The 72,089-nt window shown below is 43.2% G+C and overlaps 2 protein-coding genes across 3 annotated transcripts in view; both read right to left on the bottom strand.

Moving 5' to 3' along the window:
* Positions 1-7,764, bottom strand: part of SCARA5 (scavenger receptor class A member 5) — a 94,703-nt gene extending 86,939 nt beyond the window's left edge. The window contains exons 1-2 of the mRNA XM_090289041.1: positions 7,390-7,764; positions 3,124-3,241 (exon numbers count right to left, since the gene is read on the bottom strand). Coding sequence (XP_090145167.1) covers positions 3,124-3,235 — 112 coding nt within the window. The 5' untranslated portion in view covers positions 3,236-3,241; positions 7,390-7,764. The remainder of the gene's footprint in view (positions 1-3,123; positions 3,242-7,389) is intronic.
* A 21,331-nt stretch (positions 7,765-29,095) lies between these two features.
* Positions 29,096-71,877, bottom strand: NUGGC (nuclear GTPase, germinal center associated). 2 transcript variants are annotated; one of them, XM_090289039.1, is made up of 19 exons: positions 71,761-71,877; positions 64,883-64,967; positions 61,496-61,600; positions 60,680-60,788; positions 59,650-59,872; positions 58,952-59,182; positions 56,168-56,377; positions 50,515-50,690; positions 49,125-49,143; positions 48,523-48,612; positions 45,293-45,398; positions 43,932-44,065; positions 39,662-39,826; positions 36,620-36,777; positions 34,995-35,133; positions 33,940-34,048; positions 33,148-33,284; positions 30,595-30,685; positions 29,096-29,340 (listed from the first exon to the last, which is right to left on the bottom strand). In XM_090289039.1, exons 2-19 carry the CDS (start codon positions 64,923-64,925, stop codon positions 29,195-29,197), a joined length of 2,391 nt encoding a protein of 796 aa, XP_090145165.1. In that variant the 5' UTR covers positions 64,926-64,967; positions 71,761-71,877; the 3' UTR covers positions 29,096-29,194. The 2 variants fall into 2 exon arrangements, with proteins under 2 accessions (XP_090145165.1, XP_090145166.1); XM_090289040.1 differs by having other exon boundaries at positions 45,293-45,395.
* Positions 71,878-72,089: the final 212 nt, after the last annotated feature.

The raw sequence follows: 72,089 nt of genomic DNA, 5'->3' as shown, positions 1-72,089 counted from the left end.
AGCAGAGGAGAGGGGAGGGGGGAAGTTTTCAGAGCAGGGCCCATGAAATTCCGTGTTTATCCTCTGCCATCTTTAAAGTCCTGCCTGCATTGAAGTCCAGGTCGTACCCTAACGTCTGAGCTGTGTTTTAGTAACTTTGTTTCCCCAGATCCCAGGATCTCCAGGGCCAAGAGGAGGTACCTCCCCTCCTCCCAGTCTTCCTGCTTTCAAGGGGAAAATTCTGGAAAGGATCGGGAGACCCTGTGAGGCCCACCAGGCCATATTGTTTTAATTCACTCAAGGCCCCCAAGTGGCTCAGGTCTCCCTTCCTGTCCCCACCTCTGCCCTGTCTTCTTTCCGATCAATGTCTACCCACCTTCCCGCCAGCCCCACCCTTTCTTTCCCTCTCCTGTGACACTCTCCAGAGATTAGGATCAAGAAAAAGCTGAATCTTGGGGAAACAGATCAAATCTGGCTGGAATTTCCCCAAGTCAGAGTGCATCATTTTCCTCTTAGAATTGAAAGGGAAGGGAAAAATCAGCCAGAAACCCACGAGCTTTGAGGTAGCTGGCTGCATCTCAGCAGTCTAGTCTCTTGGGGGGTTCCTTCCCCTCCCCTCCACCCCTGGCACCTGGCATCCAGGAATGGAGAGCTGGGGAGACCCAGACAATTTGGAAATAAGACTTAGAATGTTTTTGTTTTGCCCCCTTTAGATTTCAAGGACATCTGTGTTCATTCACTGCTTCGTTCATTCTTTATTCATTCAACAAATATTTAGTGAGCACTTACTATGTGCCAGGCTGTGAGGCACCAGTGAACAAAACAGAGATGTTGCCCTTGTCCAGTCTGTTCTTCCCGTGAGGAACAGACAGTGAATGCCAAACATAATAAGAAAATTACATACATAATGTTAGAAGGATGTAGGACTGTGGGGAACAGGAAAAAGAGAAGAAGGGAAAGGGGTCAGGAGTGCAGGGGAGACAGGAAGGCCTCCTGGGGAAGGTGAGATTTGAACAAAGACTGGAAGGAGGTGAGGGAGGGAGGTGAACCAGTCAGGGGAGCAACCTTCTGGAGGGCAGAGGCCCCTGGTGAGCAGGCCAGCAGGTTCAGTGTGCAAGTCGCGTCCTCAGCCAGATCAGTCACCCTTTCACACCGGGATGGTCCTTCAGTCACCCCCACTGAGCTGGCCCCCCCGTTTTCTCTTGCTAAACCAGGCCTCCCCACTGATGGGCCGGGGGGAAGAGGGCTGGAACAAGGATACAAAAGCTAACTTGGCCTTTGCTGATATGCTGGTGGGGATGTGCTGAGCCCTGGCCAGGGACCAAGTGCCTCAGGGTCCTTCCTCTCTTCCCAAATGGCATTAACCTGACAGAAACACTGGCCTGGCTTAGTGTAGCTCAGCTTGTCATACTCTTCCCCACTCACCTCTTTTCTCACAAAATTGCAATCATACTTTAAGATCTTTTCCAGAGAGGCTGCTCCCTGCTTGAGTTCAGTAATCACACATATTTTCCCCTACTTAAATGACGGGCAATTGTCCTCAGCAGTCCCTTGCACTGGGAGCATCATGCTTTTGAGGGCAAGGATGGTTTAATTTCTCTTTGGAACCAAACCAAAACCTTGACACAGTGTGGGTTCCCAGAGTCTGCTTGTTGACTCAGATCCAGTGAGTGGTTTATTAGGAAAGCTGATGAGGGGTACTGGTCACAAGCCCAATTTTACCTGTCTCTTCGCCTTGCTGAGCCTGTCCTCCATCCCTGCCTTTCTAAGCCACCCAGCTTCCCTTCCTACATTTAGCACCTGTGGGAGAAGAAACAGGTTGGAGCATGAGGGAGACTCACTTCTCATTTTGAGTAATTTCACCACAGAGGCAGAGTGGAGCACAGCATGATGGTTAATGTTAGGTGTTAACTTGACTGTGCTGTGACAGTGCCCAGATTAAATGTCATTTCTGGGTGTGTCTCGGAGGGTGTTTCTGGATGAAATTAACTTTTGAACTGGTGGACTCAGTAAAGCAGATTGCTCTCCCCGATGTGGGTGGGCCTCCTCCAGTCGATTGAGGGTATGAATAGGACAAAAGAAGGAGACATTTGCTTTTTGTGTCCTGTCTGACTGCTTGAGCTGTGACATCTCTTCTCATCTTCTCCAGCCCCCAAACTGCTTTTTACACCACTGACTCCTCTGGTTCTCAGGTCTCCTGACCTGGACTGAATTATACCCCTGGGTCTCCTGAGTCTCCAGCCGCAGACGGCAGATTGTGGGACTTTTCAGCTTCCACAATCATGTGGGTCAATTCAGCACAATATATCTCTTTATATATGTACATATACATCATGCCTCTTCTGTGTGTCTGGAGAACCCCGATTAATACAGACGATCGCTCTCTCTCACTGACCGTAAGTCTTTACAAGACTCTTCTGTGAGCTTCCTTCTGTTTGTCTTTGAAGTGGGGACAATGTTCTCTGCTCCTGCACTCAATGCAAAGAGAGGTGTGTGCGTTCATGTGGCCCTGCATTTATTAAAAGCACCTACTAAGTGTCAAGCTCTGTTCTGGTTACACAGGAGTGAGGCTGTTGGCAAGAAGCTTTGGACTGCTTTTGGAGGGAGCTACATGGGTCATATTACCAAAATTTTAGCCAATAACCAGCCCCCAAAGATGCAGGACCATCTGGGTCCCTGAGATGGGGAACCTGGGGCCTCAGACCCAGGCAGGATGATGAGCCTCTGAAGAGATATGTCTCCTTCTCGCAAAAGTTTCTGGAAATGGATTGAAGGCTCATCCCCTAACAGGGTCCAGGCTAATTGGTTCAGATGCTTTTGCCTGACCCCAGGCTCACTCACTCAGAGAAGAGCGGCAGAAGAGGTCAGGAGACTGGGTGCTAGGACCCCTCCATGACTGATGAGCCGAATTATCCCTCATGCTTTTCTCAGCCTCCACTAGCTCATCTGTAAAGCGGGACTTGTCTTGCTGATCACAGAGTTTGCTGAGATGTACATGTGAGAAGACACATGGAAAAGACCTTTCAAAGCACGAAGTACAACCTATGCAGTATTAGGTGGGAGGTCACCACTGGGACAACGCCGAGGTTGGGGGTGGGGCTCAGGGCGGATTTCTCACCCCAAGACCGAGCCAAAGGCACTCACCATCCTCGCACAGGTTCAGCTTGGACAGGCTCCGGCCGTCAAAAGGCTCCTCGAAGATGGAGCCAGTGTCGCGGTCGCTCACGGTATTCAGGTACATGGCTTTGTTCTCCATCTCGTCCTGCAGCAGCAGCAGCGGGAGAGACAGCAAGAGCAGATGAGAGGGAGGAAGGAGGCAAAGGGGAGACAGAGAATAAACTTGTAGGTGGAAACAGAAATGAGTGGATAGAACAAGGTGTCCACCCTGTGACCCTGAGCCTGAACACTGGGACCCTCTCTTTCTCAACAGGTGACATCCGCTTGGTCCTTAGGACTTTAGTTCCCTCTCCCCAGGCTCCTCAGTGCTTAGGAAGGCAAAGGCCCTTTGGACCTTTCTGATCGTGGGACCCGTCTTCTTCTGTTGGACAGCTCTCAGTGGAGTTGGCTCCCTGAGCTGAGGGTGGCCATGGCACCAAGAAACATACTGGGTGGGGCCTGGAGGAGCCAACTCTTCTGGCTCAAATGGGGCAGTTTCTGAGCCTCTGGGGCCCTGAGCACATCAGAGAGAGCTGCGTTTCTACTTTGTGTTGAGACCGAGGGAAACTAGACACAAAGGCAGGTGCAGAGACCACCAGCCAACACAGTTAAGACCACAACTGCTCCCAATCCAGTGGGGCTGGGTTCAGCGGGACTAGCAGGGATTCACTCCAATAGGAGCCTGCGCAGCTGGTGGCCTCAGTGGGACCCCTTGACACCAAGACCTGGACAACCTTATACCCCGGAAGGGCCCTGGTGCCTGAACAGCCTGTGAGGCTGGGTGGGACACAGGGGCTTGAGGTCCTTCCCATGGTATCCCGGGAACATACCCACTTACTGGGGAAAGTGCTCTTCGGTTTGAAGTGAGCTGGCCCCATTTACACCAGTGTGTACAGCACCCCATTTTGGACTATACACACGTCCTGCATACGTGACGGGAAAAACTGTGTGTAGGTGTGTCTTCGGTCATTCAAGTGTATTCCAGAGTGGTGGGAATTGTGCCTCTTTTTGTTTGCTGGATTTTCTGGGTTTTCTATGATGCATTCTTTGTATAATGAGAGCATTCATTTTTTTCAAGCCAATTTACGAAGTATTTATTTACATAAAATACTTGATATTCTTTTCTCATAATATGCTCAGTGATTTTATAAATTACTCCCTAGCCATTAGTTTAGCTTGACTTGCTTTCTGATGATCTTTGACTATATGGATATTGAATCCAAAAAATCCATTTGTAAAAAGTGAATTCTTTGGAAGATAAAAGCCCCTGGGAGGATGGATGGGTCCCAGGTCCTGCATGGAACAAACTCAATTCTGAGGCCCAGAGTGCCAGCTAAGGGTCTACCACCTGGAAGGAGGTGACAGGGGCCTGGCAAGTGGCAGGCGGGGTGGGGGAGGACAGTGCCCGCTGATTGAAAGAAGCCGCCAGTGTGTCCCTCTTTAGAGGCAGATGGGAAAGATGGCATCAGGACCATTTCAATAAACAGGGATAATGAAGGAGGGGCTGGCTGAATGGCTCTGCCTGGGAGAGCAAACATAAACCCCTGGTTTCATGACTTGACCCTTGCCTCCAGACACCTCTGACTTCAGGGCTGAGAAGAGGCCCTAAATGACCAGTTCTTCTGACATCCAGAAGGGGTGAATAACAGATTCTACTCTTTTCAAGTAATGAGATGCCACATCTCCTGCATACCTGTGCATGCACCCAGCACACATGTGTGCACACGCGTGCATACTCACACACATGCACATGCACAGTCAGGGTGTTCGTAGTCTCTGCAGGCCTTTTTTCCAGCCTGTGGGAGGGAGGGACAGAGGGGAACCCACAGCTCTGCCATGATTTCTAATGCCTGCCCTAGGGGTTCCCGGAGATCCCAAGACCCAGAGATCCAGAGACAGCTCCCAGCCCAGATTCTCTGTGCTGCAGTTGTGTCCGGTTTGGTAGTCTCCCAGTACCCACCGTCCATCCAAGTCCTCCACCCAGCAAGGGCCTCAAGGTGGGGCCCTGCACAGCTCCACGGCTGCTAGGCTGCAGGGTACCCTCCCTAGTTTCACAGCACTGTGTGCAGCACCCCACCCTCTGGCCTCCATTGGATCCCGGAGAGCTGCAAAGCAGGAGGTCAGTGTCTTCTGCATGTGATCCCCTCTTTGCCAAAGGCAACAGGCACTGCTGCCCGGAGGTCACACAGAGCCAGAGCTGCCATGCTGGGAGTGGAGGTTTCAAGATTTCATGTCTATCTGCCCCCTCTGCTCATCGGCTCCTGGACCAGAGCTAGAATGCACTGCTTGTTATCTGGAATGTGTCTGTAGGGCGGCCCCATCTCTGCTCCCTCCCCACCCCTCAGCTGGTGGAGCAGGAGCCCTGGGGAGCTTGTTGGGGAGAGGGGCTGGCCAAGCGGGAGACCAGATGTGAATGCGATGAAACTGCAAACGCTCAGCCAGCTCTGCTCATGTTTGTTACTTGGGGATGAAACCTAAGAATGTTCTGTCTGCCCCAGGTTTTATTCGGTACCCTTCGATCATTGGTCTTAAGGGCTTTGGGCCAAGTTTGTGCTCTCAGGCAAGGTACCACTGACTGCCTAGTGTGCTGATAAGGGAGCAAAACCCCTTACATGTGCATACATCCCACAAATTACTGTCCTCCCAGGAGCACTGTGAGGGGGGCAGGTGGGGTCAGTCTGTCATTCCCATTTTAAAGATAAGCTGACTGAGATACAAAGAGGCAAGAACCAATAAATGTTGGAGAGGGGAGAAGTGCCCACAAACACTTCCAAACCAAGGCACTGGCTCAGCCACATGGTTGCTTTGTCCGGGAAGGGGGCACGCATCCCTTTCAGTGACCACCTTTAGGATCTAAGAGGAGTCACTAAAGAGAGTCCGGTGGGGGCTTTGGGGCCAAGGAGAAGCTCTGAGAGCTCGAAGGGAGGTGACGAGGGCCACAGAAATGGGCAAGGTGTGGACACCAAGTTGCCCTGTGGGTGAAACCCAAGGAGCCTGGACTCCTGTCTTTCAAGAAAGAGTGGGGCTTCCTCCCCGATGGAGAGGACACTTTTTTGACTACTTAGAGTGTGTTGATGCTGCATTTTAGAGCTGAAGCTCTCAGCCATTCACAGCCCCACCCCCCACGGCTCTGTGCAGGCCAGCGGACACAGGGTCCTATCTTGGCTCCACTTGTCATTACTTGGGGACTTGGGCCAATCAGCTGAGCTGGTGTAGCCTCAGGTCATCATTTCTTTGATGGGGAGAAGCACATCTGCCAGCCATTTGGTTATCGAGAGCTTCATGTGGGAGCGTGAACGTGAAAGGGCTTCACAAACAAGGACACACAGGAAGTTGGTGGCAGAGTCTGCTGAGAACCAACAGGCCCCCAGCATCTACTGATCCTGCCAAGCAGCCAGGTTGGGGGTTCTTCAGGTTCCTGAGGCCTCCCTGCTGCCTTGACAGTGCCAGAAACAATGCTGTTCAGGGTTCCCTTTGCAAAAGGCAACTGTGAATGCAGACCAGAGCTGAAATCCAGAGGCTGACTCTCAAAGTCCCTCTCTGGGCAGCAGAAGGACTCAATCAATTCTTCCTGCCGACGGGGTGGCATGAACCTTGCTTGTTGCTGCAAAGACAGCGTCTCTGGGTTCCAACACCTAACTCTGCAGGGCTCATAGCTTTTCTCTGGATTGCCTAGCTGTAAACCCATCAAAACCAATCACCACGAATATAGCCCTCTCCGGAGAGAGAATCACTAAGTAGGTTTTAAGGCCTTTCCCTCTCTAACTGTACTTAGTTAAATAAATTATAACCCAAAGCCGGAAAGGTGTAGATGTTTTATACATGAGCTCTCGCTTTATATATTCCACCACTAGGCATGTGTGCACACACATGCAGATGCACAGACACATGCGTACACCCTCTGCACATGTAGAGGGGCTATCACCTGTACCATCTGCTCCCTGAGTAGGCTCTTGAGCAGTGACACAAGCCAGGAAGAGTTGTCACCAAGGCAATAGCTTCCTGTGGAACCTCAAATGCAGATTCACACTCGCCCGTCCAGGCAGCTGGACAAGGGTCCTGTGGATCATCACAGGCTGTCCCTGAGACCTTCCCACCTGGTGCTGGCCCCGCCATGATCCAGAGCGTGGGGATCCCTAACACCGTGCCCTGCTCCATCTGCCAATTCTCAGAGTCCTCCAACTGTCTCTGGGACACTGTGCTTAGGTGCTGAGATAAAGTTAGTGTCAAAGTGTCAAAACGATAAAGACTCACCCTAGTGCCTCCACTGAGGCTGCAGAGGCTGTCCGCTCAGTTCCCGGCATTCACCGCGGTGGCTGGCGAGCTGGCTGCTGCCGCTGCACTGAGACCCAGGGAGCCCCTTGGAGCTTGTCCCCACAGCCAGCCAAATCCAGACGGAGTCATAGAAAGAGGCTGTAGGGGTACACAGTGACTCGTCTTGGAGAGTCACTTCTCCAGGAGGATCAAGTCAGGAGGCAAGACTCAGCTCTGGGCCCAAGTGGGGGCCTGTGGCTGGGGAGTCTCCGTCTTGGTGCCTGGCCTTGTTCAGCCAGGGGCAATGCTCTGGAGATGTTCTGTGGAGGCACCAGCAGCTCTGCTAGGTACTGACTGAGATGTGAACTGCAGCTGCTCTGGCGGCCAGTCTTTAAATACAAAGTTTCTGGAGCAATTGAGGAGGCCCCCACCTTGGGGTCTGGAACACGTTCCCCCTCTGGTGGCCAATTTTGGCGTTACAGCCACACATAGGAATGGCTGCTAAGTCTAGAGCTGCGAAGTCAGCCTTGGGCTTCATAAGCCTATTGTAATGGCCCTGGCTCAAAGTACTTTTTGGGAATCTTCTAGGAGAATGGCAGGTAGACCTGGCATAAACGCCATGCAAGGAAGCCAACCTAGTAAACTTATTTGTAGGGCAGAATTGGCATTGTTTAATGCATTCACCAAACTTGGCTAAAAATTACTCTGTGTCTTCCTAAGTCACATCCATCCCCAAAGGACACAGACTGGCTGCACTGGGGATATTCAGAAGAGTGCCTAATGATTCCCAAAGTCAGTCTCAACATAACTCAGCAATAAAGCCAGCATGTATGAAATACAGTAGTCCCTCTCTATATCGCGGTTCACTTATCGCGGCCTCACTGTATCACGGGATTTTGCAGTACTCTACATGTATGTTGTTAAAGTTACGTAGGTTTAAGAGTGTAGAATATGTTTAAGGACATAAGTAGTGTTTATAAAAGTGTGGAAAAGGTTATTAAGGGAGTGGGAAATGTTAATAAGGGACTGGGAACGGTTTATAAGTGTGTGGGAAGAGTTTATAAAGCCTTTATATATATATATATATATTAAAATAAATGTAAGTTTCCTACTTTGTGGATTTTCACCTATGGGGGGGGGTGTCTAGAACATAATACCTGCGATAAGTGAGGGAATACTGTACCGACATCGCGCAAGGGCAGGGGATGCAGGCGTCAGTAAGACAAGCTCACTGTCTTCAAGGGGGTGAATCCAGGCTTAGGGGTGGGCTCAGGAAGAAATAACTATAACCCTAAGCATGATTGATTGCATTTAAAAAGGAGATCTAACCAAAATGTTAAGATAGTAATTTCATTCCGATTGGGGTGGATCTGGGCGAAGGCACTAGGGAAATTGCAAAAAATAGTTGGAGCCATGGCAATACTGTCAATTTATGTGGACAGGCCCCAGACGACAGAACGCTGAAGGTTACATTTATAAATAGGCTCTCATTTATTGATTAAAAATTCAGCTTTAATATTTAAGGGTCAGATCTCGTGCAGGAGAGCAGTTTGACAAGGCTCAGCCCTCTTCACAGTACAGCTACCCACCCACAGCTGAGTCAGAAATGTCTTAGTCATTTTCAGTGACTGTGCCTCCTGACTCCCTGGGAGGCAGCTCCAATGTGAGGCTCTGTGTTACAGAGGGGAAAATAGTAATAATATAATATAATAATAACAACAGTAATAATAATAATAGTAGAAGGAGGAGGATGGGGGAAAAGACAAAGAGAGGAGAAGACATTTTATGTTATATACCATGTGCTAGGCAATTCTAACTGCTTTTCTTATATTAGCTTATTTAATCTTGACAGCAACCCTGTGAGGTAGGTACTGTTACTATTCCCACTTTACAGAGATGAAGAAATTCCATAACTTGTCCAAGGTCAAGCAGCCTGTAAGTGTACACCTCAGTGATGTTAAGTATTGGGTTGGCCAAAAGGTCTGTATGGTTTTTTCCATAAAATAAAAGACACACTTTTCATTTTCACCAATAACTTTATTGATTTGGATATTTTGAGTATGTTGGCCATCTCCCACATGGTATAATGTTGATTGTTCTCAATTAATGTCTCAATTTGATCGCTATCAACTTCAATGGGTCTACGCAGTTGAAGCAGCATCATGCAGTGAGAAATCTCCAGCACGAAACTTTACAAACCACGTTTGACATGTTTGATCAGTTACAGCACCTTCTCCATATACTGCACAAATCTTTCTTTGCATTTCAGCTGCATTTTTACCTTCTTTGAAATAATAAAACATAATATGCAAAAAATGTTGCCTATTTTTTTCCATCTACAATACTAAAATGGCTACACAAAAATTAACCAATTTGTTAAGTTTTTTAAAAATGCATGCTGATACGACAGCTGTCATGCTACAGTCTAACAAAATTGTTTCAAATGAAGTTAAAGACAACTAAATGCTACTAGAGCCATCCTACAAAAAAAACAAAAATTTTTAGCCAGCCCAATAGTTTCACATTGTTGTGTGATCATCACCTCCATCCATCTCCAGAATTCTTTTCATCTTGCAAATCTGAAACTCTCTGCCCATTAAACATCCCTCCTGTTATCCCCCCATTCCCAGCCCCTGGAAGTCCCCATTCTACTTTCTGCCTCTGAGTTAGTTAGACTATCTAGGCCTGCTCTACAAAATATATATATATATATATATATATATATATATATAAACACCCTGGCTGGTTTGGCTCAGTGGATTGAGCGTCAGTCTGCGAGCTAAGTGTCGCTGGTTCGATCTTCCAGTCAGGGCACATCAGAGAAGGAAAACTCTTGACTCCAAAAAACCTCCGCTGCCTTGCGGCATACCTCTTCAGGGGAAAGGCTAAGGGAGTAAACCCCGACAGAAAATCCGGAGCCGGAGTCCCTAAGGCGGTTTGACGTTGTAGTCAACACCGGCAACTCCTGCGGCGCACCTGAAGCCAAGCTGTATTGACTCCGTCTTTCCCTTGGACCCTTCAGCTGCGAAGAGAGGGGGGGTCTGCTGCATGGGCAACAGCAGACACTCCATATCACCCTGCCCAGGCTCTGTAGCTTCAGCTTCACTGGAGAGGACACTCCAGCGTCATCACAAGATGTCGATTCAACACGGGAGGAGACAGATACCGTGTCACTCCCGAGTCGGACTGCACAGCCATTCTCGGCGGTGCAGATAGACTCTTAAGAAGCTACACCATCGTCTCTCGAGACGGACGGCTGCCCACGACGATATATATATATATATATTCTTTATACTTTTTACCTTTAGCATTTTTGTCATTTTAAACCTATTTCAGGTCATATACAGATATTTCCAAAACATTTTTATACATTGTTCACAGACCAGTGTTCATTTTTTTCTGTTGTTCGGCTTTGTAGGATTATCCAGGTAAAAAGTGTGTAATCTCTCAAAATCCTGAATTTGGGTTTACTGTTTTAAAAAAGTAGTTATTATTTATTTATACCATAAATTTCATCAATTTAAATCTTGTTCAGGAGATAGTTTTGTTAAAAAGTAATTACTGTACACATAAAATGATATAGAAATTTAGTTTTTGTGGTTTTTATAAAACTTTGCTTGATCAATAGTATAAATGCTTTCTAATTTATCTTATTGTTTATCTCAAAACACCCATCTGATCTTAACTGAAATCCCTCAGCCACCTCTAGCCAGCAGCTCTGTGGGGCACACCCCGGTTCGGTGGAAACTCTCTGTCCTGCAGAGGTTTCAGGATCATGGATGAGGAGAAATGAGTTAACCCGAACACTGATTTCTGTCTGGGAGGAATAGAGGTGGCAGTTCTCTCTAGAGGAGAAAAGCCCGGAACTCTCTTTTCCCATACATTTTATTGAGAAAGGTATGTATGGGAGCGTACAGTCAGGATACGTAAATCACCAATCAGCTTCAAACACTTGAATTACTATCAACCACTACTGATTATAGATAACAATGCAAGGAACACAGTGAACATTCTAGATCAGGGTTCAATGAACATTCTGGCATCAGATAACTAAGTACCAGGTGCAGGATTTCATATGTTTTCTGGGCTTTGATCTTGGACATTCTATTTATGTTAAGCAACTGATAGAAAATCAGAGCAAGCTTCAAAGCATAGTACACATTCCTTAAGTCCAATTCCCACGAGAACCCTCAGAGTAGTTATTGGGTCATGCCTGCCTTCTAGCCTTCCCGGTTTTCCGGTCAAGACTTACGGGCCTCTTTCAAGGCCTGGCTTGTGGTGAGGCTACAGTTCCTGATACCACACAAAGCGGTCCCCCACACAGTTCCACTATCCCTGCCCGTAGGAGCTGCATCTGAGGGAGAGTAGGTGCCTCCAAGGAAAGGACCATCTCCGACCTAGAAAGCAGCCCAGACCCAGAGAGAGTCTATGGCTGATCAGATTTAAGTCACTCCTAGTGATTTTTATTTCCTCACCCATAAGTTTCTGTATCTCCCCCAACCCCCAAATAATTAGGTATACTTTGTTAACTAGAAGACACAGTAAGTCTGAATTATGGACAAAGCTGCAGATTTATAGTGTTGAGTCCTGGACTTTCTCTGACCATTCCTAGTTGTGTGTCCTTGAGCAAATCACTTCACTTGTTGGTCCCAGTATTCTCATTGGACATAAATATAATAACCTGATATCACAGGGCAGTTGTGGGGATTGAATGAGATAAGGCAGTGACAGTGAGCCCCCTAATTTCATAAGATGTTCCTGGAATTCCTTGAAAAGGGTTCTCCAGTCAAAAAAAAAAAGGTGTTTGCTAACTGCAGGACTTATCAGAACCTTTAAGATGCTACTGAGCACTGTGATTCTCCAAGAGAGGGATGGATTATTAAGGCTTCTCCATCCTCAGTTGAACAGAGAATAAGGCTAGTGTTTCACAGGACACACTGATGGAAATTTTGAGATAAAGTAGTAAACAGACTTGTTTACATGGGAAGAAAAACAAACTTTAGAAAACTGGAAGGCTTATTCCTCTGAGTGCCAAAGAGCGAAAGATGTCTCATGCTATTGGAGTATGATGAGGAACCATTCATTCTGAGAGGACAATAAGGCAATCCCCCCAGCAGCTTCCTGAGGGGTGACCCTGTCTCACTTGTCATTGTCTTCTCATCCTGCAGCATAGCCCCATAAATGTCAGCTGGATACCTAAAGGATGGGTTTCACCTCCTTGCTCAAGGTCAATGGCAGTCCATTGCCATCAGCTCACCCTCTCTATCCTCGGCACTTAGGCCCATTTCTTCTCACCTCTCCACACCCACACACACCTACTGAGATGTTGCCCACTGCGCGCCCTCCTCCACTACCTTCCCGGGCTTTCCAACATAGCCTACCCTTCAGGATCAGTCCAGCCCTGACCCTGCTCTGAAGTTTTCTCTTTTTTCGATGGCTATAGTGCTCAGGGGTTGTTCCACTTGTTCAAGTGCCTGAACAAAGTGCTTTAGGTTCTCTGAGCTCACCGAGGTCAAGGTCCAAGTTTTATACTCTTGTGTCCCCCCTCCTCCAGCAGCTAGTTCAGTGACAGGCCGAAGCGGGTGGTAGATCAACATTTACTGATTGGTAACATGGGCAGTAGGCTTCAGAAATGCCTTGTGGGAAAAAGACAGATTCCAAGCCAGGACAACCCAGTCTTGACTTTCAGTTCCACGCTCCCAAGGGCTGTGGGAATGAGCAAGTCACCGAACTTCTTTAAATATTCATTTCCTCGACTATAAAACTGGGTTACTAATTCCTGGCCTTCCCATCTTAAGGGTTATTACAATGAAGAGGAATGATGAAAACATAAAGCACTTGCAAGTGTTAGCCATTGCTATTACTTCTCAGAGTTGACAGTCCCTGACAGATGGAGTATTAATCACAATGTGGTTCTTTCTCTAGTGTCCAGCTGTTGATAGCTGACACAGAGTCCAACACAAGGGGGTCAGAAGCCCCCGCCTTGTGGAGTTCCCTGCTCTTCATCCATCATGGAATCTACCCAACCATCTGCTTCACCTCCATGAGCTCAGTTCATTTTCATTCATTTCCCAGAGGGTGTGTGAATGATAGATTATGCGAGACAGCCCAGGTTTTCTGACCCTGGCCCAGGGTTGTAGGCAGTAAAGGTCATGAGCCCCCTCCCTGTCTGTGCACAGGCCAGAGACCCAAGAGTAGGGCTTGCCTGGACCTTCTTTGGTTGTCAAACTCAATGGCCCAAGATAACTGAAGTGGGCCACATAGAGAGAGGCCCTAAGAGGATTTGTCTTGGAGCTGAACTGATATAAATGTTGTTTGTGAATTGGATGGTGAAGTAATTTTAATGTGAGGAATTTATAACTGGTAGCCAAACATGTTCATTCAAATGAATCATAAGAAAGTTCACAAAACAGGGTGGGAATTTAGGCCAAAACTCAGAAGAAGAGATTTTGTAGGGTAAATGTAAGACAGACAGCAATGTCTGCCCACAAACAAGATATGGGATACCAGGCTTTTCAAGGGCCCATAATGGGGAAAAAAAATCCTAAGATTTTAGATAATTTTGAGGTTGATATAAGTCACCAAGAGTTGAGAGAAACAGCTACTTTAAAACCTAGGCTGCTTTAATAAAGTGTGGTGAGCAGAAAATGGAAGTAACAGAGCTCCTGCAATCTGCATCAGTGAGCACATACCTGGTAAAATATGTTCATACCTGGTGAAGTATGTTCAGTTCTAGGTGCCACTGATTGAAAGATTAATTCATCGCTTAGAGAGTGCCCATGGGGGTGACTAGGGTGGTGTAGGGTCCAGAAACCAACAGGAAAGAGCGATGATTAGCCCAGAGCAGAAATCACTCAAGGGGACATGATTTCTGTTTGTAGATGCACCAAGGGCTGTCATGGCGAGCAGCGTTAGGTTATTTTTCAACTATTTGAGAGAGAGAGAGGCAGGCTTCCATTTGACCTACACAAGGTCTGTCAAGAAGGTGTCCAGCCATGTAATATGAAAAATAGAGGCATTTTTTGAAGAAGATGCAAGATACAAGAAACATTGTATATAGGACAATGATGCTTCAGTCCCCTGCAAAGTAGGCACCTTGGGACCTCACTCAGTTCTCCCAATTGCCATCATCTGCCCCATGGTATTTTCCTGAATCTAATTGATGGTCTGAAATTTCTTCTCTTTCAAAGGTGATTTTAGTTTGGGGAAAAACCAGAAGTCCCAGGGCACCAAATCTGGGCTGTAGGAGAGGTGAGTCACCTGTTTTGTCAAAAACTCTGCACAAGACATGATGCCCATAGCTGCAGCCTTCTGAATCATTGAACTAGTTTCCACAGAGGAATGTTCAAGCTTAACACAAAATCTGAAGCAGATTCGTTTCTCTACTCTGTCATTTTGAATGTAACAGCCACAGAGTACACATGGTCAATGGCATCTATCATCCCCCCTGACTAGTACCATGAAGTCGTCTTTGTTCATGCAGGTACATTCCAGTCCACTCTCCTTGGCTGCCAGGTTACATCGATGTCCAGCAAACCATTCTCGTTATATTAACAAGGCTGGACTTTTTCCAGACAGACCTTGTAGAAGCTCTTATTCACAGTTGAGCTGTCTGGATCTGGGTGTTCCGGCTGATAGCTCAATATTCCCACACTCATTGTTTCATCAGAGCCTGGAAAATGTGTGCTGGACAGAGTGCTGCAGAAGAGTCTCCTGCATCAGGTGACTGGTTGGACCCAGTGATCTCTGGCATCTCCTCCAAGCCTAAGGGAGCCTTTACATGAACAATTTCTCCACCTTGATAAAAATTAGCTCACAACTGATTTTGCTACTTAGATTGCTTTGGTTGGGGGAAAGAACATTCCATGCATTCTTTTAATACTAAGCACTATGAACAGGAAACATTATATTTAATAGATAAGTAATAATAAAGCTATTTCGGCTGCATATTATGCCAGAAAGAGAGAAGAGAAGAAAAAAAAGATAAAGAAAAATTGAGAAAGAATGATGGAGATAAAATAGAGTACAATAATGGAAAAAGAGATAGAGAGGGAGAGAGGAGGAAGAGGAAGGGAAAGAATGAAGGAATCAGAATATAAAGTGATAAGATATTTTTCTTTCTTTTTCTTTCTTCCTGAAGCACTGGCCACATACCATGGCTAGTGCAAAATGTAGATTTTCTTTTTTAATTTTGATTTTATATTTATCAAAGATAGGCATACATTTTAATATGGCAAACGACCAAATCTCAGCCAGAGGCAGAAACCGAGCTAGGAAAACTGCTCATGAGCAGTAACGACCCTCCTTCCTCAGAGTCTCCACGTGCCCACATGTTTTGTCACAAGGTGAAGCCAGCGTGCCAGCAGGCACCATATCTGTGGGAGCATAGTTGACTCCCCATTTGGTCACCTTTCTTCCCGTTCACTGCCACAGCAGGTGGAAAGAGAAAGCCCCTCCAACCTCATCTCCCTCCACACTCCTCCTCAGAGCCTGAATTCCCAGCAGGGGCATCTTGGACCAGAGATTCTTCAAGATGGATTGTACAGTCCCTTCCAATTCTGATGCTCTCTGACTGGGGTTTTGATTACAGGATTCCTCCTTTAGGAGCCACCCTCCCGGGGAGCAAGATGTGTTTTCTAGTTTTTCTTCTTTAAGGGATCCTCCCGCCAGCCTCATCCCCTAAGTCTGAACACACACTGAGCCTGTCCTACTGTATGACTGACTGATTTTCAAGCTGGGTGGCAGTATCTCCAGAGACCACAGGCACTTTGCCGAGGGGTGGAAGCCCAAGCACCCAGGTGCTGACACATCAAGCCCACACCCTTGGCCTCTCTGAGCCCTAGCAGCTTCCCAGGCCCCTATGGTGTTGACATTCCAGCATTCAGTTTAGCACATTCTAACATGCAATCTCATATTACTAGCACAGTTTGGCCCACATTCAAACATGGTGCCGTCACTCCCAAGCTTTCCCTTCCAGGCACCAGGCCCTCTTGTGCCTCATCTTTTCTGATGGAAGGGGGAGAGTGCCTCTCTGGGAGTTAGGGGACCTACCATCAGTGGGCTGTTGGAGGGATATTGATCCCTCAAGTGATCCCACAAGCATACAGCAATTCTCTTAAAATTGTCAATGTATTCTACGTGGAAAAGAACTTTTGCAGGAACTCAACAGTTAAAGGAATATATGCATACAGAGATAGAAAAGTGGGCCTGGTATCCCAGGGCTACTCCATGGCAAAAATCCGGGGGTGTCACTCCCATTGCATTTGCTGGGAGTTGCACCCTGGGAGTCATGCTGCACTGACACCTGCTTTTCCTTTCTATTTTGTCATCTAGACTCTTGGACACAACATTCTACCCCTTCGACAAACTTCAAGTTAGCCTCTTAGAATGTGAGAGCTGAAGGGACCTTTGCGCTTAATGACACATTATTACTTCATTTGAGAGATGAGAAGGCTGTGGCCTGAAGAGATAAAGTAACTTGTGCTGGGCACACCAGGCAGAAGGGGCAGGACCTGTAGCCAGAGCTCTTGATTTTATCTCTACCTTTGCTCCCCAAGGAATGATCCATAGACCCCGGGAGCCTTTTGCAAAGGCAGCATCAGCAGCTCCAAGTCCATACTTGCTTAATTAGAACCTGCCTTTAAACAAGACTTCTTGGTCACTTGCATATGCACACAAAAAGGTGCAAGCACTGACCTTCATCACATTCAAGAAGAAACAATGGAGACCTCTAAATGTGCTCCTGTTTTCAGAATAACCCGAATTTCCTCCACTCTGAAAGAAAAAGGATGGATGGGATATTATATGGGCTGGAGGGTCAGTACTAAGATGTGTGCATTTTCAGAATCTAGTCGCCTGGAGAAGCTGATCCTTCCAGGTAGATGGCCTCAGAGGACACATCTGCTATCAGAACAATAAGCAATGAACAGTCTCCGATGTAAAGAAACATATGCCTAAATACAACCCTTCATTGTCATCAATTACTGCTACCTAGTGTTGGCTCTGCTCCATCTGGGCTTGAGTAGGAATGTTTAAGTTACCTTCAACGCTTTCTATGACACAGGTAGTGCCACAGTTTCAACAATTCTACCAGGTTTTCAATAACTTCTTTCTACTATAGGTTTTGATTTGAGAGAGGTGGAGGAAGGAGAGAGGAGGAAAGAGAATATGAGAATCAAGTTCCTTGAACTTGGTCTCCCAGGCAGCGGTCATCAGCCTTTTTTTGTCTTCTAGCTCAAGGCAAAATCTGCCTTTTCTTCCCCTTGATGGCAAAACACAAAGTTCATGGTCACATAACTTGTCCCCTTGCCAGTGGCAATATTGCACAAGTTTCTTCCAGGGAGAAAATAAATTAAAGGCCTTTTATATAGACTACACAGCAAGATTTGGAAAATAGAGATTTAAAGTGGTTTTATCACGGTGGGTATAGAACACAGTCTTATCCAGATTTCATAGATCATCATCAATTTTCTCTTTGTCCATAATCAGATTAAACTGTGTGATTGGGAAAACGGGGAGATAAATGAATTATGACATTACTTAGATTGAAGAAAATAAACTGTCACGAATTCACTCTGTTCAGGGTAGCCCATTTGGAATGCGGATAAATATGAGAGACACAGGAGAACCATGGATCGGTTGCTAACACTGATTGCACGTGGGATCACGCTTTCGGAGAAAAGGAGGGGTCTCTTCTCCATTGTCTCCTTGGCGTGGAAATGCTGCTGCTCTTGTATTTGGATAACACCACCTCATTTGTCTGGTGTGGTCAGGTAATAAAGTGCTTTGCAAACACCACATTCCCTTTGGTCATTTAGTAAAGACAGTTTTTTATTTTTACAATTTGGGTGGTATGCAGTCTAAAATGATCATTTCTCTGCTTAAGCAGAGCTAATTGGCTAAATGTAATAGTTTTAATGAGTGAGAGTCACCATTTATGACCAGTGTAGTGTGATTATGGAAGGATACATGTGGCCTCTCCAAAGGAAGAGTCCTGGGGTGAGGAAAAGCTACTGGAAGTTGGCGCCATCTGGCTGAGATGGGCTCACGTGGTGGCTGTAGTGATAGCAGCCCAGAACAGGTATGCCACGACTCCAAGAGTAAGCACTCCTTGTATGAGACAAGACAGTGTTGTTGGGTTCTAAAATAATAACAGTAACAATAATAATAATACAACACTTTGGAGAAGTGTGCTTGCTCACAGAACTTGCAAGGCCACAACTTTTTTTCTCTCTCTAATCATTCATTCTTTTAAAAATCTTTTAAATTAAAAATATTTTTTACTTAAAAAAAATTTATTGTTGTTCTAGTACAGTTGTCCCATCTTTCCCCCATTGCTCTTCCCTGCCCTGCCCACCTCCCACCTCTCCCACAGTCAGTTCCCACCCTGTTGTCCATTTTCATGGGTCATTTAATGCAACTTTAAAAAAAACTTTTTTTAGTTGAATTTATTGGGGCGACATTGGTTAGTAATATAGGTTTCCGGTATACAGTTCTATAATATATCACTGTATATTGTATTGTGTGTTCACCAGCCCAAGTCAAGTCTCCTTTCATCACCATTTACCCCTGCTAATTGTCATAAAGAAAGTGACAGGGAACTCCCAAATATTAAAGATCATGAAAGGACAATTCAAATAGAAGAAATTCAGATCAACACCAAAAATGTTCCAGCATCAATAACAACCAAAGTAGTGCAAGACAGTAATGTGAAAAATCTGATCTGCTTAACCTATTGCAGAAAAGGATAATATTCATTTTGATTAAAAAAAAAAAAAGGTATCACAGGAATTCTTATCCCTGCCGGTAAGTGGACAGGATTTCTGGAAGACAATATGAGACTTTAAAATGACCTATATGCAGATCATGTCAAGTAATTCTTAAAATTTTATCCTAAAGAAAATAAATGAGATCTAGAAACAGAACTGTCTATATAAGGATGTTCTCTATAATATAATTTATAATAAAAAAACAGCACCATCAAAATGTCCAACAACAAGATAATGGTAAAATAAATGATAGGACATCTACACATTAGAATACTGTGAAATAAAATTTGTTTCAAAACATACAGTATCACCCTGGTTAAAGCATTGTCCGGATAAGCCAAGGCTGTTTGTTCAATCCCTGGTCAGGGCACATACAAGAATCAACAAATGAATGAATGCATCAATAAGTGGAACAACAAGTCAATGTTTCTCTCTTTCTCTGTCTCTCACTTCCTCTCTCTTTCTCTAAAATCAATTGATAAATATATATATATATATTTATTTATTTATTTATTTATTTTAAGAGAGTGTTGTGTTCCCTGCTCATCTCACAGTCTTCTGAGCAGCTCACCTTCTCTTCTGGTCTCCTCTAGAATCCAGATGTGCCTTGAACTCCAGTCTTACTGTCTCTTATGGTGGCTTCCTGCCCAGCTCTAGCCAGTCCTCCCTTCCCTGGGAAGATGGATCTGCTGTGAATGAGAAACCATGATGGAGCCCGTGGAAACAGGAAGAAAGAATCTTGCTCCTGTCATTAACCTCCTGAAAAATCTCCCGTGTGCCTCTATTCTACCATCGGTATTTAAGCGTTTCCTTTCATTCTGGCATCAGTTCTGACCTTCTCTCCTGGATTCATGTTAGTATCAGCCTGATGCCTTTTACCAGGACTCAAGACTCTGCCCCATCTTCTTCCCCATTTGCTCTGCTCTGCCAGCATCTGTGCCCTCCTGGCAGACAGCTCTTGGTTACTTTCTTCAGGCAGTTAGCAAACAGCCCCACTATTAATGCCAGCTCTCACTAACCTTTTATGCTTTGGCTGAAGTTAATGCCATGGCTCGTAACAGCAATGAGGTAATTTCATTTGGGCAAAACTAAGATTTAAAGGAGAGAGCTATAAACCCAACAAGATGTAAGTCCTCATCCCTCATTTGGCCTATGAATTACTTAGAAGTGTGTTGTTTACTTTTCAAATATTCAGAGATTTTCCAGATTTATTTCTGTTATTGATTTCTGATTTAATTTCATTGTGGTCAGAGAAAAGATGCTGTATGACTTCAATACTTTTAAGTTTATTAAGGCTTGTTTTGAAGCTCAGGATATGCTCTGTCTCGGTAAATGTTCTGAATACACTAGAAATGAATTTTTACTCTGATGCTGCTCAGTAGAGTGTTCTATAAATATTGGTTTATAAAGTTGGTTGACATGTTGTTCAAGTCTTATCTACCATTTCTGAGTTTCTCTGCTTGTCAAATCTTGAGAGGGAGTGTTGAAATTTCCAATTATAATTATGGATTTCGCCAGTTCTCCTTTGAGTTCTATCAGCTTTTGTCTCGGGAATTTTGAAACTCTGTTATTAGGTGCAAGACTAGGATTGTATGTCCTCTTGATGAATTAACCACTTCATCACAACATAGTGACTCTATCTCAGGAAATATTCCTTGCTCTAAAATGTACTTTGATATTAATATAGCCACTCTAACTTTCCTCAGTTGAGGATTTACAAGTATATGGTTTCCATTCTTTCACTTTAAGCCTACTTATTTAAAGTGAGTTTCTTGACAAACTCAGATACAGAGAACAAACTGATAGTTGGCAGATGGGAGGAGGTTCAGGGGAATGGGTGAAAAGGTGAAGGGATTAAGTACAAATTGGCAGTTATAAAAAATAGTCACAGGGGTGTAAAGTACAGCATAGAGAATCATCGTCATCGGCAGCCGTCCGTCTCGAGAGACGATGGCGTAGCTTCTTGAGAGTCTATCTGCACCGCCGAGAATGGCTGTGCAGTCCGACTCGGGAGTGACAATCCCTGCCGCACTTGTTACAGGTGAAGGCAGATGGCTGTTGTTGCTGCTGTTGACGCTGCTTCCTCCTCGATCTTTTCTGGACCGCCTCCTCGTTGCGCGCAGCCTCTGCGCGTGAGGTACCTTGCCTGACCGCGAGCCTCCAGGCTAGGCGGTCGCCTGCTTGAACTTCCCATGTGTTGAGATTGATGGAGCATTGTGTCATATCCTTTTTGCAGATGTCTTTGAACCGCAGTTTTGGGCGCCCTGTCATCCTCTGGCCTTCTGCTAGCTCGCCATAGAGGAGGTCTTTGGGGATACGGCCTGCATCCATTCTTTTGACATGGCCGAGCCACCTGAGGCGTCTCTCACTAAGAACTGCATGCAAACTGCTCATGTTGGCTCGCTTCAGCACCTCGGTGTTGGGAACCTTATCCTGCCAGGCGACATGCAGGACGCGTCGCAGGCACCTCATGTGGAAGCTGTTGAGTTTCCTTTCGTGCCTTGCGTAGGTGGTCCACGTCTCGCTGCCATAGAGGAGAGTGCTGAGTACGCAGGCTTGGTAGATGCGCAGTCTGGTTTTCTCAGTGAGGCTGGAATTGTTCCACACTCGCCGGTTCAGTTTGGCCATAACTGTGGCTGCCCTGGCGATTCTCCGGTTGACCTCCAAGTCAACTGACAGAGAGCTCGAGATGGTGGACCCGAGGTAAGTGAAGTCGCTGACAACCTCCAGGGTGTATCCGTCGATGGTGATGCATGGGGGAGTCCCCGTGCCTTGAGCCATAACGTTCGACTTCGTCAGGCTGATGGCTAGTCTGAACTCCTTGCATGCATGGGAAGCATAGAGAATATAGTCAATAATATTGCAATAACTATGTATATTAGTCAAAGAAGGAAAACTCTGACTCCAAAAAACCTCCGCTGCCTTGCGGCATACCTCTTCAGGGGAAAGGCTAAGGGAGTAAACCCCGACAGAAAATCCGGAGCCGGAGTCCCTAAGGCGGTTTGACGTTGTAGTCAACACCGGCAACTCCTGCGGCGCACCTGAACCCAAGCTGTATCGACTCCGTCTTTCCCTTGGACCCTTCAGCTGCGAAGAGAGGGGGGGTCTGCTGCATGGGCAACAGCAGACCCTCCATATTACCCTGCCCAGGCTCTGTAGCTTCAGCGTCATCGCATGATGTCGATTCAACACGGGAGGAGACAGATACCATGTCACTCCCGAGTCGGACTGCACAGCCATTCTCGGCGGTGCAGACAGACTCTTAAGAAGCTACACCATCGTCTCTCAAGACGGACGGCTGCCGACGAACTATGTATATGGTGCCAGATGGGTACTAGACTAATCAGGGTGAGTTCTTCATAAGTTATATAAATGCCTAACTACTATGTTATACACCTGAAACTAACATAATATTGTATGTCAACTGTAACTGAAAATTTTTAAAGCAAAAGAAGATGTTAGATTTCATGTTTTTGCACTATTTTTAAAAAAGCATCCTCTTTGGGAGTTTAATAAGAATTGAAGATAATATATGCAAGGTGCAACAAAATGGACTTTGTGTGTGTGTATTTGACTGTTTTCCATTTTACCTTCTGTTATTTGCTTCATTTTTCCTCTTTTTCCTGCCTGTCTAGGATTATTTGAGTATTTTATCACCTTTAGTGGCTTATTAGACATATCTCTCTTTTGTGTTTCTAGTGGTTGTTCTAGGGTTCATAGTATATGTCTTTACCTTATCATGTTGTAGTTTCAAGTATTTTTACTCACTTAATACATAACATAAAAACCTTATATAATATACTTCCATTTCCAGCCTCTTGGCCTTTGTGCTATTGTCATACATTTTACTCCATCATGTTATAAGCCACATGATGCATTGTTATTGTTTTTGCTTTAAATAATCTTTCAAGTCTTAAAAAGATTAGAGAAGAAAATTTTAAGTATTTTATATTTACCCACGTATTTACTATTTCTAATGCTCTTTATTTCTTTATGTAGATCCATATTTCCATTTGGTGCCATAACTCTTCTGATTGAAGGACTTCCTTGAACATTTCTTTATTACTAGTCTTCTGATAATAAATTTTGTCAGTTTTTGTATGTCTGTAAAAGTCTTTATTATTTCATGTTTGAATAATGTATTTGCTGATATAAAACTCCAAGTTAACAGTTTTGGGTTTTGTTTTGTTTTGTTTCGTTTGTCAGTTCTTTAAAGAGATCACTCCTCTCTCTTTTGGACTGCATTTTTTCTGATGAGAAGTCTGCTGTCGCTTTTCTTTATTCCTCTGCTTGTAATATTGTCCCCCTCTGGCTGGTCTTAAGATTTTCTCTTGTTACTGGTTTTTGGCAATTTGATTATGATGAATCTTGGTATGGTTTTCCTATGTTTCTTATGCTTGGGATTCATTGAGCATCTTGGATCTCTAGGTTTATAGTTTTTAAAAAACTATAAACCTAGAGATATATTGTAATGCATATTTTAGGCTGCTTAGGATGTCTCTTATTTCACTGATACTCTCTTCTTTTTGTTTTTGCTAGTTTGTTTTTCTTCTCTGTGTTTCATTTTGGCTATATTCTGTTGCTATAATTCTGTCTTCAGGTTTACTCATCTTTTCTCTTTTTTCAGTTTTACTGATGTATTGTAAGATATTTAAAGCGTACAATGTGATGATTCAATGTGATTTAATATACATACCCATCATGAAAGGATGTTATCCCATCAAGTTGACTAATGCATCCATCACCTCACATATTTTCCTTTAAAAATGAACAAACAAGTCTTTTCTTTGACAGAATCTATTCTGCTGTTAATCCCACCTAAACATTGACCTTTTAATCTCTAGAAGTTCTATTTGAGTCTTGTTGTTGTTCCATTTTTCTGTGTTTATGATTTATCCTATCTCCTTGAGCATTTGGAGTAAATTTATAATAGCTATTTCAATATTTTTCTACTAATTGTATTACCCTGTATCATTTCTGGGTCCGCTTCTATAGATTTTCCTCTTAATTATGGGTCATATTTCCCTGCTCTTTGCATGCCTGATGATTTTTGTTTTGATGCCAAAAACTGTTGGGCGCTGAAATTTTTATTTCTTTAAATGTTTTTGTATTTTGTTCTGGGATGCAGTTAAGTTAATTGAAAGCAGTTTGATCCTTCCAAAGCTCGTTTTTAAACTTTATTAGGTGGGTGAACAACAGATTTGTTCTAGGATAATTTTGGTCCCACTACTAAGGCACAGAGAAGGAAAACTCTGACTCCAAAAAACCTCCGCTGCCTTGCGGCATACCTCTTCTGGGGAAAGGCTAAGGGAGTAAACCCCGACAGAAAATCCGGAGCCGGAGTCCCTAAGGCGGTTTGACGTTGTAGTCAACACCGGCAACTCCTGCGGCGCACCTGAACCCAAGCTGTATCGACTCCGTCTTTCCCTTGAACCCTTCAGCTGCGAAGAGAGGGGGGGTCTGCTGCATGGGCAACAGCAGACCCTCCATATCACCCTGCCCAGGCTCTGTAGCTTCAGCTCCACTGGAGAGGACACTCCAGCGTCATCACAAGATGTCGATTCAACACGGGAGGAGACAGATACCGTGTCACTCCCGAGTCGGACTGCACAGCCATTCTCGGCGGTGCAGATAGACACTTAAGAAGCTACACCATCGTCTCTCGAGACGGACGGCTGCCGACGACGACTAAGGCAAGGCAACGTTCTCCTGAGAACTCTACTCGATGTCTCGTGTATAAGCAAGTCTTTTCACTCTGGCTACTCTGAGCTTGAAGCAAGATGTGGAGATTGTTCTGTCTGCTCCTCTCCAGTGTTCTTTCTTGGTAGTTGCATGTGCTAATCTGTACTCAGTTAAAAATTCAAGCGAGACTTGCTTCATATCTCTAAAGCTTTCTCCTTGTATAGCATTCTTCTCCACAGTATTCCACCATGTAAATTCTAACACCTTGGACTCTGCAGACTGTGCACTGTCTCCTTAACTCGGAGAGACCACCAGCAGAGTGAAGCAATTGTAAGGCTCATCTTGTTTGTCCTCCTTCTTTCATGGACTCCTGTCCTGCACTGACTGTTTTCCCATATCTGAAAACTGTTGTTCAATAAATTTTGTTTGGCTTTTTAGTGTCTTCAATAGAACTGCATGTGTTTAGATGTTTAAAATGAAAGGAAACCACTGAGACCCTCCTACTTGGATAAATCCTTTTCTTTTTCATCTTAGGCAAAAAAATAAAAACAAAAACAAAACCCCACATTAAAATAAGAGAAGGCTTTAAAAATCCTAGAATTTCAAAGCAGCAAAAGACTTTTTAAGTCATCCAGTTCACCTCCCACGTTTGGTATATGAAGAAATGAATATGTTAAAGAACTGTCAAAGGCCATATTAGCACTGGACAGAGGTGGAATTAGAACCTGAGCCCCCCAACAAATAAGCCATCAAACCATGTTACTTCTATCCTGCCCCCAAATCATAACCATTTATCAAGTACTATTAGGTACTCTGTGTCAATATTTTGTAAGCATTATTGTAATCTGTCTGACAACCCACGTAGTGTCAAGGTAGGTACTACTGTTACCATTTAAAGGTAAATAATGTAAAGCTGAGAAAGTTTAAATAATTTGCCTAAGACAGCAGTTCTCAAAGTGCAGTCCTTGAAACACTGCTGGAGGTCTGTGAGGTCAAACTATTTTTATAATAATATTATAATGTTGTTTGTCTTTTTCTTTTTTACCATGTTGACATCTGCACTAAAGGTTTAAAAAAAAGGTGGGTAAGACCACTTACACCTTAGCATAAACCAAGGTAGTGGCACCAAAATATACCAGTAACTATTGTATTTTTTACTGTGTACTTGCGTTTTTACTTAAGACTGTTCTTAATGAAACAGTATATTAGTTCTATAAATTATTGATCCTTAAGTAGATGCTATTTTATTATTTCATGTGACACAAAGGGAAATACACTTACACCACTTTTATATCTCAAGGAAAAGTATTTGCATGATTGAGTTGCAAGTTGAGCTTGCCATTTTTTTCCCCCAGAACATTATTTTTACTTGAAATAACTATTAACAGACAAGCTATGGTTAATCATACTTGGTTATATGGTGAACATGTTCTCAAAAATGAACAAAATGACCTATAGCTTCAGAGAAAACAATTGACAGTATTTGTTGCCAATCATAAGATAGGCTTCTAGGGAAAAATGAAATTTTGTAAAACTTGTATTCTCTACCATAAACTTGACACGTTCCCAATACTTCAAGAATTTCCTGATGAAGCTGGTAAAGATATTAACAAATGTGATGTTTTTGTTATTATAAATAAAATGTGTCAACAATTTCGAAGATCTGCTTCACTCAATGGAAAATATGTTCAGAATGACTAATGCCTGAGGCCGCAAAATCATGCATTGGAAGTATGAGACAAAAATTATTTTAATGTGACAGAGTATTTTAAAAGTTTACCAGCATGGTTTCAGATTCCATACTGCAACTAACCTTTAAGAAACTACCTCTGGTCAAGACTGTCGTATCCAAGAATATTCAGAAAGAATCTGAAAAGTCTATTAAAATACTGTTCTGTATGCCAACTCTATATCTATATGACACTATATTTTCTTCATATTCATCAGCCAAAAAGACATATTATGACAATTGAACGCAGAAACAGACAAGAGAGTCCAGCTGTCTTCTATTAAGTCAGAGAATCAAGAGATTGGCAAAGTGTAAAATAATGTCATTCTTCTCACTAAATCTATGTTGAAAATTTTTTTCATAAAAATGTTATCTATATTAACATATAATAGGTTTATTATTGTTACTTTTAAATGGGTTAGTAAATAATTATTTATAATTTTCATCAGTTTTAATTGTGAATGAAGTACATATCAATAGGTACAACCCACATAAATTATAATAAGTGTTAAGTGCATAGGGCCCTGAGGTCAAAATGTTTGAGAAGGCCTCAGTTACAATTAGCACACCCGAGAAGTGATAAAGCCAGGTCTCTCGTCTGGCTGGTTCTCAAAGTCATGTTGTTTCTTCAGCACAATGTTACCTCCTGACCCAAAAGTCTCATCAGTATTAAAATGGTAAATAAAATTGAATCCTCAAAGCTTTATTTTGCCATGTTTATTTCCCATTATATTTAAGTTTGTTTTTTTTTTTAATTTTATTTTTTGTTATTCAATTACAGTTGTCCCATTTTTCCCCCATTGCTCCCCCCTCCCAGCCCATCCCTTCTCCCACAATTATATCCCTCCCCGTTGTCCATGTCCATGAGTCTTTCATATACGTTCCTTGACCTGACCCTTCCCTTACTTATCCCCCTTCTCTTCCTCCCCCCTCCCCTCTACTGACAACTATTCTAGTCTTTGCCTATTTAGTTCGTTTGTTTGTGTTGCTCTTTAGTTTCCTGTATTGGGTGATATCATATGGTATTTTGCTTTCTTTGCCTGGCTTATTTCACTAAGCATAATTCTCTCTAATTCCATCCATGTTTTCGCAAATGGCAGGAGTTCCTTCTTTCTTTCTGCTTGGGAAGAATCAACATCATCAAAATGGCCATACTACCCAAAGCAATTTACAAATTCAATGCAATCCCTATTAAAATACCAATGACGTATTTCACTGACCTAGAACAAATCCTCCAAAAATTCATATGGAACCAAAAAAGACCCCGAATAGCAAAAGCAATCTTGAAACAGAAGAACACAGCAGGAGGAATCACGATACCAGACATGAAACAATACTACAAAGCCACTGTGATCAAAACAGTCTGGTACTGGCATAAGAACAGACATATAGATCAGTGGAACAGAATTGAAAGCCCAGAAATAAACCCAGGCCTCTATGGTCAACTAATCTTTGATAAAGGAGGAAGGAACATAAAATGGAGTGAGAAGAGCCTCTTTAACAAATGGTGCTGGGAGAACTGGACAGGGACGTGCAAAAAAATGAAACTAGACCAACAACTTACACCACAAACGAGAATAAACTCAAGATGGATTAAAGACTTAAATGTAAGCCGTGATACCATAAAAGTCCTAGAGGAAAACATAGGCAGGAAAATTTCAGATATCACACGTAACAATATCTTCACGGATACATCTCCCAAGGCAAGAGAAATAAAGGAAAAAATAAACAAATAGGACTACATCAAACTAAAAAGTTTCTGCTCAGCAAAAGAAAACATCAGCAAGATGAAAAGGAAACCAACCATATGGGAAAACATATTTGCCAATGACATCACAGACAGGGGACTGATCTCCAAAATATATAAAGAGCTTATACGACTCAACATCAAGAAAACAAACAACCCAATTAAAAAATGGGCAAAGGACCTGAACAAACACTTCTCCAAAGAGGACATACAGAAGGTCCATAGACACATGAAAAAATGCTTAACATCATTAGCCATCAGGGAGATGCAAATAAAAACCACAATGAGATACCATTTTACACCAGTCAGAATGGCCATCATCAACAAATCAACAAACAACAAGTGCTGGCGAGGATGTGGAGAAACGGGAACCCTACTGCACTGTTGGTGGGAATGCAGACTGGTGCAGCCACTATGGAGAACAGTATGGAATTACCTCAAAAAACTAAAAATGGAACTGCCTTTTGAACCAGTGATTCCACTGCTAGGATTATACCCGAAAAATCCTGAAACCCTAATTCAAGAGAACTTATGCACCCCTATGTTCATAGCAGCCCTGTTTACAATAGCGAAGTGCTGGAAATATTTAAGTTTTTTGATGTTCAGATATTTTCCTTTGGTGCAACACAAGTTTCTTGTCCCTAAAGCTTTAGAACCCCATTAGGGATTCAAGATGACTCTTTTGGGCTATGGAACAAAAATGAAATGGTGTTGCTCAGTTATCCACTTATGCCACAGTAACAGTCTATCAAGTTTTATATTACATATAAAGCTCAAACAGTTGGGAGATGTTTTTTATTAGATTTTACAAGACAGAAGTAATTCTCATTATTTGGCTCCAGGGTTGTTTCTCATCCACTTGGTGCTAAGCCTCAAGAATTAAATTAATGTGTTGGTGGGGCCAGCTTTGCTGGGGGACATTCTCAGGAGGAAGTCTTGCATGCCCCTCCGTAGCACTGCATTCTCAGCGACCTCCCTCAGGCTTCTGTGTAGCTTTTCCATCTCCTTGTACTCACTTTTGACATCTACAGAGGAGCGGAAAGCACATACCAGGAGTTAGTGTCCTTTTCAGAAATGTGCCCAGAAAACAAATACCCTGAGAATCATGTTATGACCCGAGTCACTTGTCCCAGAATGTGAGATCTGAAATAAAGCTTAAAGATCAGATTGTCCAATTGATTTGCTTTATAAATACAGTGATCAAACCCAGCATTCTTGCCCTTACCTTAAGGCTATCTCAGCATAGGGGTCACCGTCAAATAAAAAAGCCTACCCATAAAATAGGTCTGGGCCATCACTGGATCTTTATCAGGGCCTTACAAGAGCTCAGTAGAAGGACATGCAAGGCACGCGATGTAATAAACCTCCCCCAAGTCCCGCCCAGGCCTTCCTCTCAGTCCCTGGGGTCCTCTCCTCCCAGCAGTCCCCATTCTAAGTGAATTCACTCTGTTTGGGCATGTTGGGTTTCCATCCCATGATCTGCAATCAAATGATGTTCATGTGATCGTTCATTTTATGTTAAGTTTTCTAGGTTATGGTGCCTGGATGTGGGGTCAAACGTTATTCTGGATGTTTCTGTGAGTGTGTTTTTGGGTGAATTTACATGGAAAGTAGTCAGCCTTGAGTAAAGCAAATTGCCCTCCTCATCTAATCATTTGAAGGCCTGGCTAGAACACAGGGGTGGCCTCTCGCGAGCAAGAGGATATTCTCCTGCTTTACTTTTCTCCATAACACTGATCACCCTTCCGCAGGCCTCATTTTTTGTCTGTGGTTTGACTTATTGCCTGCCTTCTGACCACTGGGCTGTAAGCTCTGTAAGCAGAGATTTTTGTCTGTGTTGGTCACTGCTGTATCCTCAATATCCAGAATACTGCTCAGCACCTATGAGGGGGTTATAATGACTTGTGGGGTGAATGTACACTGTCAGCAGGGCAGAGTTATGGATTTGAATATGCCACTCTCCAGCTATGGGTCCTGGGGCACATTATGTCATCTGTGTTTCTGTTTCTGCATCTGCAAAATGGATCAATAACGTCGACCTCTGAGGGCTAATGTGAGGATCCAATGAGGAGTTGAACACAAAGCTCGGATACGATGCTTGGTCTTGGTCAGCTGCTCAGCAATGGATGCGGGAGCCATAACTGTCATCATCATCTCTATTCCTGCCCCTGGAAATTCTTCCTAACTTAATTTATTTAAATCCAGTAAAGAGCCCCCACAGCTGGGGGAGGGCAGGCCTGCAAGGTCATCACCCTTATGCAAAGATGTTACGTATATACCTGCAAGCTCCTTGTAGAGACCATCACCTTGGGATGAAGCAAGGGTCAGCATGGTGGCGATACTGCCCTTCACCTTCTCCGTGATTCCATTCTGCACAACAAAGGGTGGTCATTCTGTGAGGAGGGCACAGCTCACAGGAAAGGGAATTTTATGAAAGGGACCCAACCCAATTTCCCAATCAGAGGGTACAGACTGGGGTGGCCAAAGTCAAAGTCAGGTCTGAGGTAGGCCACAGTAAGGCTCAGGAGCCATCAGGGCAACATTTCTGTGAGGGTCCCACCTGTCTCAGCATCTCCTTTCCTGCCTATAAGGGGGGTTGTCCCTCTGGTGCTAATGGACTGACTCGGGGGCTAATGAGGGTCATGGGATCATGGGAGAGGTCACAGCAACCAGAGATGAAAAAAAAAAAAAGAAAAGTGCTGGTCACTGTCCCACCATCCTATCATGCATTTGGCCACTGGATACATGTTTATTGAGTACCTGCTTTGTATGACACACCATGCTTGATGTTCCTGATTTTTCTTCCCAACTGCCTGACAAATGTCTTCTTGCTCCTCTCAGTCCTTCTATCACCCAAACCCATGTTGCCTCTTCTAACATCTCGTGTCTCCCTTTGAAAAGTACCTGTTTCTCTCCTCTAGTCTGACAGAGCCTAGTTTTGAACCTGGGTCTTCTGATTCTGAGTTGTGTGCTTTTCTCTTCAACATACCAAGCTTAAAACCCTAAGCTCCAGGGAGGGGGTGGGAAGGGCAGAGGAAAACAAAGAGGAAATAATTGGGACAACTTTAATAGAACAATATAATATTAAATAAATAAATAAGACAAAAAAAAAAAAAAAAACACACAAAAAAAAACCCTAAGCTCCAGTCCCAGCTCTAGCTTCAAGCCTTAAGTTAGTAAGTAGCTCAGGCTCGCTGGGTGTCAGCTTCCTTGGGTGTAAGATCAGGCAATGGGAATGCTCTGTGGTCTTGCCCAGTTTCAACTTCCTACACTTATATCACTTAAGACACACTTGTACATGGTCAAAGTAATAATCTTTTTTTTTTTTTTTTTTTTTTTTTTTAGTGGAGTTGTTTTCTTGGGCACCTGCAGGGCCAATTTCTATCTACCCATTGAGGACTGGATGCTGTCGAGCCTGGCCAGTTTCTGCAAATGTTTGTAGACTGTGACAATACATTAAATGACTGGAAGTAAATTGCTACTGGTAAGCCAGAAATTTCTTAAGTCTATTCCAAGAGAAATTACATGCTCTGTATTGTGGGTAAATGTGTTTTCCAAAACTGCAGTGATGGGGGTGGGGTGGCGCAGAAGCTGAAGCAGGCTGGAGATGATTCAGGAAGTAGGTGGGTTCAGGGGGTGAACCCAAAGAGCAACTATCCAGTTTCCCTGGCAGTTAGGAGAGGGTCGTCTAAGCCTGGGCCAAGGCAGAAGGATTTGGAAACTCACATGGCCAAGGGCCAACAGTGGCTTGGACTAAAATGAGGAATTTACGTTACTTGGGGAGGGAGGGGTGACAGGCTAAGACACCCAGAGCCGAGACAAGATGGTCCAAGTGGACCTGACGGAAGCACTTAGGTTCAAGGAAACAGTGAGAAACTGTTTTCTGAGATAGACAGAATCAAACCTAAATCTATGCTGGGTACTGTAAGTTGATGACCTGTAGGAGTCTATTGACATTTATTTATTGATGTTTTATGAAGGTAAGACATTTCCCTTACTGAAAAAAAAACTGTCTTGAGATTATGCTAGTGTTGAAGATGTTGATCCTGGTTACCTGGTCCCAAATCCCAGTCCTGCAACTTTCTAGCTATGTGGCCTGATGCTGCTACACCACTCTGCCTCGCTTTCCTTATCCATAAAATGAGAATAGTAATAGTGCAGTCATCTCTCAGTCTCCACAGGGGTTTGGTCCTAGGATGCCCCTGCCCATGGATAACAAAACCTGAGGATGCTCAAGTCCCTTATAGAAAGAGACATAGTATTTGCATTTAGGCTATAGCAGGGTACGCCTACACATTGCTTCATTCACATGGATTCAGTGTAGTGCTCCGCATATGGCAAATTCAAGTTTTTGCTTTTGGGGACTTTCTGGGGATTTTTTTTTTCCTGAATACTTTCTATCCATGTTGATTGTCTCTGTGGATGTGAAACCCGCAGACATGGAGGGCTGACAGTACCTGCCTCATAGACCTGCTGGGGATGAAATGAGCTAATGTATATGAAGAGCTCAGGAGCCCATCTAAATATCATAGTTCTACTGATGACTTATTAGAGGGGAAAGATGCAGGAGAGGGCTGAAGGGACTGCGTTTCTGAAGTCACAGCCCCAGAGAGGAGCATGACTCCAGCCTGTGGTGGCAGTAAAGGAAGAATGCCCAGTGCCAGCTGGCCTTCTCTCCTCGCACGGTGGGCACCAGTTGGACCTACTTTTTGGAAGACATCCAGCTCTCCTTGGGCCCAAATGACTCCCACTTCTTCCACCTTTTGTGTCTGCTTCCTCTACTTCCCCAGGAGCATCTTTGGGACCGGAATTAAGACTATGGTTATGAATACCTTCAACTGCTGAAATTGGTGTTGCATCCTTTCTTGAGCCCTTTCAAACATGCCCTCGGCCACCTGCTGGTCCACCCCTCTTCTGATTACATCTTTCATCCTCTCACATGCTTTTTTGCCAGTGATCTGAGCTGCCTCTGGCAAAAATAATAGTCACAGTTACACCACAGCGAAGATGTGCTTAGAAATCTTTAGCCCCAGAAAGAAAGACAAGCATACTATATGCATAATATATATATATGTACACACATACATATATATACATATATTCATATATACATACATACATTTAAATATTAATATACATAGCACCATTTTCCACACAGTGGAAATAGTTCAAAAACATGATGCAAAGCAGATGCTTACAAAATTCCAACCCTTTGCCTCCCAGAGAAAATAATAATTAGACTACCAAAATGAGAAGCTATCAAGTCAGTTTACAAATACTTAAAAAAATAAGAATGAGAATTGGACAATGGATTTTACCGTTAAATTAGCTGCCATGGAGCATGGAGAAGAGAAACAAGATGTCTAGATAAAGGATGGACAGAAGGAACCAGAAACACACAGATTAAAATAGTTCATGATTTACCTCTCCCCAAACCCTTGCACTTACTTGATTATAATACGTCGGACCAAGGGAGTTATGAGGACTTAGAATGTGTTTGGACGAATACTTTGTGGAGGGGAGCAGCAGAAAGAGATGCTAAAGTAGCTGACAGGAAGAGGAAGCAGAAATGTTTTTTAAAAAAAAGAAAAGAAAGAAAGAACTGTTGCCCTCCAGAGTCCCACCTTCATAGCAGGGCTTCAGGTCGTTCTGAACAGAGGTGGTGAGAGATTCATAGATCCTCCTCTTCTTCCTGAGGATGTATCCCTCCAGGCCCCCTAGGATGGCGCTTATCTGAGAATCACATTAACAAAAGGTTGTTAGGTGCTGAAACAGGCCCTTTGTGTGTGCATTGGGGTGGGGGGTGTGGACAGGCTATTTCTCTTAGTGTTGCCATGTGATTTGGGCTGGGCCTGCTCTGTGGATGGAATATTTGTGTGTCCCTCCCACCCCCGCCCCCACATTCATATAGTGAAATCCTAATCCCCAGTGTGATAGCATCAGGTGGTGGCCCTGTGGGAGGTAAAGGGATCAGGAGGAGGGGGCTCTCATGGTTGGGATCATTCCCCTGTAGAAGAGGCCCTAGAGAGCTCCCTTGCCTCTCTGCCGAGTGAGATGGCAGGGAAAGACGGCCTTCTCTGAACTGGGAAGCAGGACCAGCCAGATACCAAATCTGCCTGCACCTTGACCTGGACTTCCAGCTCCAAAACCATGAGAAATAAATGTCTGTTGTTTACCAGCCCCCTAGTTTATAGTATTTTTTGATAGTAGCCCCAGTGGATTAAGACAGCCTAGAAGACAAAAGACTTGAGTACTTAAAACTAAAAACTGATCTGCAAAAATAGGACACTTCTTTACACCTCACTGCTTTGGCTAATACTTCATAATACTGGTAAAAATGATAGCGAGGTTAGTGAAAATGTTATAAACGGATTCAAAGTTTTGTACATCTAAGGAGTCTTTGAAGATTCATTCCTCCCGGGCACTGAGTGTTCTCAGCATTTACTGTCGGTGGCAGACGACCAGTGGAACAAAGCTGGCTGAGGTGTCCTGCACCTCCGTGACTGCTGCTCGCTCCCCATCCCACCATGCTGTGGACTTCATAGCCCCTGCTCTAAGATTCCCCACACCCTGAATACTGCAGGGGGAGAGGGCAGGAGAGACAGGGAGCGTCCAAAATCCTGTTGGGAAGAAAGCCTCTACCGACCTCACTGTGCTCTTCATGATATGAGAACCTTACCTCCTGGATCAGGAAACTTTTTTTGTAGTTATCATATTTCCAACCATTTCTTATCCCAATTTCTGTCATTCTCTCCTGGAGAGCGTGCTTAAAAGCATCTATGTGAGGCATCAGAGCTGACCCTGCAGGCATGCCAGTCCTACAGAAGAAAGCAACGGAAAATGTTGAGAGATGACAGTGGCTAGTGTGAGACTAAAACAAAGAGGAAACCAACTGGCATCCTTTTATTTATTTTTAAAAGAAGGGGACAAGATAGACAGTTATTACATCACTATAATGAGTGCCAGCCACTGTGCTGTGCCAGGCCGTTGACATCAAAACCTATGAAATCAGTGCAATGATGCCCATTCTACAGGTAAGAAAACTGAGGTCCAGAGGAGATGGCTGATGTGTTCAAGGCCACACAACTAGTAAGTGGTGGAGCCAGGCTTTAGACACTGATCTTTTTAACCTCAAAACTCCGTCTCCCCACTGCCAAGCTGTTTCCACTTGAAAGCATGGGACTTGAACTATACCTTCAGAGATGGAGAAGATTTAAGGAAATGAAAACAAGGAGGAGTTAGTAAATGAAGTTTCAGCACATCCCAGAAATAAGAAGCAACAGGTTCAAAGGAGAGGGTGTGGGCTTGAAATCCTAGCTCTTTCCTTATGAGCTGAGCGAATCTCAGTTTGTTCACTTATAAAAAGGCAGAACCCCCTCAGAGGGTTATTGGGAAGACGTGATAAAATAGTGCACCCAGAGTACTTAGCATGGTTCCTGGAACCCCTCAGTTGCTCTCTGCTCCCCTCCAGGTTGTCTAAAGCAGAGGGGCGACTCTGTGCCACAGCTCCGGAAGGGATTAGGAAGGCCAATGGGAGGCCAGTGGAATGCCCTGAATGCCATTCTAGGGAATTTGGAGTTTACTCTGCAGACTTGTAAACAGTGGGTGGGGTGGAGTGGGCATAGGTGGAATGGCATGATCCCAAGAGTTCAGTGGGAGGGAAGAGTGGGGAAGCGGGCAGTGAGTAAGAAGCAAGCAAAGGTAGAATGCCTCAAGCAGCAGCAGGTGGCAAACCCAGTGAAAAGCTAGAGGCAAAGGAGGGAGACTGGAGATAGGTTGGAAGATGAGGAGCTTCTGTTTCTGTTGATGGAGAAAAGGACTGGAGGCCAAGGCAGAATGCAAGGAGGGGGCACCAGGAAGGCACATGACCCCTTCCACGCAGTGGGTCAAAAACAAACACAGAGTCCTCAGTGAGTCACTTCTCTTTTTTGCATTCAGGGAACTTTATGAAGGCCATGTGTTTGCTTAACTCCACACTCTCCAACCAAAATACCCTATCCTGGGCTTAGATCCATAAGAAAATTTATCCTCTGCTTCATGTATGAGATATTTGAAAAATAATGGGAATCATAATATTAGTCTGAAAGCAACATCTCCATCTGCTCTCCAGGTCACCATGGGAAATTGTTAAGTAAACCAAACCAAGAAGGCTTTTGTGTTTTGCCAAAGAGTAAGCTTTCTTTCTCAAGTTGCAAGCTACTCTCTACATTTCCAAATGCAAAGTACAAATTCTTAAAGATGAGACTCTGGCCCAACATCCTGCAGATGTTTGTTTACAGAGGAACAAGATGAAAGATCCTTTACCTAAAAATCCCTCCAAAAACAGGATCGATTTGGTCATAGATGGGCTGAGCAATGGCTTCATTTAGATCTATTCTTGCGAGAGTCCTGGAGGCGTAGATGCCATTTTTGAGGCAAACAGCTTTCAGAGTCTGGTGAAAACCCTGGTTTCCTCTACTCCTCTAGATAAGTAAACAGTAAGTTAGTGGAGTTAGTAGGCTTTAACTAGAACATCACAGGATCAGAATTACATTGTCTTTGGCCAAAGGCTGTTCCCAAGAATCACAGTAGCACAACATACTCTTTCAACATCATTACTAAGCTAGACAGAGACGACAGCAGTTGTGCCTTAAGTCGGTGGGGTGCCCCTGTCCTGGGTTTCCAAAGCTCCCTGAGCTCACTTTGCTCACAACTCTTCTCGTACAGTTTTATATTTGTCTGTTTACCCTTTAGGCTCCTCTACTATTGATGTCAGGCCCAGTGTCCCCTCTAATACCTTGATGTTCTTGCCATCTGTTCAGGGGTAAGTAGTGCTTGACAAATATTTGTTGAATGAGCAGTGATTACATGAAAATGTGTTATGACCCTACTGGGAGTATCTGTTTCAGATTTTTGCAAGTACAGTTCCAATTTTTATACTTTTTGTTAAATATTTAAAGAAATGCAATTTGATTTGTGTATCCTTGTAATATTTTTTCCCAGGGAAATAAATTCACAAATCAGAGGCAAAAAATATTATGAAGCTAGAGCTATAAAGAGACATTGATAAATTTTGGCCAGATGGTGATCCTTAGTAAGAAGAATAAAAATACATTTGCACTGATCAAAATTTAAGTAGAGGGTCTTGGGATCATTATTCAATGATTTAAGGGGTTTTTTTTATTTGTTTGTTTTTTGTTTTTTTTTATTGATCTTTTGTTGTATTTATTCCAATCCCACTTATCTCCTCTAAAACTCCCCTCACCCCCTCAATTACCACACTGTTGTCCATGATATATATTTTAAGGAAATATCTTTCAAGTGAAGGCTAACATCATTCTATTTATCTATGTACCTATCAACCTATCTATCTACCTACCTACCTATCTCATTCTTCCCTTTTCACTTAATAATGGGAGCATTTCCTTAACCCATTGTAAATACTTTGCAAAATTCTTTCAATAACCACATAATACATCCTACAGACATATTACAACTCATTTTACTATTCTCTTATTAGACATTTAAGTTATTTTACTATGTTACATAAAAATATGATGTTAGCATATAAATGTTTGCCCAAATTTCTGATCACAAAGGAAAGTTGCTTATCACATAGAAACACCTTGGATATGTTTACATTCACAGAGAAAGAAGCCATTAAAATGCTAATGAGAAAGAGGACAACTCTGGAATGAAGACCTTGAGAAGGCCGGGAGCTGGCTAATAGGCTCCTTCCTTTTACAAGCAAATTGTCTCAAAGGAGTGGTCTCCAGCTCATGCCTTCCCCTTCTCAGCACCCACTTGCTCATTCCTTTTTGTGATCTGGGATCTTTTACCCTCGTATAGAAACAGTTCTCGCCAGGGTCACTTAGTTATTGCTATGAAACAAATTACCCCAAACTTAGTGGCTTAAAACTACAGTAACAGGTTGTGTGGGTCAGGAATTCAGACTGGAGTTGGCTGGTTCCTGTTCCACAGTTCACTTGGTGGCCAGGCTATGCGGCCAAGGCTGAAAGGCAGGGAAGTGCTGCCCAGAGAAAAGACCCGTGGGGGACTCAAGGTCCTAGGGACCAGATAACATGCACACCAGGCTCAAGTGGTACAGCGTTTACTCAGAGCAAGAGGAGAAAAAGTGTGCACAAGGTCCACCCAGCCCCTTGCAATACCTGGGTCTGCCGTGGCCAGAGGATCCACTCTACAGCTGGTGCTGGTGATGTAGCTGCATACAGCCCACTTTGTGTTGCAGTGGGAGAACCCAACCCCTCCCCACGGACCAGAAATACAGAAAACCGGGGGCTGGCTGAGGATCTTTGGTGCCTGCTCTAAGCAGAACAAAGGAATACACACTGAGCAGAAAACGGGGGGGGGGGGGGGGGGATATTCTCACACAAACCAGATAAACCCAGCACAGTCTGTGGGGGCTCTTTACCTCTTGGTAGGAAGTGTTCCAGCCCAAGGCCCATTCTCGTGTGGCCAAGCGCATGTCGGAAGACTGCATGTCCTAGATGGCCTTTCCCTGTGCTGGCCAGATCTGGCTCAGGGATTCTCCGGGAGGTTCTGTCAAGTGTCAGCTGGGGTGGGGGTCACCTGACTGGGGCTAGAGGATCTGCTTCCAAGGAGGATTGTCACAGGGCAGGGAAGGTGGTGCTGGCCGTTGGTGGGGGACCTTGGCCCATTCCACGTGGACTTCAATACAGGGAGGCTGACTTCCCACTGAGCAAGTGATCCAAGAGACCAGCATGGAAGCCTCACTGGCCCTTGATGACCTAGCCTCAGAAGTCACGTGCTGTCCTATCTGCAGCACTCTGCTGCCCACAGAGACCAGCTCTGTCTGATTCAGGAGGGCGAAGGCTCCATAACGGCATGACCACAGGAGGCGGGGCTTGCTAGTGCCATCTTGGAGCTGCCTATCAGAGTCACCAATGAAGACTCTCCAGAGCCACATCTAATTGCTTTTTCTTACCCCAATTTTCCTTAAACCCTCGGGAGTACCTGATAATCTCCTTAACAATGAATGTGTGACCCTTCTTGCTTGGTTTTCTTATTAGAAAATAAAAACTTAAGGTTTATAATAAAATAAGTATAAAAATAAGAAAATAAGCACTACACTATTTCCTTCTCCTACTGCCTCCCAGACTAATCTTTCTCTGCTCCCTCTCCTGGCTCCTCTTTATTCTGCTCCCTAAACGCAGCCTTTGTTTGAGGTTATGTCATATTATTAATGTCCTTCTCTCTACTCCTCAATACCTTTCACTCATACAGATCCCAGTGTCAATCTCTTGCAGGTGACCACCAACTCCTGATCTTGGGGGCCAGGCAGACCTCACCAGACATCACAGGTTTTTCCTGGAAAGTGTCACTCACCACTAGACATGCCCTGAGGATTCGTTGGTAGGAAGTCCTGGCGTTTCTGACCCCTTCGTGCAGAGGCTGTGCAATGTTGGCGAAGCACTGGTCAATGGCCTTCTCCAGCAGCTGTATTTTCTCTTCCACAAATCTCCGCAGGCCACTCACATGCAAGTGTTCGTTCTAGGGACAGGACCATAAGGAGCATGAGGCCACCCCCTCCCTAAAGACACTTTCTCCTCAAACTGTGCTTCCTTTAAACTTGATTTGGCCTAGCTAATCACCCACAGTTGACTTCGCCTTATTAACCCAATAAGGCGTCTCTTAAGCTTTATGGGATTGGAGGATAGAACAACTATATGCCTCCTGCAACTAACTTTAGGTGTACATTCCATCAGGCTATTTGGGGGAGTAGCTATCCCGATAAAAATCCTTGCTGCTAAAACAGATTTTTCCCAATGACATCTGAATCAACAAACAGTTAATGAGCTTTGACTGTGCACCAAGCAGTTTTTGAGGCTAGTGTTCCTGAGACTTTATTGCTCATACAGTTCACCAGGAGAACTTGTTCAAATCTGACAGCTTGGGATTCTACATTTCTAGCAAGCCCCTAGTGAGGCTGTTCTTCTTCTGGGCCCTGGACCATGCTTTGAATAACAAAGCTACAGGACGAAATATAAAGCCTTGATCCCTTCTTCAAAGGAGAATACAGTCCAGCCAGAAAGGAAACTATCTCTTAAAATAATAAAAGGAAGGGACCACCAGGAACAACCTTGGCCTTTAGATTCAAACTGGGAACTCTAATGTCTGTTTCCTGTGTGAGAACCTTGGGGTTCCTTAGCTAGGCACTTAAGGCCCTTCACAGCCAGGACTTAACCAGCTTCTCCAACACCATGGGCTCTATTTGCCTGAAATGTCCTCCCACGTACCTGCTCCTGAACTTGCTACCATCCCCCAAACATGCCATTCCCTTTGTGACTTCATGCCTTTTCACGTGCTCCTCCCACCTTCTCATCTCTCCAGACAAAGCTCAACACTGACTTCCGATGCCATGCCTTCCCTGACTCCCCCAGAGTTGGGGCTCTCTTTCCCATGTTCCTGTTGCGTTTTGTACATCTCTGCAGCACAGCACCCCTCCTGCTGTACTATGTCTCTCTCATTCCATGTCTCCTCCCCTGGACTAGGAACATACTGAAGGGACAGACTGTCATTCGTGTTTGTTTATTCCAAGGCGTGGCACAGAGAGTGCAGTTGTAAACGTTTATGGAGTGAGTGAGTGGCATGGAGAACGGGGGCAATGTAGGTTTATAAATTCTATTCCAAATCTGATGACAGAAATAGTTCTTGAACTGATGTAGGACCTTAACAGATGACTTAGCTTCTCTGGCTCTTTATTGCACTGTCTTTGAAGTAAATAAATGGGACTGAATGACCCTGAAAACAGCCTCAAACTCCTGCACTCTGTGAGTCTCCGAGTTGATGAGCGTTAGAGTTTAACCCCAGGCATTTTCATAGTTTCACAGGTAAGAATTCTATAAGCCATACTTGTATTTTTCCACAGTGTCCTCTAGATTCTTTTGAGTTTGTGGCTGATGGTCAAAATAAGAATGAAGTCATGACAAGAAAATCAATGGACAGGATTCTTACAAAGTCTCACTCACAACAAATCCATGTTGGGGGGAAAAAAAAACAAAAACAAGAAAAAACATGATAAGAAAGGAAAGGGCTGGAAATAAAAGAACAGTAAAAAAGAGGAGGGCTGACACCCACTTGGAATAAATGCAGGACTCACTGACATTGAGATGTCATAATCGACTTCCTATTGAGTCTTAAAAAATAACGATGAGAGCCCTGTTCACTTAAAATCACTAACTACCCAAACTCTCTCTTTCTTTTTTTTTTTTTCGTTTTAAGGCACAATCTTAAAACATGATCAATCACGTACAGTTTTTGGTCTGATATTTTTCAGAACACACAGGAACTTACTAAATGCTTGCCCTCCAACTTTCCATCAAAAAGCTGAGGCTGACACGAATCTCTGAGCCAAAGATATCGAAGAAAGCTGCTGGCAACTGCCTCAAAAAGGTTATCACAGAAGTGCCGACCAGCTGCCTCCCCCGTGTTTTCTGTGGCCTGGAGTCCAGCTGCAAGGATGGGACTGAGCCCCTGAGAGGGCGGCGCCTCTGTGGGCATCAGCAGAGAAGAGCGCGTGGGGCCAGCACCCCACATCTGATCGCAAATGCCCTGTTCTTGTGTTTGTAAAATAGAGCAGCCACACACAGCACCGCATCTGATTGGTGTTCCACCAGCACTTCCAAAAGCAAGCTTTTGCTGGGCAGAGAGGCAACTTTCACCCTAAAGAACTTCTTCAGGAAATTAGAAGGTTAAATCCTTCCCTAGTGTTTCAGAGGACAAAGTCAGATTAGAAAATCTCAGATTCCAAGAGGGTTTTTTATTTTCCCCTCACAGAAATAGACCAAAAGAAGGCATGGGAAATGTGATTTTTAAAGAAGACAGTGAATCTTTCTCTATAATTCATGTGTATATAGAATTTTTAAAATATAGACATTTGACCAAAACTGCATTGACCATCTACAGTTGGCATTGCTTACTTTTCACACTGAAGTCAGGTCTCTATTGTCTGCTTCTCCTTGCCACTTCTCAGGGCCATCCCAGGCTCACTACCCCACATTCTCAGGACCTTGAGCTCTCATAGAGTTCTACCGGTCCCCTTTCTCCACCCCTTTCCTGTTCGGCATGCCAGCAAGTGTGGAAATAAACAGCAACCAAGTGAGAACACCCAAAGCCTATTTACTCAGAGGTTGCTAGAGCAAAGCAGTCAGCCACCGTCACTTGCATTTGGCAGAGACTCAAAGGCCTGTGGTAGGGTGGCTTCAGGTATGCCCTGATCGCAGGCCATAGGCATGGGGTAGCTGCAGATGGGCTAACTAGAAGCAGGGATCCTGTGTGATTCAGCAGAGTGCCTATTTGGCTTTCTCTAGTTGGTCCTAAGTTGATTGCAGAGATAAAGATTAGGGAAACTCAGTTATTAACTAAGGTCTGGAAATTCGGGGCTCATTATGACAGAAGTTATCGTTTAGTTTCTTGGATTGCTACAGGAGCTAGCAGTCTGACCTCCTACAGGTCTAACCTCTGGCCTGCTGGCTTCCTGAGCTGTTTATTGTTGAAAAGGGGTTGGTTTCCTAAACAGGTGGCTACAGTCTGTGGGTCTGAATGTTTTCTTTATACAGTTGAACCTTGAACAATTCAGGAATTAGGGGACCTGACCCCTGTGCAGTTGAAAATCCATGTACAACTTTTGACTCTACTGAGCTACTAATGGCCTATATTGCTGACCCGAAGCCTTACTGATAACAAAAATAGTCAATTAGCACATATTTTGTATGTTATGTGTTTATATACTGTAGTCTTACAACAAAGTAAGCTGGAGAAAAAAATGTTATTAACGAACTCATAAGGAAAATACATTTATTATATGTATTCATTGAAAAAATTCATGTATAAGTAGACACGTGCAGTTCAAACCTGTGTTGTTCAAGGGTCAACTGTATATGATTATCTTTTCATCAGTCAGTCCCTCACAAGGAAGAAATGCAGTTGGGGATTGATTCCAGCCACAGATATTTCTCCAAAACTCCCTTAAGCCTCCACTTTTGCAGTTTATTCCTTGTATTTTAGGGTAAAACAACACCCACCAAAGAGATACATTTGTCTATTACTATGAGAAAAGTAATTTTAATTGGTCACGTAGAGACCCGCACTCTAACTGTGAAAGTAAATATTTAAAGTCTTTGCTGGAAGTCCCTCCCACTTGCCTTCCTCTCGCATCCTAGCGGCTGAGTTTGAGATTCTGACCACAGCAGGGCATGGCGGAAGTCCGCAGACAGAGGAAGACTTTTTGGATCATATGCCTACACATGCCTCTGCAGTAGAAGCAAGAATTGTCTGTATTCCACTAGATGTAAACAAGTCACTCCTGCCATTGCTAAACACATTCCATCTTATTTCCAGTCTCAGGAGAGGGGAATGTAGCCACTATTTTTGCATTTTCCTCTCAGTCCATTTGTCCTAGGTAAAATATTCTTTCTTTTCTTACTCAAATGTTACCACTTTAACCTCTAAGTATCCTTCCACCCTCTTTAGATTCTCTGAGCTTAGTATCTTCCTCTGACAACAAAAGTAAAAATATCCTAATTTCCAAACTTGGTAAAAGACAATGTTATGTCTTGGGTGGGAGGCAGAGAACACAGTCAAGTGGCGTCCATACCAGTAGGTTTTCTGGGCAGTTGAAACTGTCTGTGAGGAGCAACAGGCCAAAGGCTTCAGTCACATACTTGGTCACCATCCTTCTCTTCTTGTCCAACAGCCTTCTCCTGATGTATTCTCTTAACTTGGGGATTTCTGGGATTCACAGGCAGCAGAAACAACTTTATAAGACCAGAGTTCATAGTCAATAGAATTCATTGAAATGAACAGATCAGGATGGCAGTCTGAATGAACCACGGTTGAGCTCCTCTGTGGGCTGTGTGCCCACTGACCCAACCTTTCTGGGGACCTTTGCCCAGGTCCAGGATCCAGCAATGATGAATGGTAAATCAGCAATGATGACTATCAGTTTTTTAGCAGTATACAACAAACTATGTAGAAAAGTGCAAGCTGGTTTTAAAAAATTGGCACTTCTCTCAGGATGCGTAGTTACCTAAACAATGAAGCCAAAGGTGCTCACATTTTTAGAGTCTCAGTTCTTCAGTCCCCCTAGATTTTTCTATCTATATCAAATAACCCTTAATATCAAAATAGTTTCCACTTGCTGTAGGAAGGTATAAGAACCTCTGATGGAAATAGGAGTGGGGTGGGATTCCAGATGAGAAAATTATCTTAGCCCTAACCCCTTGTTAGTCAGAAGATTACAGCTGTCACCTTACTGTTCTTCATTATTCCTTTAAGTGGAAGCTTTTCTATACCATTCCTTGCATATGCCATGCTGATTTTTTTATATATCCTTGTTCACGCAGTCCCCCAATTTCTGGGAACATTTCACACCTTCTGCTCCTTAACTCATCCATGTCTAGTGAAATGCCTGCACTTTTAAGCCATTTTAACCTCAGACCAAAGTCAAGCTCAGATCCTGCTTGCTCACCAGTTTCCACGGAGAATTCCAGTCACTCTGCTCTCCAGGTTCTCTGAAGTTTGACTGTACTCACAGCACTATTGAACTAAGCTTTATTTTCCCTTTGACTTTTGCACACTGCTTAGTTTTAGCTCCTCATCAAGATGTTAAGTTGTATGAAGAAAGGGGCCACGTCTTCTGGTTTTTCCTCCCACAGACAAAGCAAAAATCGACTCTCAGGTAATTCTTCATATACCCATAGCTGATATCGTAAGTCAAATACTAACCCGATCACTGACCTTTATGAACTTGGTGGTAAGATTTGGATGACAGATGAATTGTGGTCTCAGGCACCACAACCATGCAGAGGAGAAAAATACAAATATCTTCACTAATAGGTATAGAAACTGTGGCAAGCTGGAAGTATGGACAAAAAGTTCTAGAGCGAAAAATTCAGAGTGCCAAGTTTAATCTTGAAAATTTTAGTGATTGAGAGTTTTGTTTTGTTTTTTAATTACCAGTTTCCTCTTCAGTGAGGAGAGCCTGTTGCCAGTACTCCTGGGCGCTGACCGTGTACACCAGATCTGAGACTCCCAGAGCCTTGGAATCCGCCGGCAGTTTCTTCTGAGGTAAGAGAGGCACACAAGGGACAGAATAACCCAACATGGCAAAGGAAACAGCACAGGCCTCAGGGGAGCCTTCAACAAATTCAGCTCATTCGCTTTCAGTTCTACAAGAGCCCCATAAGGAACAGACAACATTCTGTATGGCAGGTGTTCCCATGTGTCCACACCTCATCACGTTGGAAGTTGTTTAGAAATTGCTGCACAGAAATTATTCTCTTGGGAGTTCAAATGATAATTCTAAAAAGAAACGCATTGAGTAAATAGTTCAAAAATACACTTAAATGCTCAGAGGTGGGAAAGCAATAGGATCCTTTTTGGAAAAAGAAGCACAACCCAGGAAAAGGCAGGGATGCACTGGAGGCAGCTTGTACCAGCTCTGAGAGTCATGGACACAGCTCTTCCCAACTCTGTTTTCAGTGACACCATGTGGGTAGGTTTTAACTGGCAATGGTGGGAGTGGTTACACCATGGGAACTGGTGAATGCTACAGATCTGGCCTTTTTTTTTTTTTTTTTAGAGAGCTGATTGTTAAACATTTATCAGCACAATCCAACGCAACACTGAGAAAAGGTTCTATAAAAGTGCAAGTTTCTGAGCTGGGTGGTTAGTGAGTAATCATACACATTTAAATTTGAAGTGATGTTTAAACAAATGACAGTTTTAAATGCCAAGAAATTACAAATCAGGTGAGAAAAAAAATTTATGATTAGAAAAACATCATCACAGAGAAGTCATACTAGAGTTATGCATAAATATTGTTCCATAATCCTTCATTCATCTCACTTAAAAGACAAAAACCATAAAGAGTGTGTGTGTATGCATGGTTATTTGGGGGCGGTAGAAAACAGTGGAAGTTGTCACTTTTTCTGATGCAAAGATATAAGAGAGCTGCGTGAGTAGTCTCCTGGTATAGGAGCGAGCTCACGTCTCTGGCCAGTTGTAAACCCATGTAGTCAAGGTTGGACTACAGATCCTGGCTAGGCCTCCAAGAGCCCCACACACTTGAGGAGTAGCTGTGTGAGAGTAAAGGGCAGACACACAGGAGAAGTGTAGGTTTTCTTTAAAGGTGTCCTAAAGCAAAGGTAAAATCCTGCATAATAACCAGCTCAAATGACACATCTAAGAAAGTCAAAGCCCAGCTCTCTCTTATATGCCACATATAACTAGTCATCCAGACCTGCAGATCTGATCTCCCTAATATTTCTTGAATGTATCTCCTCTACTCTATTCCTATAGTGACAGCCCAGTTCAGACTCTCAACTAACTCTCCAAAATGGTCTTCAATGGACTCTCCCCACAACCTTCCATTCACCATACTGCTGAGAAAACTTAGTCTTTCTAAAATACATAGTACAGTTGACCCTTGAAGAACATGGCTTTGAACTGTGTGGGTTCATTTATATGTGGATTGTCTTCCAACTGACCTCAATTCAAACCTATGTCTTTCAAGGGTCATTGCCTCCCTTTGGGACTCTGTTTATGCAAAGGGCCAACTGTAATTACACACATATTATTTGACTGCATAGGAGGTCGGTACCCCTAACTCCCACATGTTCAAGGGCAACTGTGTTTCCAAATAGAGATCTGTAAATGTACTCTCCAGGATCTTAAATTTTTCTTAGAATATTTTTTCTTAACTTTCATTTTCTATAATTAAAAAATAAGCATGGACAGCTATATGAATGACTACTTTATAGCCAACCTCTGCCTCATATTTTTGTAATTAAAATTAAATGTGCTCCAAATGAAAGTATGCAGTACAGGTAAAGATTTCACAATAACTCAAACTGAAATAAAGTGGTTGGAGAATCCCGGCATCGCCTAACTGTCAGAGGCGTAGCTGTGCAGACCACAGAAGAACCTGTACTGTAATAGAGCCGCAGTCCCCCACAGGCTGTGGGATTGGTGCCCACACCCTATCTGTGTACTCACCAATTTGCCACATTACGAGCAATAAATATAGGTGTGAATTGTATATTGAAGCACTTTATGTTTCTGTTTCCAGAAACAATACAATTAAGTACTCATAAAATGCATGTTTCTTAATGCCACAAAAACAATTAAAGAGAATAAGAACAGCTTTACTGATTTATTGCCTCATTAAAACCAGCATTCAAGAATTGCTTGGTAGAAGACTTTGGCTTAAATATGAGGTCTGATTATTCTGAATTAGAAAAAAATAAAGCTTTGAAATTTTCAAGTCCACATTGTACTTCAGACATTTTCTGTTTGGATATAACTGAAGTTAAAATACAGAAAGCAATTAAATATCAAAATTGCCATATGTTTTTACTATTAAACCCAGCGCTAAAGATATAGTTTCAGCAAAACGATATCATCTACCACATTATACTAACTTTGATATATTGTACTACGTATGTTGTTTTGTATATATTTTATCTGAAAATCGGTTTCAGTTTTATAGTTGTATAAGACTATGATAATAAGGAGCTTTATGTTTGTACTTATTTCTGTGACAGACAATAAAAATAATTTAAGAAAACACTAAGAGTCCCAGAGAACAATTACTCAAACTTGAAAAACACGGCTCAGGCCTTATCTCCCAAAACCCCTTCACACACCTTCTGCGGAGCTATTCAAAACTATCTGCATCTATTCACCATACAGAACAGGCTTTTTCAATTATGTTCTTCCCTCCATCTCAAATGCTCTTTCTCCTACTTCTTCACCTTGCTAAAGATACTGGTTCTCTACCATTCTGCTCCAGAGGCTGCGAGTTTTCCCTGAACCCTCTACCCAGCACCACCTCCCCGACTGCATTCCCCTTCTGTACCCTTGTACCCCCTGCTGCGTTCCTCTGGCAGACTGTGTGGTGACCCTTGACTTTACCTGCACATGACCATATGCTCATTCAATTCTTCCAACAATCATTGGAGGTGGATGTGTTATTTCCCATTTTACAAATGAGAAAATGGAGGCTCAGCGAGATATACTAATTGGGCTAATGTCACAAAGTTATTCATCAGTAGGACTAAGTTAAGTCCAATTTGTCTCCTCCAAAACGTTTGCCCTTGCTACTACCCAAGACCAAAGAGACTTTGTTTCTCGAAATCTGAATGGCTGAAAAGCAGAAAAATACATAGGGAAATCTGTTAACTCACCTTTAGTTTTTCCTTGAGAATTCTACTCCTTTGTAGTTTTATCATTTCATTTCTTTCTAGAACAGCCTCTCGCTGACTTTGAATAGCTTGCTAGGTTGTGAAGGGAAATAAAGGCATGGCAAAGAGTATATCATTATCAAGAGTGATGAAGTGTAAGATGGATGTTTTATTGACAGATCTTCACTTCGCCCAGATAAATGTGCATGCATTCAAATTATATAATATTAATCATAAAAAGTATTATTTAAAAATAACTAGTCCAGCCCTGGCCAGGTAGCTCAATTGGTTGGAACATCATCCTAATATGCCAAGGTTGCAGGTTTGATCCCTGTTTAGGGCACATACAAGAATCAACCAATGAATGCACAGACAAGGAGAACAACAAATTGTTGTTTCTCTCTCCCTCCCTTCCTCCCTCCCTTTCTTTCTCTCCCTCCCTCCCAATCGAGAAATAAATTTTTAAAAATTTAAAAAAACTAGTCAGTGTTTATGTACAAATGCCTCAAGATGTTTACATTAAATGTGTACAATATTTTGGTATATCAATTATATCTCAGTAGAGCTTTAAAAATAAAAAATGAAAATAACTAATCCATACTTACATTTCCCACTTTCCTTTCCCTGAAATGAAATTAGAAAGTTGGAACAATTACTTGTCTCATTATGTGTCATGGCAGTCTTCTGAATTTCCCTGAAAGCAGCATATACTGTCATGACACCGATGCCTTTGCATTAGCTCTTTGGTCCAAGCGGTCTCTCCTCTGACACACCTCCAGTGTCCATTTGGAGAGTGTCTTTATTTCTCCATGTTTTGACATCAATGGAATTTTCTGTAACCTCGCCTCTGACCCAGTCAAAATGCAGCCCTCTCTCTCTCTCTCTGGCTTCCCATAGTACTTTGCTTGTCCCTCTCATCTGAACTTTAGCCCTCTTTTAAGACAGTGACCTTAGTCATAGAGCAACCTGCATCCTGAATTGGCAGCCCCACCACTGTGTTCAATAAACATCGAATAAATCAGAGTGACTTAGGTTGAGTTCTAGAGTTGGCATTGAAAAGAGAGAGCTTTGGGTATTTTTCTGTGGTAGGGGGTTAGGGTGGATGGGATCTACAGAGAAAAAGAATGAAGCTGAAACTCCAACCTAGACCATGCGAGCAAGAAGCTATGGGGAAAAGCCTTTACCTATTTCTTTACTGAGAAAGTTTTCCTTGCTTAGTAAATTCCTGGAGACACCAGACTCGGGTTTCAGTGGGTGTAGGGGAAATGGAAGAGGTGACATGTAAGGCAGTCTTGTTGCAGCAGTGAAGCATTGACAATGTTATATCTCCTGACCTTATGCCCCTGTATCCAGCCCCTGCTGATCCACTGTAGCTTTCAAAGTGTCCCCATGTGGAAGATAAGTTAGAGTCCTGCTAGGCAAAGGGCAGGGGGTGAGGTGGGGGCAGAGATCTACATGGAAATCAACATAAATTAACATCTACTAAGTTCTAAAATGCTTAGTTTTCATTGTGCTGTTGTTGTTTGTTGTTATAATATACCTCTGTAAGAATGCTTTTACTTTTGGCCCAAGTTCTAAACCTTTGTTCCAAATGGGTTTAAAATCTCAAGAGCAGACAAATCTGAAAACAGAATCTGACACTTCAAAGCTGCACTGTGCCACCGGGTATTCTAGAAAGTGCCTACTAGTTGTGGGCATCTGCATTTTCCACAATGGGGGCGATGCCGGACCATCACACGGCACAACCCCAGGAGGCGCAAACCTGTTGGGTGTTAAGTTAAGCAGCCAATCTGGAAGAGGAGCCCCAATGGTCAGATTCCTGAGCCAGTCTACTCAAGGGTCCTGATGTCCCAGGAAGTCACCTAGACTTCTCTTTCCACCCCTACAGTCACTTCCCTAAGTCCACAATGCCTGTCACATCCTGAGGTCAAAGCTCCGTCATTACTTAGTCAGGACCCACGGAGGAAAGCCCACATCCCTGCAAGCCCACAGTACCTTAGATATTCCGGCAGGTGGAGTTTGTCAGCCTTGGTGACCACCAGGGCCACATCCCTGCAGAAACCCCGTTGGCAGGCTTTGATGCTCTCATTCAGAAGGTCTTCATGGGCTCTCCCTCCAGAAACTCTTTCGATGTCACTGATCACCCAGATCACTGAGCATTTATCAATGGTCTGTAAAGCATGACCACAATGTGTCAAGAAAATAAATGGTGTCTTGGTCGTAGAGGACATGATTCCCTAATGTATCACTTATGTGCTCCGCGCTCTGCCCATCTCCTCTCCCCCCACCCGCCTCTCGCCACACCCCCACCACGCTCTCTGTGCTCCTCCAGCCACACTGAACCCCTTGCAGTTTCTCAGATGTAACTTGCTCTGCCACCTCTCAGGGCCTTTGTACTCGCCACCATCTCTGCTTGACCTCCACTTGCCCTTTGAGACTCCACTTGGCCACCTGAGGATGGATTGGCCAGCCGTCCTCTGCATCCTACAGCACCCGGACTTCCCTGCCATAGCACCACTCAGATAGGGTTGGCTCTCTGCACCTTCCTCCACCCAGACTGTGAGGTACCTGCTGGGCAGGGGCTGCACCACCCAGCTTGGAGCCCACATCAACTCAGGCACAGTATGTGGCCACATGGAGGTTTTCTAGATGTTTGTGGCATTAGCAATGGATAGAATTCAAGAAGTCAGATCTCAAGTACCAGATCCATCACAGGCTTGCTTTGCCTCAGTTGTCCTCTGGGGGAAATGACTGCTTTTTCCAGATCTAGTTCTGGTCACGAATCCACCCCACAACTGTCGTCACCAGGCATCATTTTGATGTTTGACTGTCCCTGCATATTCAGCACCCTGCCACCACGTGGCAGCAGGGAGCCAGGAACCACAGGATTCAAGTTGCCGAGGTCAATGACTATGAAATTTCGACTTATGATTCATAGCACAAATATTACCTTATAAAATAAGCAACATCCATGTGACATTTCTCTTACTGGATCGTTTCACTGTCTTATCTCTCCCTATAAATAGAAACTGGTCCAACGCAGGGATGAAGTTTATTTGTGGTTCCTCAGACAGCTCTTTGCACATAATGGTGTGACAGGTTTGTGACTTGCTAACTAAGTCATTATTTTGCTTTATGCCAGTGGTTCTTAACTAGTGATGATTTTTCTACCCCAGAGGACATTTGGCAATGCCTGGAGACATTTTTCAATTGTTATGACATGGGGAGGGAGCAACTAGAGGGTAGAGGCCAGGGATGCTGCTAAACATCCTACAGTGCCCAAGTCAGCCCCCACAAGAGAGAATTTTCTGCCCAAAATGTCAATAGTGCTAAGGCTGAGAAACCTTGATTTAGAACAGTGGGTTTCAAACTTGGTTTTAGCAGTGGAGCCTTTTTCAAATGGAATTTTATGAAAAATTCCAATTGTCAGACTTGATTTTTAAAAGTAGAACTGCTCTAGTTGATTTGGGGGTTGAGGGACTGGAGCCTCAACTCGCTCAGAGCCACCCCACCACCACCTTCCATCCATGAGTCTCTTAGTTTCATGTATCATTGTTTTAAAATCATCAGTCTCTAGAGTCAGACAAACTTGACTGTTTTGTAGAGAAGGCAATAGGCCCTGTGAGGTAAAGGACCAAGTAAGGACACACAACCATTGATCTGACTCTCTTCCCTGATTGGATGAACTCCCATTTAGGCAGAAAAAATAAAACAATTGCTCCCTTTGACTTCCAAAATTATGATCAACTTAGGGAAGCTTCAGGCTATTCAGTCAGGTTGTAGAAGGTCATAGAATATCAGGCTGTAGGTCCCTTTTCACCTTTGTATTGTGAAATTCAATAACAAAACAATAAAAACTCATTTAAAATGGAATCTGGAGGGTAGAAAAAAGAGCTCTCACACACATGTCACTCAACACACACTGCTGACCTCAACAAGAAATGACATGCCCTGTATCTCCAACAGGAAATGACATTACTACCACTGCAGAAAGAAGAAAAGATTCCTCCTTCCCCAGTAACAGCCCAGCCAATGGGAGGCTGCCATAACTCAGCCAATAGGAAAGTCACTATGCTTTGAACTTTCAATTTCCTCCAATGGACTCTCCCTTGACAACAGCCCCTCCCAAGTCCATAAAAGACCACCCCTCTCTTTTGTTTCTTTGGACTTCCACGTTGTTCACCATTAGATTGCATTCCCCCAAATACAATTCTTTATTGTTCTCAAATTAATCCATTTTGCTGGAGAAATATCTGGCTATTTGTTAAAGGTAAACAGTATTCCCCATGGTCCTGGTAAACTACAGGTACTTAATACATGTTTATCAACATGAGAAGAGGACTGCAATCATAAAGGTTGCAGTGATTAAATTTCAGGCCCTACACAATGCCCCTGACTGCCAGGATTGGGTAAAGCGAGAGTCGAAGACACAAAAAAAGCTTGTCTCTGAGACAAGAGTGACTGGACGTAGGAGTGGGTGGGATGGCACCCCTGCCACCCCCATCTCCCTCCCTCTCTGACTTGAGAATAGACCTCAGAGAGGTCAGGTGACATGCCTAGAGTCTCAGGACTTCTAGGTGGCAGAACAGGGAGGTCTGAATTCATAATTGTTTTAGTTTAGGGAAGGCCAAGCTGGCAGCTGGAGAGATGGGCAGGGGTGTTGGCTCTGCTCTCCTTGGAAAGAAGGAAGTCTTTAGTCTAAACTTCTTGTGAGAGGAGATCACAAAACCACAAGAATGCAGGGGAGCCCAGGCCAAGCAGAGCACGCTGGGAACCATTCCTTCGCTTCAGCTTGACCTCTGCAGAGTGGCTGTGCTGAGCCAGATCCGCTGGCTCCTCTGTTCTGAGTGGCCTTTGATAAGCTGCCCAGTGTATCTGAGCTGGCAGCAACCACGGCTCCATCCGGTGGGAGAGGCTGGCTGCCTCGCCTAGGCTGTCGCTCCCTGGGCCTGGCCTGGAACTAACCAAGGCCGGCAACTCTACTCAGGAGCTGAGACCCTGAAGAAACAAAGGCTCTCATGGCCAGCCCAGAGCTGACTGATCAGGGAGAAGGGGACTGCCTTCCTCTCAAGGAATTGTTAGGGGACATCCTGAGGGGGTGATAGATAAAGCCTCAGTTGGTTCAAATTCTCTGCTCTTTGGTTCAAATTCTGCCACTCAACAGCTGTGTGGTCCTGGGCAAAGGACTTCCCCTCTCTAAACCTTCATTTCTTCCTCTGTAAAATCAGAGCATAGGCTGATTATCTGTCAGCTGTCATCCTGGTCCTTTCGTCCTGATCTTGACCAGAAACCAGTCACAAAGCTCCCCAACCCCCAGTTCCCCAGCTGCTGCACTAGTCATGACTCATGATATGAGCCCTCCCCCACAGTCCCCTTCCAGCTCTGGTCCTGTGTCCCTTGTGTTCCCACCCTGTGCTCCTGAGCTCCTTCTGCCCAGAGATGCCCTTTCTTCCTCTATCACACACCCCAGTCCCTCTTGTCCTTTGAGCTTCCTCAGGAAGTGGGTATTAAAGCCCACCCCCAGCACTCCTGGGCTTGTCCTCTGTGCAGCTCCCTTCACCCCCACACCCTTTCCCTCCAGCCACCCAAGCAGACTCATCCTTCCCTGAGCACACTGCTCCCCAGCCCACTGGCTCTCTGGCCAGTGCTCAGCGGTCCCATTTCCAGCTGCCTTCTCTGCCTGGTAGAGGCTGAGCTTCAGAGTCCTCTCTGAATCCTTACCAGTTCCAAAATGAAATGATCAGTTAGTGCTCTCATTTTTAAGTGATACCATTTGTTAATTAATAGGACTAATTGATTCCTTTCTGGACCATAGGACTCCCAAGGACAAGGATTTTGTCTTTGTTCATCCAGAATCTACAACGAAGTTGAGTAGATGTTCAGTGGGTGTTTGTTAAAGAAATAAGAGTTCTGATTGGAGGTAATTTCTACTTTTTGGTGTTTACAGCACCTTGACCCTCTGTTACACGACTTTCTACCATGTATTTCGTCATCTGTATGTTTTTCCCTTCTGTTAGATTCTAAGCCCTCTGTGGGAAAGGTCTACTTCTCATTCAACACTTTTATTTTGCTTTTTACTTTTTAGTGTAAAGGTAAAATATACAAGCATGTTCATACAAAATATACAAGCAATACAGAGGTGTATGTAGTTAAGAGTGGTGGTAAACACAGAAATTATTGCTAACAGAAGGCAGGATCTTACTTTTGCTCTTTCTTTTTAAACATTACACACACACACACTCTATCTCTCTTATACACTTCTTAAAGGTCACACTCAGCCTCTTTTTATTCACTGCCATCTTGTCTGGGTTACAATCCCCAGTGTTATAATGGACAACTTACTTCACTGAGAATAGTACCTGGCACAAAGTGAAGGCTCAGTAAATGTCTGCTATTATTATTATTATCTATAATCTTTGCATCTTCACTGCTTAGTAGATTGTTATATGTTATGTATATTTGATGGATGAAAAGCAAATGAACAAAGAGATAAATTCTTAAAAATCTCAGCCTCTGGGTGCAGATCAAATTACTCTCATGTTTAACTCTGATGTAGACACATCTGGGGGTTTCTGGTCAGCTCAGACCCCATTTGTTGGGGGTTGAACCCCTACCTAAGATTTTGATTGAACAGGTGGACTTTCATTTCAACCACCACCAGCTAATTAGCCACAGCTAATTAGCCACAGCTAATTGCACTGGGACTGGATATTTAATCCAGAGAGAGCAACAATCAATCACATCTTTACTTCTTGGGAATTTAAAATAAAACACAGAGACTATAGTCAAGACAGTCATGGGCACATGGGTTAACTAATGTCATTTAGAGACAAGGTGGAGTCTAATGGCTAAGTGGAGAAATCTAAGAGAGAAGCAGGAGCCTGCAGAGAAATGCACAGAGAAACAGTCACAAGAGACCAAGCAGAGGATGAGAAAAATATAGCTGCTTCCATCCTGAGAGGTGGACCTGAGGCCAGGCTGGGTCTCAGGAGCTCCTTTGAGAGTCCTTTGATCAACTACATTTCACCTGGGATTGCTTTCTTGAGTTTCTGTTCCTAACAACCAAACACAGCGGCAGCCTCCTGGTTCCCTGCTGCCGGCTTCTCTGGTTTATACCCAGCTCTTGGCCTTCCTCTCCCGCTCTGACCTTATTTCCTCTGTTTACTCTTAGGCCACTCTCCTGCTGACCCATCTCCTATGCACATCCTTGTTCCAGCTACCAGGCCTACCTGGTGATTCCTGACTCTCCAGTTTCTCTGGCCACCCAAACCCTGCGGTTGCCCTGAGGCTCAGAACAAAGTGGAGGAATTTAACTCCAGTGAACTCATCCAATTCCTTAACCCTTTGAGTGCCAATATCGCTGTGAGCAACGTTGACAAATTTTCCCAAAAGTACCAGCGTCACTCCCAGTGACCCTTTTTTCGATGGCTATAAATGTATATAACAGTGGAATAATTCATATTTTATGTTTTGTTATCATTTTTTGTACCTCAGGTTATATATTGATATATTTTTCTTATGTTGATCCAAATTTCAGATTACGTATGGCACTCAAAGGGTTAAGCAGAAAGCAGAGAATTCTTTGTTGCTTTAGAAAGGGTGGAGGAATTGCGGGAAGAGAGAATGAAGCCTTGTGAAAGAGAATCACCTTTTTCCACATCTCATCCCTCTTGCTGTTGAAGTCACCCGTGCCGGGAATGTCCACCAGCACCACCCCTTCTGGAATCAGCTCTGATTTGGGAAGAGTCACTTCCACGTGCTTGACCAAAGGCCAGATATGTGACTCAGCTGATTCTCCATCCCAGTCCCTCCTCTTAGTCCGGATGTAGGGGTCCAGCTTGACAGACAGCTCTCCTGCCTGAGGAAGGAGGGAAAAGTCACAGGCGTCAATCATTCTCCCAACAGTTCCACCCTGGGTGAGCTGTGATTCCGGTTCATTGAAGGTACATTGAGTGATGGTAAGAAGCAGCCAGTCAACAGGGCCTAGATTCTGAGAACCAGAATGGACCTTACAGTTGAAGAAACTAGTCCATTAGAACAGGACTTCAGCAAAGTTATAGCTTCACTGGACGATTTTATCTCCTACATTCCATTTCAATTCTAAGAGTAATGTAATTAATGTGCACTTTTCTAAATTTTGGAGAGAGGATTCTTCTGGCATGGCTAATGTGAACATTTTAATTACTAGAGAGGCTCGTCGTCGGCAGCCTACAGAAAATCGATAGTGATGTGGTGATCATAATTTCCGAATTAAAAATTGGTCTGAATATGATCTTTAAAAGGTTTTTAAAATTTATCTTTCAAATACAAAAAATATCTTGACATGTAAGCATTCCCAGGATGCTCTAATGGTGGTAGGTGAGATGTGGAATTGTTCTCAGCCTATTGTTCCTACCTAAACATACCTTGGGACAAGGACACATTCATGCCAGCGACTATGTGTGGCAGCAAATTTCTACTGGGCTGCTTCAGGAGACAGAAGATTTGGGATGTATGGTGGTCATTGTTAATAAATATCTATAGACTGGTCCTAGAAGAAAGATAAGGAAGTGAATTCTTAAAAGAATTGAGGTTAAATCAGGGGATTGTTGCAGTCTGGCTAGGGCATGGTGGATTTCACCCATTCTAATCAAAAAACAAGAAATTGTGAAAGAAGAGATGTTAAAAGTTCTCTAAGATATTTTTTCTTTTTTTTTTAAATTTATTTTGTTCTATTACATTTATCCCAAGTTTTCTCCAGTTGTTCTCCACTGCCTCATAACATATTTTATTTAAAAAATAAGGTAGACACAACAAGGGCTACATAAAAGAAAGAGCATGGGTTTGAAAAGTCTCTTTCTAGAAGAAGAGAGTTCAACTCAATGAACTGCCTCAGAGCAAACCATTCTGGGAGGCAAGCTCAGAGTCCCTCATGCCAGTCTGGAGTCCCTGACCCAAACTCTAAATCTCTGCTCTCTCACTCATTGAGCTGGTCCTTCTGTTCCCCTTGTTTCAATGGGCAAATTTGCAACACTGGGAAGAAGTATTTCTAAATACAGAGTAATTAAGAAATAAATATTATATTGATACCTTGGTGTGAGTTGTGTATTCAGATAAAGAAACCAGTTTTATAATCATTGTGTTTCTTTGGATAGGCTCATTCTATGTTTTAGATATTAAGAACATCATTATTTTTAATAGTAACATTCATTTAAATATAAGGAATGGCTACTGTATTTGTTTTTGATTTCCTAGATAAACAGAAGCTAAGTGCCTTGAAAAGTTTCATTCAATAGACTCTTAAGTGTGCCTTTAAATTTTTTTAAATTTAAATTTTTTGAAAGAATTGAATATATTAAATTTGAACTATAATATAAGAAGTCTAAGGAAATTTGATTGATGATGTTAAGTAGCATTAACTATTTAAGGAGGATTCACCATGTTAAACTTAAGAGATAATTGAACACTAAATTTTAGAACAAGTGTAATTATTATTATTTTATTTTAAAAGTCAGATTTCTAAATAGAATAACAGTATTTTAAAGATGAACTTTAAGATGCAAGGAAAACTAAGTTTTTAAATGTACATTTATAAATTGGATATTTGTTCCACCAGTATTTTGGTTTCACTTAAAATTGAATTTTAATTTAATAAAGTTAATATTGATTATACATATAATATAATATGTTAATTATATATCTAATATCCATTCTGTCCTTCACCCATGCTAAAAGAATCCTGATTGTTTATCTGTGGAGGTATTGGATTGCAATTGGTCTTAGCCAATCATGAAAAGTCTGCTTCTTGCTTTCTCTATGAAATAGTCTCCCTTTCAGCTAGTAACGACCATGGGAATCAGCTCTGAACAAGGAAATCTACACAGAAATTTGTTGGGGGTGTTTCTGAGAAAGCCTTTACTTTCCAGTGAAAGGGGAGATGTGTTCGGTGACACCTTTATCCATTGCTTCCTCCCTTGAAGCTAGCTCTACAGTCTAGAACTTCAGTAGCAATCTCATGGCTATGATACAGCAAGTACAACGGAGGCCAAAGGAAGCAGAGTTACTCATCTTAACGTTGCTGAGCCACTAAACCAATTCACAAAGCCAAATGCTTCCAGACTTCTTCTGTGAGAAAATAAATAAGTCCCTATGTGTGTAAGCCATTATAAGTTTGGTTTGTGTTTTTTAATCATTTGCTGCCAAAAGCATCCTTAATTATTCCTCAAGTAAGCGCAGATAGTGCTTCCTGTACACAAAATCTCCCTCATTAAAACACTAAAAATTCCCACTTGACATCTGTAAATAATGAAAAATAATTTGGTCATGAATACTTCTAATTTTGGAATCAACTTACTTCCAATATAAAATGCTACACTTTGAGCAAATCCTCTAAATGGCTTCAATTGTCATACTTCAGACTCAAGATAAACAAAAAAAAATATCTTGACGTTACCTCTTCTGCCCTGAGGGTGATGACTCTGGAGGTGGGAATCTTTCCTTTGGGCTTTGCCCTTAGTAGCTCCTCATAGTTTTTCCTTCCTGCCCCATCTCCATAAAGCATCTGCAGCTTCCAGGTGGCTTCCTCCACTGCGTCATCCCTGTCCCACTCATCTGCCTCTTCACTGCCCAGCTCCTCTGTCCTGTGCAGGAGTTTGGTCAGGTTCTTCAACTCCTCCTTCCACTCCTGCCAAGGCAGAATAGGGCCAAGCCCCCTCATGACACAGATCCAGAAAATACTGACAGAGGCAGAGGGCCATTGTCCCATGGGGGGGGGGGGGGGCAGGGGTGCCGCATACCCAGGAAATCTAAGACCATCTAACCCAGCAAGGGATTGTCTTACCCAATCCCCTTGTTTCATTGATGAGGAAACAGGGGCTCAAGGAGGTAAATGGCCTTTCCCCAAAGTCCTGTCATGAACTGTGACAGGACCCAGGCTAGAACCCCCATCTCACTGTACTGAACTTTCACATTTCATACTATGTTCTTTCCCTTCCACAAAGGCATGAGCTATATTTACAAGAAATATAATGTTAATTTCTAAGAGAGAGGGAGAAGGAAGGAAAAAAAAAAAAGGAAACAAGGGAAGAAGAGAGAAAAACTGGAAGGGAAGGAGAAAGGCAGGAAGGCAGGAAGGCAGGGAGAGACACTTACCTGATCAGAGAGAAGGTGGATTTTGGCCTCATACTGCTCGCAGCAGCCCGAGCTCACTTGTACAGTACAGGATGTACATATACTTTCTCCAGACACTGGCAGAAACATTGCTTGCTGGATGATGGCATTGATCAGGGAGCTCTTCCCAGCCCCAGTGCTTCCAAATAATCCAATGTAGATTGGGTCCAGAGATGGTTTTTCAATGAAAGCAAGAAGCCTGTTTCTGGATCAATTTTTAAATGCACATATCCACGGTCATCAAAACATCGTGGGAAGAACATCAGACCATAAAGGAACTGAGTTCTAATCTTGAGCAAGTTACAACATCTGAGTCTCTACTCTCTATTTAGTCAAAGAGGAATATTAATCCCTGTTTACTGCACAGAGTTGTCATAGGGATCGAGTAAGATTATACAAAAATACTTGGTAATTCTACTAAAAAATAATGATAATTCTATGCAAACTCTAGATGTGAAGCATCCTTTTTTTGTGTGTTTATGAAAATTACATAGTCTTGACCCTAGAAAGAAGATCTATACAGAGGTAAAGAATTATTAGGAGCATCACCAAGTCTTACTGAGCAGGAAATACAGCCTTGACAGCACTCAAGACCCTCAGATCAGCTCAGCACAGCAGTCGAGGGCACAGGCTGTCACACAGCTTGGCTTGGATTCCAGGACCTTCAACTGACTTACCAACAGTGTGACTTTGGTCAACGTCTTGGCCTCTCTGAGCCTCAATTTCAGTAAAATGGGATGATAATATTGTAATAGCTTCTGCTTTATAGGGGCATTGGGAAAGTTAAATGATATGTGATATATGTAAAGTATCTATCAGATTACCTAGCAACAGTGACAGCTCAGCTCGAACTATCAATAATATAAACAATGGCCTGGAACTATAGAAATTTGTGGCTTTCTTGCTTAAGTTTCTAATTGAAAATTTCCTTTTGTTGTTGGAGAAAAGCACCTACAATCACCTAAGGAAAGACTTCATAGTAAGATTTGATGGTAGTTACTGTCAGACTCACATGAGATATTTGACTCCGTTCGGAATGCTGTCATCCAGAAAGACAGACTGAATAAGTTTCTGATAAGTGTTGCTCAATACCCTTCTGGTCCGTGACTCCAATTTTTCATCTGAAATCAATAGAGATGTATTAATTGGGATGTACCTGGCTGGGGTCAAGTACTAGATCTCCCCAGAAGAGTCTGCTCAATATTACAGAAAGAGAGAGAGAAAATGAGAAAATGAAGTGGAAGAAAAACCAATCAAATAAGATGGCAAGTTATCTGACACTAGAGATAAGTGTTCATGGGAGATAGCGACCATTGATTCTAACAGCCTCTCAAGGAGCCAGCCTGCTGGGAAACTCCGTGTAACAGAAGTCAGCATAGGCTTTGCCTTGGGCTTTAGTCCTTCTAGAGTCTTCTCTCCTGAGGTCATAACAGAAAAAAAGAATGTCGCCTGAAACTAATATAACATTGTATAACAACTACACTTAAAAAAAAAAAAAAAGAGGAAAAGGAAAATAAAAAGCAAGGGCATCATATAAATGTCCATAAAGCACCAAATCAACCATTTTGAGTCTTTGTTTTTAATGAGGAAGAGGTTATTTTGAGAATAACTCACTACTCCAGAGACTCCTAGAGGTTGATCAATTGTCAAATTATATCTCTGCAGAGACTATGAGGCCTTCTCTTCTGGGTCTGGATCATTTGAAGATGTTTTACTCTGCTCCTGGATTTAACCTTCTCTTCCTTGAGCATTTGAACACATTTGGAAAAGAACAGAGCCACCTTTAAAAAAAAAAACCACAACAATGTAACACTCTCATAACACTCACATTCCTTAAGTGCACTTTGTTCTGCGGAGGGAAATGCTCGGAACCGCTGGTCTCTGTCTGATCTCCTCCTTTTTTTCATCGGTTCTTTAAGTAAGTCGTCATCAACTAGAGAAAAACAGAGGTTATATAAAAGCACAGGTCTTGGGCCGTAGTATGTTTGCCTGATCTCAGTCAGTACACAAACGCCGAGAGTCTCGCAGGCCCCCTGCCAGCTCTGCAGGCCTGTAGGCTCATTTCAGAAGCAGGCACTGTCGGGCCATTCCAGTCTGGTTCCTGCATCCCAGGCTGACTTTGCATCAAGTTCCAGAATGCAGGGTCCCACATATCTCCTCAGAAGAGATGTGGAAATGAAATGAAAAGTTCCTGTTTGGAAATATTGAGAAGCCAAAATGGCTCGAAATTCTTCACCAAGTGCCAACAGAGACAAACCCAAGACAGGGGCTAAGTGTGGAAGTGAAGAAAGGCCCCCAGGAGGTCTTTTCAAACTGGGAAAGAAGTTGACCGGCAGCAGAATGCAGAGGGTAGAATGGGCCACACGACCAGGACAGATGGCTCCTCCTTGAGCCTCAGCTTCTTCATCCGCAAAATGAGAGGGCTGACAAAAAGTACGCGTAATATAAGTTTTGGAGGGTGCTCTACTACTGGGGGCCCTTCCGAGATTAAATTTAGGGAATTCTTCCCCTCTCCTCACTGAAAGTTATTAACAGCTGCTTCCTTTCATAGACAAGAATAAAAATTACCAAGAAGCAGCTCTTCGTAGTTCTGTGATTTTTTTCTCACTTTAGTGGTTTCCCTTGGTTATGAAGCAAATGGCAGGTAGGGTCCGCACTCTTTGGGAAAAGGTATAAGCAAAATATCATGTTTTGGATTGGTTTTAGCAAACATCCCCCAGCAGTTAGAAAGGGGAGGTAGGCAGGTCTGGTCCTAACCCACTACTTCTGGGGCTGGCTTGAGCCTTAGGAAATGGCTGTGAGGTGAACAGGAAGAAGAGTTGATTGCCCAAGAGTCATTACACTCTTAAGGGCATGAAGCTCCAAGACTGAGTGTGACCTTGGAGACCATCTGTCCTGAAGAACCACAGAGAAGGCGCTTCACGTGGGGACCTGGGACTGCAACCCAAGCACAAGGCCCAGCCTCCACCGCCAGGCTTCAGACACAAGTCTCGCAGGTAGCTCAGGCACCCCTCCGCCTCTGTTCAGCCTTAGGTCTTTCCACACAAATTCTGCCTGTCCTGGAGCCAGCTCTTGCCCCATAGAGGGTTGCAGTGCAGAGGGGTGGTGTTTGCCAAAGCCTGAATCCCTGCCACCTCATGCTTGTGCAGGGGCAGAGAGCTGAAAGAGCTTTTACTTCAGACCCTTCTGTCTCAGACATTCTAACTTCATGATTGAGCTCAACTCAAAGAAGTCATCCTGATGCAACTGAAGGGCTGCATTAGAACTAAATCCCAAGTGGCTACTGGTTCACTGTCTGGAGCTGGAAAGGAAGAGGCAAAGAAGTAAGAATATGCCATCTCGGCCCGTGGACTAGCTGTAGTGTGGATCTACAATCTGTCTGCGAAAAGAAAGGAAATGGATGTCGGGCCTTGATCTTGACTTTGTAACTCAGGAACTCTTTTGTGTAAACAATGTTGGCATGGTATCTTAGCCACGTGTACAAAACTAGGGACAGGTCCATATCTGCAGACTCTATTTTAACTTTATAGGACTGCCAATTAATCTGATAAAACAGTGAGAGCTTATTTCTCAACTAAAACAAAAGTTAAGAAGTCAAATAAAACAAAAGGGTTTTAAACTTTTTCTTAAATTTCTAAAATAAAAAACCACCTGGAAAGGAGAAAGTATTCCATCTTGGATCTATACCATTTAAGGGAAGTATTTTTATATTAAATTGTAACTGAAATGAAATGGCCTGAACTGGCAAATCTCTTACTATTCCCTGTAATTGTCGAGGACTCCCTGGCCTGTTCCAGCATTTCACACTCATCAAAGAGAGGGCAGTGGGGCTGGGTGGGGGCAGTGTGAAGAAAACCTTAGTCTGCTGCTGCTGTTACTTCTTACTGCCACAAGGTGTCACTTTTGAAAACTGATCCTAAATAGCTGACTCCGGGATATACCGATTGATTGTGGACGCAGACCATTGCCAGGGACTGCCATGGATCTTCCAAGCAAAACAACTTCATTCCCTCAGTGCCAAGTTCACCCAAGAGTGTCCCCAAGTTGCATTTCCTTTGGTTTGCATGCCCAGCCATTCGTCAGATGCTATCCACTACCCAACTGAACCAGAAACGCAGCTTCCCTTGCTCCAAAGCTGCTTCAATCCTCAAAACACAAAGGATGTGATACCTGCCCTTTTCTGTACATAGGGTATATTGTCCTCATCTTCTTATGGAAGGCCCCCTCCTTGGCTCCAGGGACCCGGCACCCAGACTTGTAGGGAGGGGACCACCCCGCCTCACTCCAACAGAGGCGGATTTAACGGCAGGCGCACCAGGTGTGCGCCCTAGGCCCCGACTTCTGAAGGGCCTCGCAAAATCCCAACTTTACACTTTTTTCTAATGACACTGAATTTGGTTTCATATGTGCAATTTTAATTACAATTTGCATCTTTACGTACAACTTTTACATATGTTCAACTATTAGTTCAAAACATTGTGATTATTATTATGCTATTATTAATTGTATTATACATATATTATATTCAAATTTTATTGGAAATAAAACATTAATAGTACATAATATTTATTTATTTAAAAATACGGTTAACATGTATTTTTATTTTCCCTGCCTCTGTCTTTTTTTTAAGGGGCCCAATATTTTCTTCTGCGCCCAGGGCCTCAGCTGACCTTAATCTGCCTCTGCACTCCAATGTGATTCACCCTACATCTCCCCTTCTAAGCACCTGAAATGATTCTTGACCCTTTTATAGTGCAGGGAGGCCTGCCCTGGCTTATATGGCTTAGTGGGTTAGCATTGGCCTGTGAACCAAGGGGAGGGGGTCCACCGGTTTGATTCCCAGTTGGGGTACATGCAATATCCTTCTCATCGATGTTTCTCTCCCTCTTTTTTTCCCACCATTCCTCTCTCTCTCTCTCTCTCTCTCTCTAAAAAAATTAATAAAATCTTAAAAAGATAAAAAATAAAAGGGAGAGAGGCCCAAATTTACTTGCTGGTCAGACAGCCCACTGCATTATGAACAGGCTAATATAGTTGTTGTTGGTGAAATAATTTATCTTCATTCACTATTAAAATGTATCATAAGAAAGCAACTTCTGAATAAAGGGCAATGAACGATGACTTTAGTTAAACACAGTCTCAAACCATTTTCCCTTGATCATATAAGTGTAAATAGTTCTATTTACTTCACCAGGGGATATTGTAGGGATATTACCTGGATGTGGCTCCTGACCCGCAAAATCCTCCATTTCTGCCATTTACTGTTATGTAAACGCTTTTATCCACCTGGGAGAACCAGCCTAAAAATACAGACAAAGTAGGGGGTGGGTGGGGTGGGAACAGCAGAAATTATAAATGCAAAGAGCAAACAACTAAAATAACATGTAAATCTGCTATGTTTTGCTTCCCCAACTAGATCCCAAGGCCCAAAGGGCAATGACTGTTCTAACTTATCTTTGAATTTCTCACAACACCTTGTACACTACATATTAATCTAAATATAACAAAAAGTAATGCTTGACCATTGGTTTTCAGTACTAGTTGTAGCCATAGTACTTTAAACAGATACGACCTTTCTATTCATCTTTAAGTCAACTCATTCCGAAATGAGAGTAATCTCTTTCTCTAGTGACCAGAACCATGAAAGTGAAGTTATGTAGCTTTGCTGCTTTGGTGACATCAGTGCCCCAATCAGGTAAGCCCTGGACACTTATGCCAGTGAAATTTAGTCCCGGCAGGTCTGAGCAAGAATCTGAGAGATGGATGGAACTTTGGGTGTCCCTAGAGTTTCCCTGGAGTTGCTTTGGGGGCTACAGAGTGCAGAAGGAGAGGTGTAGTAACTAGATTCTCTGGATCTTCCTCAACACCCCACCCCCACTTCAACCAGGAAGACACCCCTACTGGGTGTGGTGTGCAGCACTATAGCATGGTGCATCTGCAGCAGGGAGAGAAGGAGAGGAACGTCCGAAAGGAGAAGTATCAGATCCAACCTGTCTCCAGTCCACCAGCAGACACGGTTTCGGCCTGGAGGAGGAACAAGACCGATAGAAGAGGCCCGGAACAGAGGGCACTGCACAGACTGGGTGGGGATGTGCTATCCTGGACCTTCTTTGTCTTCATACATAGAGGAGAATTTGGGGAACAAAGTGGGGAGCACTGAAAGTGCTTACTCTCCTGTATCTGATGTTGCTATTTGGATCACTCAGCCATGTAATTCAAAGCAGAGTCACTGGCCCTTCTGAAATATGCAAAATCCCACCTGATCTGTCAACCATCATTAGACCCATAGGCCATTCGTTAAGGAGACTGGGCCTCATTTATATATTAACTCCAAATGAAAATCACAATCATCTGTTGAAACAGCCTGTCGTTGTTAGTTTGGCTGGTGGATATTAACTAACCAAATGGCTTCTGTCCTTGGTGGGTGTTGTTAATGTGATGTGAACCCTTATTATATGCAAGGTCCTGAGCCTTAGGTCCTTATCTCTCCATTCCTTATCTTGCACTGCCCACTCAGACCACCCCGAATTCCTCACAGTTCTCCAAGGCAGGCTATCCTATTGAACTTCCATGCATTTTAGCACATGCTGTTCCTGCTGTGGGTGGAGGGAAACCCTTCCCCTCTTCTTCTTGGTGAATTCCTTCTCTTTCTTCAAGATCATGTTCCAGCATTTCTCCTGTGAAACTGGGTCCTGATTCCCAGTCATTCCCCTATTGTGTCACCACTGCTCCGAGCACACCTCTGTTGTAATGCCTACTAATGCTTCATTTTTGTCTTTCCCTCCTCCCTGAGCCATGAGCTGTCAAGGGCACGGCTGCATTTGCTCTACTGTTGCCTTTCCATCTTGGAATGCAGCGACTGACAATAACTGCTGACTATTGAATGAATGAAATAATGGGAGGCTTTGGATGAGCATCTACACCAAAGGATGTTTAAAAACCAAATTCATTTTTGATATGATCAGAATCCTGATTTAAAGAGTAAAACAAAATAGGAACGAACAGACAGGGCTGCAAATACAGCAACACTAATAGCGTGGACTGCTCCATAGGAACTGGAAATGTTTAACTTGGGGAAAGGAAGACACAGGCAATGACAAAAGATGTGGAAAGGATTCATAGACGTGACCTTAAAGTTGCATAAAAAAGAGGTATGATGCATGTTTTCTATGGTCCCAAGAGGGGGATCACTAGATCCACCAGGTGGAAGGTACAAAAAAAGCACGTTTTGTCTTAACATTCTCTAGTAGTAAGAGTTGTCCAACATGGAATGATCCTCCTTAAAAAGTAACAAATTTCCTTCTACTGGAGAAATGTGAACTTATACTGGCATGAGCACCTAATAATGGCATTATACTAGATGAATTTTAAGGCTACTCCAAATCCAAGATTCTATGTTCTTACTTGAAATGTTCACCAGTAAGGGTAGTAGTGGAAACACCCTATGAAGACACTCAAATTCATGAGAGATACAAGCAAGTCCTGGTTTGAAATGCTGAGTTGGAAATACTAAACCACATAAAAACCTAGGTGAGTTGGGAGAAAAAAGGGTAAATGAGGTATAATGTGCACAAAAATATAGTAATGCCTATCAATAACTTCTGATACAGAACTAAGAATTACCTCTAGGAAAGAGATCTGTTGTTTTCTGAAGAGAGGAGCTCAATGAGCCACAGTCATGTGAAATGTTAGGATCATACCACAGTGGACACAGAAAACAAAACAAAATGTATGGTCCCACAGGGGAAAAATCCACTGATGACTTGTACTCTGATAATGAAATTCCAGGAAGAGATAGAGGAGTCAGACGAGGCCCAAAAGAATGAACAATTGGCATTACCACCGTTCAAACACCGAGATTAAGGAAGGTCCTTCAATCTGAGAGAGAAGTAGATTTTGATGGAAGCACATATGTTCACCGAATTTGGGAATGTGGGCAGTGGTTTTGACTGCCTTCAGAATCGAAGGAACATCATTTCATCTGACTTTATTTACCAAGTCAACAGCGTGCAAGGGCCAGCAAGGGCTGTTCGCATGTGAGTTAGCTGAGGTTGGGCTGGGTTTAGCTGCATGCGGTGGAGACACCAAACTGCGAGCCTCCCACTGTCACAGCCTCTGTGGTACCATGCATGAGCCATGTGTGACCCCTAACTGAAACGTGCAGAAACTGGAAATTATTGGAGTTGTGGCTACAGTGAATTGGGCTTTAAATTCTTTCTGCCAATGTTCAAAAACTAGCAGGAATGGGACCATTTGATTGGCAAACGAAGACACTGGAAAATGGAAAGGGACCATTTACAGAAAGCCTGAGGAGGGAAAATAAAATGAAGTTAAGTGCTAAGCCCTTAAAAAGAATAACCTGTGAACAACTATATCAATTAATAGGAGGGAAATAATATGGCATAGACACTGAGTACACAAGTCATTGGGTTGAATGACACAATGGGAAGGGCATGAAGCTGAAAATCAGTGTAGAAGATTCCGGCTCTGGCTTTGCCACCAGTCACAGGAGCTGTAAGACTTCAGGCCAATCATTTAATCACTCTAGGCTTTAGTTTTCCCATCTATTAATGAAAGAGGAAACTACTCCTTAACGTGTGAATGCTCTCTGCCAAAAAGATTAAAGTTCTTGTTTTAAAATGACACCTATTGTTGAAACCAAGACTGTACCAATAATTAGGGCTCTTGTGTAAGCAAAAATAGCACCACTGAGATGACCAAATTTAGGCTTGTTTTGCTTTTAGGAGTAAATAACTCACAGGCACATAGTCCTTCTTCAAATCATACTGGAGTTCACTTTCCCCCCAAAGAGAGGCAGTTAACAATGGTGAAATTTTGTGAAAAAGTTGGTTTCTGTGGAGAAGCAATTGAAAACAACCCAATGTACTGCTCATACAGGCACGGTTTTCATTTGTGGTTTATTTCACTTGTATTTCAACTATGTGGTTAGCACTTAAGTTTTGCTGTTAGTAGTTATTTAAATGCATTTGCACTCAGCCTAAGAATAGCCTTTTAAATGAGACTGTCTGTATATTTAGCTAGAGATGGGAAGGTTGCACAGAACCTGTTTCCTGTTAAATAATTATGACTTTTGACAGTTACTCTTGCTTCTCCCACTCTCTCTTTTGTTTGTGTTTGCTTATTGTCATTTTTCTTAAAATAATGTAACAGAGGTAACACATGTGCAATAAGTTATTCCTACACTAGAACAGAGAACAGCTTCATATAGTGCAATTAAATAAAGAACACTTTGGAGCCCCTTCTTTTATAAATAGGGATGCCGAGGCCCCGAGAGGGGACAGAACGTGTCCGAGGCCACATAGTGACTCCAAGTTCAGTGCTCCCTTCATTCCATTGAGCAGCCTCCAATAGGTACTATTTAAACAAGCCTTCCGGAGCTTGAGTAGGACAATGGAGGGAACAGTGCTCACAGATGAGGGGCTCCTTCAGACGTATGACAAAAATTGAAGGCTGTTGAATAGGAGGGAGTGTAGCAACTTGATATAATTGTACTCAGACTCAAACTGAAGCTACTGCCTGAAAATTCTTCAGACCCCTCAGAAGTAAAACAAACCAGAGTATGATGTGTGTGTCTGTGTGTGTGAGAGAGAGAGATAGACAGAGACAGAGAAAGGAGCAGTTCGGGAGGGAGAGAGATTGAGAGAGAAAAAGAGAGGAGGAGAAGGAGGAGGGAGGGAGGAGAGGGGGAGGGAGACACTGAGCGTTACACTGTCACTGCATTTGTTCTGCGTTTGATGCAGAACTAAATGTGTTCACGAAGAATTACCAGCACCCTTTAGTCAGGATCTCACCTTTTTGCCTCTCATCCTTAACTCCTCCCAATAGTACTCTTGCTTTACTTTCATTTCTACCCCAACCCCCACCCCAAGGCAGCACTAAAAGGAAAAAAATCAAAATGCGTAAATTAGCTAAATTCTTCAAGGGGCATTTTGATCACCTTTGGTTTATTCCCTACTTTTAATAAATGTGAGAAGTGCTAGGTATATAGTAAGCACTGAATAAATATTTGTTGAATGAATGATATGTATCTTTTAAATATGTCTTAGATGATAAGATTGATGATGGCAGAAATTATATTCATTAATTCATTCAACAAATATTTGTTGAGTGTCTACTGTGTACCAGGCACTGTCCTAGATGCTGGAAATACATCAGGGACCAAAATGGGCAAGTTGTGTGGACACACAAGACTTATATTCCAGGAAATGGGGCAGTGAAAATTATTCATAATTTGGAGTCAGAATGCCTGGATTGGGGGATCCTGCTCCAGCATTTCAGTGTAACACTGAACAAATCATCTAACCTCTCTGAGCCTCAGTTTATCCTCAAGTAGAATGAGAATGTAAAAATACCTACATCCAGAGTTCATTGTGATATTAAACATAATATTTCACACAAAGTTGCTCTATAAACACTTAAGCATCTGTACTTTATTTTTAGAACATTCAGTGAAGACAATTAAACTAAAAATCAGAACTAGTATTTACCTGGATCAAGTCTATTTCATGTGGGGGAACAGATGCCACCTAACTGATAAACTGACTCTCATTCTTGTCCTCAGTGACCAATCACCTTGAGTATTCTATCCCATCCTCCTTCAAGAGTCTTCAGCAAAGTCTCATCCCCTCCCACAGAAAAGTAACTTAAGAATGAAATGAGGAAAAGGAGGTGATTCTTAATAAAATGATGAAATCTTGATGAAATTGATTTCCTTTTTTTAAGGTTTAAGTAGCTTTGGTGTTGGCAACATTTCCTAACAACCTTATAGGACATTGCATTGCTTTTCCAAACTACGTATGTCCTAAAGGAGCAAATTAAACACACAAGCTTAGAAGCAAAAGTGAAACAAGGGCCTTCAACCCCACCTCACCCCCGACCCCCCGCAATGAAAAGAGTTCTATTTTCTATATTGACATGTCAGCTTAACTGTGCCACATTCACAGCACAGCCACCAGAGGCAGGGACATTAGAGGAGGCATCAGAGTGACATGATTTTCTACAGCCTTCTTCCCCAGATGAATAGGTAAGTAAAATAAGCAGATATTTTCATAACGTACTGTATCAGAATTTGAATCCTCTCATATTGCTCCCCCAAGCCTGCCAAAGTTAGTGAAGCACAGGATAACATTAACACTACCCCCAAGACGCCTGCAACCTATGTTTTCTTTGGAGAGGAATGATGAGTGACTTTGCCTAAAATCATCTTATTAAGTAAAATTCAAACTAAACCTTGATCCTCTAGATTTCAAGTTCATTGGCCTTTACACAACCTTAAATTTACTTAAGCAAACAAGAAAGTAGAATTCACTTTCCCTCAAGAAAGAATTTATTTTATGAAAATCAAGAAAAGAAGAAACAAATCTTCCATAAAAAAAAAAAGAAAACTCCATGGGCTTTGCAGGAGCAACTTCCTTCTGAAGGAGACAGGATAGAAACGAGGGGAAAAGAGGAACTTTACAATGGACAAACCTGACAGACACTTGCCTCAGCTAGGTGAGCAAGGTCAACACCAACAGTCATAAGTCATGTTCATAGTATGTACCTTTGATGTGATGTGATGAGCACGACACTTTAATTCTACCTCCCCTGAACCCCAAACTCTAGTGTAACCATGGGGAAATAAACAGACAGATCTCAAGAGAGGTGAATCCTACAGGATATCTGACGTGTACGCCTCAAAACCTGGCCAGCATTATTCAAAACTGTCAAGGTTATTAAAAAAAAGGAAGTCTGAGAAACAGTCACAGCCTAGAGGAGCCTAAAGAGACATGACAACTAAATGTAATGTGATATCCTGGATGGGATTCTAGAACATTAAAAGGACATTCAATAAAAACTGTGAAAATCTGAAGAAAGTATAGCCTTTAGTTAATAATAATGTTATAAATATTGTTTCATTAATTGGAACACATATGCATAACAAATACTAATGTAAGATAAGAGAGGAAATTGGGTGTGGGTTATATGGGAGCTCTCTGTACTACTGTCTCAACTTTTCTGTAAATCTAAAGTATACCTTTTAAAACATCAACCATAAGCTACAGCATAAATTGCATAAAAGGAACAACTTACCAGCTGTCACTGTTTCTGCTTGGGCTCCAGGAATGCACGGTGGAGTTGGTGGCAGCTTCCCTGCCGTAGTACAGACAGGTGGAACCAGGTGGGGTATGTGGCCCTTTGTGGCCACAGTCACAAAGTTCACGTTTACCCAAGCGGAAGTGAAACTGATTTGCCATCAGAGTGCTATTTACAAATAACCTCCTTCCTCAGAAATTGAAACGTACTATTTCCCCCTTTCACTTAAATTAAATAATACATGAATTGGGGGCCTTACAGTCTTCTTTCCCCTGTTCCTACAAACAGGCAGATATTAGTTATTTTTCCTTTTTAAAAAGGTTGCA

This window comes from Furipterus horrens, unplaced genomic scaffold (assembly GCF_987537825.1).
Source record: "Furipterus horrens unplaced genomic scaffold, mFurHor1.1.pri manual_scaffold_10, whole genome shotgun sequence".
Classification (NCBI taxonomy): domain Eukaryota; kingdom Metazoa; phylum Chordata; class Mammalia; order Chiroptera; family Furipteridae; genus Furipterus; species Furipterus horrens.
This window is presented reverse-complemented; position numbering and strand designations above follow the sequence as displayed.

Excerpts from the sequence above, each read along its gene's own strand:
- NUGGC (XM_090289039.1), bottom strand. The coding sequence starts at position 64,925 with ATGGCAGAAATGGAGGATTTTGCGGGTCAGGAGCCACATCCAG. Across the intron at positions 56,378-58,951 it reads TCACCCTCAGGGCAGAAGAG|GCAGGAGAGCTGTCTGTCAA; the intron begins GTAACGTCAAGA and ends CTCCTTCCTCAG. Across the intron at positions 29,341-30,594 it reads TCTCTACAAGGAGCTTGCAG|ATGTCAAAAGTGAGTACAAG; the intron begins GTATATACGTAA and ends GCTCCTCTGTAG.